Here is a 72,089-nt window from a genome sequence, read left to right on the forward strand (position 1 = left end):
TAAAGGAAAACATCTAATTGGGATTGGCTTATAGTTCAGAGGTTTAGTTCATTAATTTTCAAGGTGGGAAGCATGAAGACATGCAGGCTATAAGGCACTGGAGAGTTATCTGGGAGTTCTACATTTGGACACACAGACAACAGGAAGAGAGGGTGAGACACTGGCCTGGCTTAAGCATCTGAAACCTCAAAGTCCACCCCCCCAGTGATGCGCTTCCTCCAATAAGACCACACCTACTCCAACAAGGCCATGCATCCTAATAGCACCACTCTTTATGGATCTATGGGGGATGGTTTTATTCAAACAACCACAGATAGCAATCATCATAAGAAACTCAACATGGCAAAATATAAAATTCAGTGTTATCCATTCATTTTTTTCCATGAAAACCACATGTACAGATACAATGTGTCTCTTTTCAAATTGTTTTGGTGGCTAGCATTCCTTGGTCTAACACGAACTTTATTTCTAAACTACTATGAGTATGGCCTTTTGATCTGCCAGCTCTTTCTCTGAGTGATGACACACATGTTGACTTCTGATTTGGTCTCTTACACCTCATTTCACACTCTGGGCTAAAGAGCTATTACAAGTGATAGTGGCATTTGTAATAAATAGTGAATATTGGCAGCTTGATTGAATTTAGAAAACCTAGGATAAGGGAGGAGAGGGTCTGTGAGGGCATTGACCAAGAGCATCAGCTAAGTGAAGAGCAAATGCCTGAGCATAGGTAGCATCCATTGCTAAGCTGGGGACTGAGATGGGATACAAAGGAGAAAGACAGTTGTCTCTTTGAGTTCCCTACATCCCTCCTTTCTTCCCTCATTCCCACTCCTACTGTACCCCCTTTCTCCTTCTCTCCCTCTATATTTTGATGGCTATGAGATGAAGGACCTCCTCCACCTCAACTCCCATTGCCATAACAGTGCTGAAGGACCATTGTATTTACTGGAAGAACACAATGTATAACATATGCCTAGAACTAAATGTCTAGAAGAAAAATCTTGAAAGGTCTAAAACCCTCCACATTTGTGAATCTGTTAGCCCCATGTGTGTAAGAAGCTATGGTTAAAGTGGGGTTATAGGTAGGCTCCATTGTTTTTTTGTTGTTGTTGTTTTGTTTGCTTGATTGCTTTTTGTTTTCTTTTCGTTTTGAAGAGACCAGCTCCCCATTTCGGCAGCCATGACAGTAACACGTGCTCGCTATGGCCTTGTCTTAGTCACTAGAGGTTAGGTGCCTGCCTGGTGACAAGGAACCAATCAGAAGTTAGCTGGTGGCTCTATGCTTTACGACCCTGGGTGTACTTTATGGACAAGCGCACAGCAATGACGCACAGAGCATAGCAACCACCCTGGGAGGCCTATGGGCCATAACAACCAGTTGACCAATCAATATAGGGCAACCCCTCCAAGCCTGGAGGCACACCAATCGTGAGCCTGTGCTTACCCCTAGACACTCCCCTTACGTTGCCCTACGGGATCTCTTGGCAGCCGGTTCAAACTGTCTTTTGCAAGCCATCCGCCATGGCGGGTGGGTGAAAGAGCCGAGCTAACATGGGGTTAGCTCGTTAAAAAAAAAAACAATAAAGCCTCATGCAGTTTGCAGCAAGCTCTCAAATCTGCCTGGTGATTGGGGTGATCACGGTCGTGGCCTGGGACCCCATATACCTGAGTTTTCCGGGGGTCTAACAGTTTGGGTTGGTTTTTTGAGACAGGGTTTCTGTGTGGCTTTGGAGGCTATCCTGGAGCTAGCTCTGGTAAACCAGACTGGTCTTGAACTCACAGAGATCCCCTGCCTTTGCCTTCTAAGTGCTGGAACTAAAGGCGTGCACCACCACCACCCAGTGCTCCATTGGTTTTTAAAGAGACCCCAGCTCAGATCCAACAGATTAAAACCAACCTCTTTTCAATAATAATAATAATAATAATAATAATAATAATAATAATAATAATAATAAAATATTTATCCTACATACATAGGAAAAGCATCACTCTATCTGGCAAATATCATCATGGGAAAACCTGGAGAATGGAGAAAATCTAATTTCTAGGGTTACCATAATGAGATATTAAAACTGCCCAGTTTTCAATGAAAACATAAGTATATATTACAATTAGAAAAGGTTAATTAATTCACAGAGCTAGAGAATTCATACTGGTAAATTCCAAAATTTTAGGGCAAAGCATTATAAAATAAACAATAAATATACGTGGCTTTTCTCTTTGGAGCAACACAACTGCTTTTTTCCCCTAAATACCTCAGTTTAAAATAGTTAATTTTATTTTACATGAATGACACATTATGTTTCTAAAAAATCTTACAGGCAACATTGTAAAGTAAAATTTGCATCATTTTTTATCAGTGACTAATATCTTTAATTCAGGAGGCTGGAGAAACTTGTGTCAGTTCAGTTTGTGACCTTGGACAGGACTTGGACAATTAGGGACACTTGTGCTAGACCAGTAGATGAGCAGACCTATTTTCATGAGACGGGAAATAGAGATAATAGCATTGGACTGCTCTTAGAATTGGGCACTGACATATTGTTCACCTAGGATATATTTCGGGAATAACAATTCTCTGCATGGTTGAAATCACCCATGTAAAATAATGCACAAATTACCCATGACCAAAAATGTCCAAAGTCTAGCAGCTGCTGCTAAGTGGTGCACAAGTAAGCATTGTATCTCTCTCAGCCATTTCAGCTCTGGACTAGTGTTACAGACAGAGAAAAGGGGACCCTTCAACTTTATTTTGCCAAGCACTTGACCTATCCTTATTGCTTGACTGATGTCTACTTCAATCCCACGTGTTGAATAGACTCAGCAGCAATGAACTCAGCAGTTCATTGATGTGATTTTTGAAGGAAACCTCTTTGATATTTTTGGTCTTTTCCTCTGTCACCATTTCTCCTCTTGTATCTAAGCAGGTGTGGGGCACGTATTCTTAACCACAGTGTCAGTGAAATACTCATTTGCCATTTCTGCTCATCCAATCCCTTCTCATCCTTGCCTGCTTGTAAATTCACCTTTCTGCTAAATATTAAATAAGAATATCCTCCTCTCACTAAACACAGCCCAATCCCTCCCCTGCTTTGAAGAGATTTTAAGAAGCTAGTACACATTCTTAGAAAACAGCTAAAAGTTAACATAAACAATAATAAGTATAAAATGCACACATGTTCTAGAAGAATTGAACAAAATCTCAGGGGAGAGTAGGAATAGGGGAGTAGGAATGTAGGGGACCAGAGATTTCAATAATGGGGAAAAAAAGGAAGATACAAAGAAACATCACACAGCAGGGGACCATTATGGAGACCTCTTCGTCATATAAACGGATCGTGGTTAGCATGCATGTAGTAAAGACAAATTTCTGTTGGGGATGGCTTGTCACAGGTCTCTCCTTAAAATGCACTTAAAAGTTGACATGAAGATGGTGAAGTTTTCATTGGAAATTATTAAGTACACTACTGGAGCATCATTGTACTCAGTTTAATAAATGCATTGCTTGAAAGTAAGTGTACAAACACTTCGAAATTTCAGGTGAGCTCCAGAAATAATTGAATCATGGATCTTATAAACACTACATTGTTAATGCCCTGTGATGAAGAGCATTATATTTGGATTTAATTTCTGTTTATAATCCTGAGTTTGTAATTCTCCTTTGTGCATGACTACAGTTGGGTGATCACTTCTTTGTAAAACAGTTGTTTCTTTAGTTGTTGCCTTCATTGTTAAAGAACTATACTTAAGTTCTAATCTTTAAAATAGCTTCTGTAAGAGAACCCATTTGTTTTATTTCCACTGTTTTGGCCATGGCTGATAATACTGCTTCTCTGTGGTTGGAAAACTCAAGTGAAAACTGCTAATACCCCCCCACACACACACAAACTGCTTGTGACTTTATATAAAAGACTTTATGTAGAAATAGTGGGTATATCTTGAAAAGACTCATGATTTAGGGTTAAGCAAAGTGATACTTTCTAGACTGAATATCCAGAGCAAGCTTTGTGTTTATTTTTGTAGCAATCAAATATCTGAAATAACTTCAGGAATAAATATTTCTCAGTTACATTAGTAGGGAGGTTCTTCCTAGATACAATGAAATGACTCCTCATGAACTGCAGCTTTGCATTCCAAAATAAACAAATAAATAAATAAAATTAATTACTAATTTAAAATACACAAAATAGTTGAGTGGTGAGTACTTCATTAAGAGCTTTCTCCCGGGCACACTGTCAAAGAGGTTCTTCTTTATAGAATTTTATTTTCTCTCAATTTTGAGTGTGGATATGTGCAGGTGACTAAGGTGACCCCCAGAGTCCAGAAGAGGCTTCTGGAGCCAATGTAGTTGAAGTTACAGAATTGTGAGACCCACTTTCTGGGTGCTGGGAACCAAACTCAGGTTCCATGGAAGAGCAATACATGCTGATAAACACTGAGACATCTCTCCAGCCCCAAGACTTTGAAGCAGCTTGTCACTTCCCAATATTGACCATGTCACTGGGCAGAACTTTCTGTGTTCTGCAATAATTAATCACTGACCCATTAACTCACTATTCTGAGTAATGTGACTGCATGGGTTTGGGACCCCCCCAAAAAAATCCATTATTTTATCCTACTATGTAGAATGCTGTCATTTCATAGAAATTTAAGTTATTTTAAAAATTACATCATTGAGAATTTCTGTCAATATATTTTGATCAAAAACACCCTGTCTCCCAATTCCTTCCTCAGACAACACCATTTTCCTACCCTGCCAACTTTGTGCTCCCATTTTTTTCTTAAACCCATAAAACTCAAATTTGTGCTGTTCATATACTGTTGGTTGTGTGGCCTTCTGCTGGAGTTTGGTCGACCTACCAGAGGCCACATCATGAAAACCAACTCCTCATTTCCACCATCTCAATTGCCTGTAGCTCCTTAGCAAGACAGGGGGACTTCCTGTGCAAGTGCAAATCCACTGCTCTTTTACTCAGACAATAATAGCACAGTTGGGTCAGCTGACTCAAGCAGTAGTGGACATGGCACCATTATAGTGACAAGACCTCTAGGATATGATTTATTGGAAGAGATTATGGCTTTATGAGCTCTGTGAATATAATTCCTGGACATGTTCCTTAGATCTGTTTCTTCTGTGACCTGTCTTGCTCTCTGTCCACAGTGATACTCTGAATGAACTTGGGGAAACTTCCAGGCCCTTCCTGAAAACCACTTCCATTGATTTTAAATGATTCATGTCCCCATTTGTCTTGATCACAAATATAAGGAACCTCAAATATAGATAGAAAAATAAGCAAATATTTAGTAACAAAAACATCATTATTATGGTTATTGAAAAGAAACTACTTACGAACATACACAGTTGTTTGAAATTTAGGTAGGAAATCGAGATGTATTAGTCTCATATTTATTACATGTCACAACAGTGCCTTCAAGGGATGTACCTCTGTCCATTTTTCTGGTGAATAGATAAGGTTACACATTTTTAAAGTGGAAGCTCTAGGCTTTAAACTGCACCTGTCTACCTTTAAATGGTTCCATTTCTGTGCTATATTCTGTCTCCCTAGAACTTGCAATTTGATTCCCCAAATATGTACTATATTAAATGCATGACTGGCTTTTGTTTCTCCCCTGCTTGCTGCTTGGTTAGCTAGTTGTTGAAAACTGACGGACATAATTATTTTAACAAATAACTTGATTATTGTAGACACAAATTTATAGTTGGAAGAGGCGTAAGTAAAGTGGATGTAATTACCAGGGAGGAGGGAGACCATATGAAATGTATATATTTTAAACTTCTAAGCATCACCTCCCTCTTCCACCCAGATGTCTTAATCATTGCCTGTGACATTTGGTCCTCTCAGACCTGGTTATCTACAGCATGCATTGGAAGTTGTTATTTCATTTTTATCACTCTGCATGTCTTATATTCAAGGCTTGTGATGGATCCTTTTTCTGCCTCCCACTGCACACCACTGTGTCTAGCTCAGCAACAGTGCTTCCCACATTTGGAGGATAAAATTAAAATATCACCAAGCATTAGCACCACCCACCCCAAAAGTAGCACACAGAAGCCCAAATCCTAGTTCCCAATCCACTTCTTTGCCACTGGCGTCTATTAATTTGGCTGATTAGATTCTGAACATGTGCACCCATGTTTCTGAGGAAAAAAAAAAACATGGAGAGAATTTGTAGCTCTTTTAAAGAAAACATTCCACTTATTGATTCACTAAAAGACCCCTTTTCCCAGAACATTTTCCCATGTTTGTTCTAAGAGAGAAACTCGGTACAAAGACTTCAGGCAGAAATTAGAGAAAAATATGCTTCCACTGGGATCCATTGACTAAGCATTTGAATAATTTGGAATGGGGAAGAAAGTGCTCATTATTATCCTAAGTCAAGATCTTTATGTTTTCCCTTCAAGGTTATGACAAGAGCTGGATCTTAGGAATCACAGATCAGGAGTATGGGTGTCAGGAAGAGGCTTTCCTGGGTGGAACTGTAAAACTTTGTACTTGAAATAAGGAAATACCTGGGAAATCCAGGACATGTAGGTATTAAATGGCAAAATGTACAGGGCCGATGTTCCAGAAACTGTCTAATTTGCAGGATACATTTTACTTGGTGCTATCTACAGAAATTCGTGTAGCTAGTTATCATTATCTTAATTTGCAAACAAAGAAAATATGATTTGAGAGTTGTGGGCATTGGAGCATGAATATGGTAGCTAATTATGTTATATTCTGTAAACTTCCTTAAAAAATGTTTCAGTTTGTCAGACTCAACTAGACACCATTGTCTTTAAATTTCACTTAGTTTTTCTTTATTTATACATTTATGCTTTGCAAATGCTTTGACTCTTTATTAGCTTATTTTTTATTTTTATTTACATTAGATTTAGTTAGCTTTCTGATACTAGAATAAATTACATAGGAAATCAACCTAATATAGACAAAAGACCAATTGTAGCTCATAGTTTGGATCTTCAGGTCATGGTCAGTTGTTATCTTTGTTTGGGAATATGGAGCAAGCTATTCTGGCAGGAAAGCATAATGGGAGAAAATTAAGCAACTCATGACCAGGAAATAAAAGAAAAGACAAAGAGAACAGGATGGGTGGTGTCATACTTTCCTATAAAAAAAAAAAAAAAATGCCTTCAGGGGCCTGAAGACCTCCCCTTAGTACTTCCCTCCTTCACCACCTGGGGCTTTCTATTCATGTGATAAAATACTAAAAAAAACCAAACTGGGGAGCAGAGGGATCTCTCCCTTTCCTGTTAGAGTGGATCCTTGAGGGAAGTCGGGCGGAAAGTAAGGAGTTACCCAGAAGCAGGAGCTGAAGCTCAGATCAGGGAGGAATGCTGCTTACATGCTCCATGGCTCAATCAGCTTGGGTTTTTGTTGTTTTGTTTTGTTTTTCACACAACCCAGGACCTCTGGCCCAATGGTGGTACCATCCGCAGAGGGCTGGGCCCTCCCACATTAATCATTAAGAAAAGGTCCCACAGGCTTGTCAACTGCCAATCTGATGGAGGCATTTTCTCAATTGAGGTTCCCTCTTTCCACATGGCTCTAGTTTGTGTCAGGCTGACAACAAAACTAATCAACACAGAAACTAAGTCTTTGGCACTTTGGCCTTTGGGAGACATTTAGAAGCTAACTACAGTTAGCTTTTACTAAAAATTTCATTTTCTAGAACACACAAAAGTAATATCTATTTCTATCATTATTTTGTTCTTATGTGATTTTAGACTTGAATCAAAGTACAAGAATAGTGAGACATACAGCTTTCTTTCTCTAGTTTCCCAAATTATTTGCATTCTTACTCATGGGATATCATTTTGTCTCTGATTTTTCTCTTACATTGTTTTTACATATGTATGCATGTGAACACACACACACACACACACACACACACACACACACACACACACACATTTTCTGATATTTGCTAGTAAATTTGAGACATCATTTCTACTTACTCCTAAATACCTATGCATGTTTTTCAGCCCAAGGATATTCACTTTATTAACCACAGTCAGTTAGCAAACCATCAAAGAGGTATGGCTAACACTCAACACACAATACACACTTCTATTTCAGCAGTGTTCCTGTTGGTCTTCCTTGAACTACTTTTTTTCTCTCAGAAGGAGACATTTTTCATATAGAGACTTTTACTTCCTCTGACTCTTTGTTATCTAATCTGAAGTGACTCTATTTCATTTGTTTATTTTTCTTTCCTGACCTTGGTAATGTTGGAAAACACAGAGCCTGTTAGGCTTATCTCATTGCATAACCAGGGGCAGGCAGTGTTCATTTGTCTCAATAATGGCATATTGGTGACATTAGTTTTGATCATTTGCTTAAATTGGTGTCCTTCACCAAAAGATTACTATTTTCCCTTCTTAATTGAAGTAATTTATGAAGCAAAATCAATTAATTTGTGATTGTGATTATGCAAATGCCCTATTTCTCATCAAACTCATTTGCTGACATTAGCATCCATTACTGATTCTTAAACTCTATCATGCCCTCTGTCACTGTGAGGCTAGTGGTATTCCTCTGGGACAATCTTTCCTCCTTCATTCATTTATCCATTTATTTGTTTATCTCTATTACTTTAAGGGCTCATGAATATTAATATATTCATTAGCTATATCCATTACTATTATTTATTTGGTGACCAATCTGTTTCATAGTTGATCAGTGAAGGGTCTTATACAGTGACTTTGTTTTGTTTTACTATACCTTGTGATTCTTCGAGCACACTTTCTGGTTCAAAATTCTAACATTCATTGTCTTTATAATAGTAACTTAAACTTTTGTGAGATTATAATATAATTAAATCATTTTCTTCTATCCCTTTCTTCCCTTCAGCCTTTCCCATATGTCTTAATCAAATTTATTGCCTCTCTTTAATTATATACATGTGAACATATAATGGATATATAGATAGATAGATAGACAGATATAGATATAGATATATAGATATGTAAATAAAATGTGATATATCTGTATAGCATTACTCATATGTATATATTTTTCAGGGCTAACCATTTAGTATTGGATAACAAATTGCTTTGCTCTTCCCTGGGAAAAACTATTTCTACTGCTCTTAGCATTCCTTAGCTGGTGTAGTTTTTTTGCTACGGTTGTGGCCCCAGGGGCTTCTCCCTTTCCATGTTAGCTGCCCTTGATCGGGTCATGATTAGGCAGCCATGTTTGTGAGACTTCATGGGTATATCGTGTCTGACATTTCTAGGAGACACAATCTCACGGCAAATACCCTGCTCTTTTGACACTGGCTATTACAGGCTTTGTCAGATTTCTCCTATTTATTCTGGATATAGGCTCTACTTGTAACATCCATTCTAATTTTGCTACTTATGTACATAGGAAACTCCTCTGCCTGAGAACTCATTTTGTTTCTTTGTTTCAGTACTTAAGGATAAATAGTTTCTGGAATCATGTGAAGTGAAGAATTCCACAATCAAATTTACTGCATTTTATGTATATCCTAAAGTTTTAAAACTCAGCATCTGGATGGCTCTTAATATGTCTTTTGTATGCCCTTGTCTCTTTCTCCTTCCCTGATGGTAGACTCTGTTGTGCTTTCTATTTGTGTGAAAAATAGCTCCCATGAGTTAGTTGCAAGGTCTGTAGAGAAGAGACTGGCTCCTTAGGAAACAATATGTATTACAAAACTACAGACAGTAATGTGAGACAGTTCAGACTACAAGATGATCAACTCAAAATGCCAAAGAAACTCTCCCATAGGCTTATGGAAACTAATGACTGATTTCAAGACAATGAAAAAGATGTGTTTTAATATCTACTATCTGCTCTTGATCATGATGTGGCTTTTGGAAGTCATTCTCTATCTTTGACATACACTATTTTCCTAGGAACATGCACATGTGCACGCACACACACACAGTATTTGTGCTTCCAATTTGTAGAGGTTGATATGAGAATGTAATCCTAATGATAAATAATATCTTGTTAAGATGTGTATTGAAGTTATTGAGATTATTTTTAAACTCTCACTGGTACATTGAATGTACTAAAAACATACTGTGTAGGTTTGTCTAGAAAACACAGAGCAAAATGTCATATCAGTCTAATATACATACATACTTACATACATATATATACATATATATATACATATATATATTTTCACAATATATATTGTGAAAATAAAACAATTTCTTTACACAACAGAGGAGACTGCCACATGATATGAAATATAAAAATCTGTATTTTTGAGCATGCAGACCCCAGGGCTTTATAGGCTACTACTGAAAGACCCCCACAGGTGGGATCCTTGGTGAACACTGGAGCAGTGACCCCCCCAGTCACCAGACTGAGACAGAACTTGATGCAAACAGCAAGAGGCTATATTATTCAGTAACCAGCCCCAGGGACCAACTCATTATTCACACAGGAGCAGAGGAGTTGGACCCCAGCTTGGGGCTATGGGTTTCTTAAAGGCAAAAACTGCAAACAAATGGGGTCTGGGGTGAGTGAGAGTAACAGTTCTGATTGGCTCATTTCAGGTGGTACACCTCTATCCCTGGGAACCATTTGTCAGGGTGGAATTCCTCAACCCTAATGGCCCTTTACTGTTAAGATCATAAGTTTGGATTCTTACATATCTGCAAAGAAAACATATTAGGCTGGGGTCCTTCAGGTGAAGGCCACAAATTACAGAGTTTTCATGGTTACTTAAGGTCATACAAAGTACAGAGTTAGTCAGTAACTATACATTTTAAGGGAGATACATTTGACTGGGATAAGGCAGGGCATGGGCTTGCAGGGTTACAGAGTCACAGAGTCTGTCAGTTATCCCCCAGGCTGGGGAATCTTTACAACCATCAGGGCACCTTTACAACCAGCGATTAGCAAAGGAATGCTAACAGGAGTGATGGATAGTCACCTCCTCTTCTCTGAGAGCAGGAGATCAGGCTCCAATCATGGCATTCCTGATTTAAGGAGTTAAATTTTCCTTTATCATTAGAAGTTCTCTAAGTTTTTAAACTTTTATTAACTTTTGATCCTTCACTACCAGAACAAGGACACAATGTTTCAATCCTCCTAGGTTATTATGCTGTCTCCACCTATTCATCTAAAACTAATGTTGCTATGGAGAAAGATGATCAGAATTGGATTTTCACAAACCAATATAAAGATAAAGTAAGTAGAATACAGTCTGAGAAGGCGCAACAATTGACACTCTCCATTGTGTCCAGGTCATATGCTCCCTTGAGTACAACTTGGTCAGGATGGAAAGAAGAATTCTAAGGAGCCATTATAATATGTTCCATGTAGGTTTGATGAGGAAAAATGAAATAATAATAAAAAAAAACCCTCAGATATGTTTTCCTCACAGGGAGAAGCAGTCCAAGATGGAGGGCGAAAACACCAGGGTATTCCTCCATATTGTTTTGTTAGCACAGAAAAAAAAAAAAAAAAAAAGTTTCCAAGAGAACATACAGAATCTATTTCCATTTTCTTGGCTCTGATTTGTGCCTTGTTTTTTATTATTTCTCCTCTCACAAATCTCCCCTTGAAACATTTCTACATTATCCAATTAGTTGAGTAAGGAATATCAATAACTCTACATGGGAAATACCAATAACGAATGTATTTTGCTATGACAAACAAATGTTTACTCTTCGGTGTAATTAACCACCCCCATTTACAGCACCATATATTCAGTTGATATGCAATTGTTTTCTCTCCTTAAATACTTCTATTCTCGAATATGTGCCTTAAGGGCAATGATGCTTCCTTAACTCCAGATAAATCAACTCAGCATAAATAAACTGCTTGTGATTTAGGATAGTCTTCTTGAACTGATTGTACTGTGTGAACTAAGAATGACAGAATTATGAAGAACATTTTCCATAGCTAACCCCTTGGTGCAAAGTACTGTTGACAATCCTATTAAATGTTACAAAGACACTCTGAAAACACACTGAAGAATTTATGTGATCTGACCTCAATTGTGTGTGGCAGAAGTAAAATTCAACTGTGACTCATTTTCTGCATATGCCAAGCTAATGAGAATAATGACCAGAAGATAGTACATGCAGCAAGCACTACGCCAATGGCAAAGTCCTGAGGCAGCATGCATCCCTGTGACTGGATTAGTACTCATACCCTGAAAAGGCACACTTAAAGTACATTGGCTAATAAGCTATTCATCCTATTTTTTTTTAACCTGGAATATCATTAATTCTCATTTTTATTCACTCCTAAGAACAGAACTGCTAGCTAGAATGCCTTCAGCAACAACACTCATAGTGGTCTCTGCATGTAAGGTGTTAAAACACATTTTGATAAAACATCTTGTTTTGTCGAATTGTTTATAATGTGGCAGAGGGGTTGTAGGGGCAACAAGACATCTAAGCAGCTAAAGGCCCTCAGTGACAAGTTTGACCATGTTTCTTTGATTTCTAGGACCCACAGAGTAAAATGAGACAATCAACTCCTACAGACTGTCCCCCAACTTAAAAAAAAAATCTGCAATGGTATATGAAGGATCATATACATATATATATATATATATATATATATATATATATATATAGTGAGTAAAAATAAAATTACACATATTCATCATGATATATGAATGGCATAAAGTAATGGAAATCATATTTTTGAATTTTGTATTAGACTATTTTTCTACCAAAATGCTGTTACTTAAATATATATTAGGCCCATTTGTGAATATATTAGTCTGAATAAGCATATGTATGAAGTATTAAAGTCATCATATACAGTTACATATGAGTGTGTCACAAAATGTAATGAGCAATTTGTCACCATGAAGCTTAAGTTTCTCTATTAACATGGATGCAGAGAGCTACACATTTTTCATAATCTGTAGATCAAAATCCATAATGGCTGAAGTCAAAATAGTTCCTCAGATAAAACTAAAGGGCCTTACTTCAGCCAGATTCATAAGCAATACATTTAATACTTACAGAAAACAGCATCCTTTAAAACAGAATCAAGCTACACTGGTATTAATAATTCGTTTTTTAAAACTTTTAGTTTAAGATTTTTCAGTCTAAAGCCAATTCATTGCAACTGATTTTTATGTAAACAATTGTCTATTTTTACATCTTACCATCAAGCTGCCTTGAGACTTCATACTAGGAAAATCATTATTAAGACACCACACACACACACACACACACACACACACACACACACACACACACACACACACAGGCACAAATATATATATTTGTATAAACTTAATTTGCTAATCTTGGTACAGTTGCTAATGGAAACTAATGTGTTTTGTCTGTGTTTACCATCCTGCCATTTAAATGAAATCCTGTGTGCTTGCTCTTATTAGAAAAGTTGGCATGGATATAATTTTTACAGCCTTACCCAAAGCTTTCTACTTGTAAAGGGTAAATGTCTTCAGGCAGTCTATGAATTAAAAAAAAAAAATCAGCTCTCACAAATGCCACGAAGCTGGCTGAGTGGCACAGCGGCATGGATGAGCTTTAGAAAAGCTGAGCCTTTATTCCTGGCACTGTAAGGAAGGCCACACTGGACTTAGCCTTTTCATGTAAAAGCACAAACAATGAGGCCAGAACAAGCAGCACGGTTTCTAGTAAGCACTGTCATGATTCAATAATTGAGGGCTACACACTATCAAATTGATCTATTCTTCTTGTTCTCCCCACAAAATATTGTGATTGAGAATTCAGACTTAACATCGAAAACAGAGATACATATAACATGTATATTCCTGAGGACTGATTATAGGGCACCGATAAGGAAAATTCATTGTACTTAGGGACCAAGATGACTCATGAATAATGGACATTTGAGGCTCACAATAACTTTGAATCATAGAGTTGAAGATGTATAGTCTCTTAACAGTGCCTCTGCTCCTGACTTGCTGTTCTGTACAAGTCTATTATTCTACACAGAGGCCAGAGAAATTCTTTTACAGTGAAAACAGTACATGCCACTTATCTGCTTCAGGAATTTTCATGGGTGGTTTCCTCTGTGTACAACCTACTTCCCAAGTCATTCATGTGGTTTTCTATTTCATACAATCCTAACTGCTTAGATATTGCCTCCCCAGAAAGGTTTCTCCCTGGAGTCCTGAGGCAATGCTATTCTGACTATGTTTTCTCTGCTTTAATTCCATAGTAGTCTCCTTATGAATACTTCAATATTTATTTACTTGTATGGAATCTAGAGTTTGGACTAGAGATGTAGTTCAGTTCATAGAATGTTTGTTGTTTGTTTTTTCCAGCATGGACAAAGTCCTGGGTTCAATCTCCAGTATCTCACATCTTAGAAAAGTTGACACACACCTTTAATCTAAACACTGGAAAGATACAGACACAAGAGTTAGAAGTCAAGGTCATCCTTGGCTAGGTAACAACTTCAAAGCTAGTCTGCACTAAATGAACTGCTCTCAAAGGGAAAAAAATCAAGACAAGAATAGGGGTTTCATCCTGGTTGGCATCTGTAGTTCTGATATCTAGGAGGGGTAAACATTTCTGAAAATGATGATAATTTATTGACTCAATGAGTAAACAGTATTGAGAATTGGCCATGCCAAGACTATAAAACTTACTAATGGCTTCTACCAAACTAATGTTGAGATGGGCTCAACAGTGAATGCCTATGAATGAAATAAGAAACGTTGCAAATTTTATTTCCTTCTCCCATTCATTTCAATAAATCTTTATAAACAAATGAAGCACAAGGTAACAAAAAAGGAATGATCTCATAAAATAACTAACTTTGCAGTTTGTATTATCCTTCATTCTGGTTATTTTGCAATTCATGATCCTCTCTCAGTCTTCCTTTCTGGTAAAAGTAACATTGTGAAGATCTTCACTGATCCCACATCTGACAGAGGACTGATTTCCAAAATATACAAGGAGCTCAAGAAGCTAGCCACCAAAACACCAAACAATGAAATTAAAAAGTGGGGTGCAGAACTAAATAGAGAATTCTCAACAGAGGAATCTGAAATGGCTGAAAGACACTTAAGAAAGTGCTCAAAATCATTGGCCATCAGAGAAATGCAACTCAAAACAACTCTGAGATACCACCTCACACCTGTCAGAATGGCTAAAATCAAAAATACCAATGACAATCTATGATGGAGAGGATGTGGAGAAAAAGGAACACTCCTCCATTGATGGTGGGAGTGCGAACTTCTAAGACCACTCTGGAAATCAGTAAGGCGGTTGCTCAGAAAAATGGGAATCAGTCTACCTCAAGATCCAGCCATTCCTCTCTTGGGTATATACCCAAATAGTGCATGTTCATACAACAAGGACATATGTTCAACCATGTTCATAGTAGCATTGTTTGTAATAGCCAGAACCTGGAAGCAACCTAGATGCCCCTCAACTGAAGAATGGATTGAGAAAATGTGGTACATTTATATAATGGAGTACTACTCAGCAGAAAAAAGCAGTGGAATCTCGAAATTCTCAGGCAAATGGATGGAACTAGAAGAAACCATCCTGAGTGAGGTAACCCAGTCACAAAAAGACAAACATGGTATGTTCTCACTCATATATGAATTTTAGAAATAGAGCAAAGGATGTCCAGCCTATAATCCTCTTCACCAAAGAAACTAGGAAACATGAAGGACTCAAAGGGATAAATGGTCCCCAGGAATGGAAGTGGCTTGAACTCCTGAACTAATGAGGAGCATGAGGGTAGGGGGGAGGGAGCTGCTACAATAAGAGCAAGAGAAGAGGAGTAGAGGAGAGGAAATGGAGGAGCAGAAATATTGAGTTGGGGAAACAATAGAGGAGAGCAGGATGAGAGATACCATATCAGAGGGAGCCACTATAGGTCCGAGAAGAGATCTGGAACCAGGGAGATCTCCAGAGACCTACAAGGATGACATGATCTCACAATCCAGGCAATGGTGGAGAGGATAACCTAAAAGCCCTTCCCCTAAAATGAGATTGATGACTTCTCTTTATGCTGTCCTAGAGCCCTCATCCAGTGGCTGATGGAAGCAGAGACAGACATCCACATATACACACTGAGCTGAAATCGGGAATTTAGTTGAAGAGAGGGAGGAATGAAGAGCGAAGGGGTCTGTACCAGGTTGGAGAAACCCACAGGAACAGTTGGCCTGAACAAGGGAGAGCACATTGACCCCAGATGCTGTCGGGGAGGCCAGTACAAGACTGATCCAGACCCCTGAACATGGATGTCAATAAGGAGGCCTCTGCACTCCAGGGAGCCTCTGGTGGTGGATTAGTATTTTTCCCTGGTGCAAGAAGGGACTTTGAGAGCCCATCCCACGTGAAGGGTTACACTCTGGCCCTGGACACATGGGGAAGGGCCCAGGACCAGCACAGGAAGATTTGGTGGACTTTGCAGAGCCCCTGTTGAGGGCCCTACCCTGCCTGGGGAGTGGTGGGTGGATGGGGTGGGGGTAGGCTGGGGGTGGGGGAGGAGGATGGGGGTGAGGAGAGGGAGAGGGAGAGGGAGAGAGAGAAGGGACTTACATGTGAAACAAGCTTGTTCCCTAACTAGAACTAATAAATAGATTTAAAAAAAAAAAGAAGAGGCCAGAAAAAAAAAAAAAAAAGTAACATCGTTATCAATCAGTCTCTTCTAAGGTTTACTTGTATTTTGAACATGATCTCTTTATTTCACGAAGGCAGGCTTTCCTCCTTAACAAGTAATTTCTAGTCATAATTAGAGAGCATCTCGATGTATGCTTCATTTAAATCTTTAAATCCTTGTGTACACTTTGATGCTTCAAATGGAAACCGTGCTCAAGGAATGAGAACTTTAGGTATCATTGGTTGAAATTTGAGAGACTTACAAGGAATGCATGGCAGCTATTCTAGGACTGGGGAGGTGTTGGAAGGCCTTGATGGCTGGTCAGAGGTTACAATCTGAGACTCCTTCCCTTCCCAGCAGAGCTTCCTGTCTCTATCTGACCATATCTGGATAATGTTCCTGGGCCCAGAGAACTGACCTTATCTGAAAGCTGTCTCTAAGCCAGATGCCTGATTTATCTTTAGCTTCACCCTTGGCACAGATTTCTGCTAGAAGCCTTCCCTGATGCATATATGATAACTAAGACTTGTGCTAGGAGCCTTATGATAGGACCATACAAATTAGGGTTTGTCCCCAGACTCCACAATCCTATATATTTCTTACACTCAAGAATAAAGTTGAGCCAGTCGGGCAGTGGTGGCACAAGCCTTTAGTCCCAGAACTCGGGAGGCAGAAGCAGGAGGATCTCTGTGAGTTCTAGACCAGTCTAGTCTACCAGAACTAGTTCCAGGACAGCCTCCAAAGCCACAGAGAAACCCTGTCTCAAACAACAACAAAATAAAAACAAACAAATAAAAAATAACCAAAAGAATAAAAGAATAAAGTTGAGCTGATTCACTGAAATCTGTCTCCCTGAGGCCTATCTCCATCATGTTCATGGGCCATACAAGAATCTATGATCACTTCTGCCCCTTTGTCTTCTTGACAGATGCAAGGACAAAGGGCACCCCCACAGACAGGGATAAGACTGTATTCCCTGGAAAAAGACCTCCCTAAGATGTAGCGTAGAGATGTGCATACTCAAGTCAAAGGGACACTGAAAATGTAACAAGGTGGGAAAATGGGAGGCTTCAAGGAAGTTCATTCAATAAGGGTATTTTCTTAGGATCTGTAATAATTCCTGCAAAACTAGAGGTTGATAAGGATTAGGCTCTCTAGGAAGAAAACCACAACAATCCTATTTGTATAAGAAATACACATTTTGTAGAGTGATGGGATATACAGCTATAGCCAGATCATGTTATGAATGAGTATCAAATCCAAAAACAAGGAAATTGTGTGATTTAAGAACAGGATGGGCTTGAGATCACAAACGGTGGTGGGTGGAAAGATAACGGCCTTCCTATGAAGTTGTTCTGGGATGCTGAAGTCAGAAATGAGTTAGACAGCTCTTTAAGAACAATAAATATAAATAAATAAAACAGTGTTACCTTCCAATCCATCATTTGGGAAGAACACAGGAAAAATGGGAGGCTGTGAGTCTGAAAACTTTAGATATTCAATAGTGGTCATGTGAGCAGTTCATTATATTAATCACTGGAATAGATGCTAGGGAGAGTGTTTCAATTGACAAGGACTAGACAAGAAGATCAGGGGACAGGTTGAAGTTGGGATTCTTCAAATGGTAAAATAAACAAGAATCCCACTAAACTGGAGCAAAAATCCCGTGGTCCTTTCATGTTCGTGCCTGCCCAGTACAATGGCCACTAATCACATCCAGTTTTTGAAATGCTGCTTGTAGAATGAAAAAAAAAATCCCATTTAGTATATGTGTGGCTAGTGACTACCATATTGGGCAGGTATAGAAACTTCTGGCTGAGAGACTGAATGGCAGGACAGCAAACAGCTCCAGGCAACACCTCGGTTGCAATAGGGCACAGTATTGCAGGACTGCCCAGAGGTATGTTTAAATTGTCAATAGCACATATGAGTTCATTCTTAGTATCTTATTTTTATGACAGGGTTGATGTGGGGAGTTGAAAGGACCAAAGCCTTTCAGGACAGTGTTTAAGGGAAGGCAAACATTTGTCGGCTGCAATACCCATGAATGGGTGAAGATAGACAAAAAGTCTACGGAGGCTTTCTAGTGGAACACCAATGTAAATATCCCTTTCCCCTCTGGGCAAATTTCTTCCAGACTATTAATTATTCAGTTGTTATTATTACTGCCATCTGCAGCATGGGAGGATGGCATGCTTGACAGGGGACGGAAGGTACAGGCGGGGCTGCATTACCTTTTTACAGAGGTGTGGTGAGGTTATTATAAATATTTGGTTATCAAATGTTCATAAAATGCTTGTTAAACGCCCCCTCTCTGCCACAGAAGATGTTTATTTGAATGCTTGGCGAATTTAATGCTTGTCACCCACAAGGCAGGTACTTGCTGTGCAAAGGTCAGCTACACATGTTGTTTCCTTTCCATGCTCAATTCCCTTTTTGTGACTGGAGAAACGGGATGCTAATTAGAAACGGAAACATTGTTTTCAAAAGAGATGCTTCAGGAAGATTGTGGAAACCTAAAAATCCAACTAGCTGTGTATAAGTATACACACACACACACACACACACACACACACACACACACACACACACACACACACACACAAACAAATATAAAATCTATAAATTCTTTGTCACATCTCTAGACATAATCCAACTCAGATACCTGAGCTTTTAACACTTCATCCTATTAGCTTCAAATATTTCCTGTTGTTTAAATGCTTATGTATTAAGTAAAACAAAACATTTAACAGTTTTGTATTCTACTTTGTTTACTTTATGAAGACAATGGCAAATACTGTACAGCATGATGCTTTAGCACACACTAGTCCCTCCTAAAATTACCCTTTGTTTTGCAAGTCTGTTGTTACAAATTTGAGTGTCATTCCTTTTACTGCAATAAACAATCTCACACAAAATATTGAGAATTGTTTGATGAATTTTGATGGAGCACACACCACGCCACACTCATATTTGCCCATCCATTTTCTTCTTTAAAAATTTAGATATACTACAGAAGGACGTATAAGGTTCTATCAAAGGTTTCACTAAATTTAAAAAAAAAAATTCTACAATGTGGTCAACAAATTCACACCCCTGGTGGGAAAATGTAAAACTGTTCATAACATTCATTCCCTCTAGTACTGAAATATGTTTTTATGAAATCTATTTCAGTGTGACAAGTGATAAAAGTCAATACCACTTCAATTTGCATCACCGGCTACTTGTGGGGCTGATCTTTGCAGGGCATTTTTCTGGTTTTTCTAAGTTGTTCATACTGAGTGGCCATTTCTGTATTGGAGCACTTGAAAATTGTTTCTTATGATGTCTTTGCAATGTAAAAATACATAATGTCTTATCGTCTCCGTTTGCTTAAAATTGTTTTGATGTATAAAATTGCTTGATGTATATCTAATCCAACTAATTTTAATTTAAAACTTAATTTTAGACATCTAATCAAAAATTGTTTTTACAATTCCATCTTGAAAAACAGAAATACATCTTGCCCATAACTGAATTTTAGCTCATCTGTTTTTTATATTATTTCAAATATATCTCCAACGATTAAATATTTAAATATACAATAAGACTTAAATGTTCCCTTTTTTTATTTAAGCCATTCTGGCTTGTATAAGATGTTATCTCAGATTTCTTTTGAGTTGCATTTCCCTGATAGCTAAGGATGATGAGCACATTCTTAAGTGCCTTTCAGCCATTTTGATTCCTCTATTGAGAATCTACTTAGTTCTGTACCCCACTTTTTAATTGGATTGTTTGGTGTTTTGGTGGCTAGCTTCTTGAGCTCACTGTATATTTTAAAAGTCAGCCCTATGTCAGATGTGGGGTTGGTGAAGATCTTTTCCCAATCTGTGGGCCACCATTTTGTCTTGTTGACTGTGTCCTTTGCCTTACAGAAGCATTTCAGTTTCAGGAGGTTCCATTTAGTAATTGTTGATCTCAATGTCTGTGCTATTGGTGCTATGCTCAGAAAGCTGTCCATCTCTGGTACCGATTTGTTCAAGGGTACCTCCCACTTTCTCTTCTAAGAGGTTCAGTGTGGCTGGATTTATGTGAAGGCCTTTGAACCATTTGGACTTAAGTTTTGTATATGGCGACAGATATGGATCTATCTGCAGTCTTCTACAAGCCATCATCCAGTTATGCCAGCACCATTTGTTGAAGATGCATTCTTTTTCCCATTGTATAACTTTAGATTCTGCATCAAAAATCAGGTGTTCGTAGGTGTGTGGGTTAATATCAGGGTTTTCATTTTGATTCCATTGGTCTACCTGTCTACTTGGTGCCAATACCAAGCTGTTTTCAGGACTATGGTTCTATAATAGAGCTTGAAGTCAGGAATGGTAATGCCTGTAGAAGTTGCTTTATTATATAGAGTTGTTTTGGCTATCCTGGGTTTTTGAAAGAGGAACACTCCTCCATTGCTGGTGGGAGTGCAAACTTGTATGACCACTTTGGAAGTCAGTATGGTGGTTTCTCAGGAAAATGGGAATCAGTCTACCTCAAGATCCAGCAATTCCTCTCTTAGGCATATACCCAAAGAATGCACATTCATTCAATAAGGACATATGTTCAACCATGTTCGCAGCAGCATTGTTTCTAATAGCCAGAACCTGGAAGCAACATAGATTCCCCCCAACTGAAGAATGGATGGAGAAAATGTGTACATTTACACAATGGATATTACTCAGCAGAAAAAAAGAATGAAATCTTGAAATTTTCAGGCAAATGGATGGAACTGGAAGAAATCAACCTGAGTGAGGTAATCCAGTCACACAAAGACAAGCAGGGTATGGACTCACTCATAGATTGACATTAGACATAGAGCAAAGACTACCAGCCTACAATCCACACTACCAGAGAAACTAGGAAACAAGGAGGACCCCAAGAGATAAATGGTCCCCTGAAGATGGTAGGGGGACAAGAACCCCTGAGCAAATTGGGAGCATGGGGGGAGGAGGGAGGTGAGAAGAGGAGAGGGGACAAGAGGAAGGGGGAGGAGAACAGGAAAGAAGAGGACTGAGGCAGGGGAGGAATAATGGAGGGCAAGAAAGGAGATGCCTTGATAGAGGGAGACAGCACAGGTATGGAGAGAGGTCTGGCACTAGACAAATGTTCAGGGATCCACAGGGATGAACCAAACTAAGAATCTAGGCACTGCTAGAGAGGCTGCCTTTGATGCCCTTCCCCTATAATGAGATTGATGACTACTTTGGCTGCCATTCCTAGAGCTTTCATCCAGTAGCTGATGAAAGCAGAGATAAGCACCCACAAGGGAACACTGAGCCATACTCCTGGAATCCAGTTGCAGAGAGGGAAGAGGAATGAGCAAAGGAGCCAAGACTGTGCTGGAGAAACCTGCAGAAACAGTTGACCTGACCTAATGAAAGCAGGGATACCCTAGTTGTAAAGCTGGGGAACCAGCATTGGACCGAACCAAGCCCTCTGAATGTGGGTGCCAGTTAGGAGGCCAGGGCAGTCTATGGGACCTCTAACAGTGGAGCCAGTATTTATCCCTAGAACACAAATGGACTTTGGGAGCCTATTCCCTATGGAGAGGTACTATTGCAGGCCAGATCAAGAAAGGGGACCTAGGCCCGCCTCCCAAATGATGTGATGGACTTTGTGGTCCCACATGGAGGTCCTCACTATCCTTGGGGAGTGGGTGGGGGTGGGTTTGTGGGTTTAGTGGGGAGCATGGGAGGATGGGAGGTCAAGGGCAAGGGGGGATGATATGCAAATAAGAGTGCTTCTAAAATTAAAAAAATAAAATTTTTTAAAAAAATTTAAAAAAAGAATTAATTATTTCCTTATTTTAAAATGTAACATAAGCTTTTCCATACATGTAGTTTTCAAAATATGTTTAATGATCTATATAGATCCTTGATATCTTTTGGCTAATTTATAATTGGAAAAATCTATGTCCTATACATAAACACATACACACATGTACAATGGTTATTTGTTAGGTTTCTTGGATGATATGATTAATTTTACAAAAGATCTTTAAGTATATGGACTAAATATTAATGAATGTCACAGAAAAACTCTAACTTTATTAATCTCTTATATAGTTAAACATTTTCTCAACAGCATATCCTGAATAATTAATTGATTCCCTATTGGTATATGCTGCATTCTTTATTGCAGTTTGGTTACAATAAATTCTAGACTGTGGCTTGTAACTAAATAGCAAATGTTATTGTAAAGAATAGCAATTCTTGAACCGGCTTTATTATGCTTAGTCTTCGTAAGTTTACAGTTCCTTATCCATAATGCCTAGGTAATTTTTATATTACCGATTTGCATTTCTGCTTCAATAGGTTCTGCATTTTTCTGTCAACTAAACCTTCAAGCCACCATTCTTTGTGTCCTACCTCCTTCGAGCAAGACAACCTGAAACCTGATTATCTTAAAATGCTATGCTCATATCAGGGGTAAACCTCCTCACTGTGGCATCTTCATCTAGGGATATAGGATAGCCCATTGTGTACTATATGCTTGGTTGTTTTATTCACACATTTATATTGGCTTAATTTCTCTAAGGCCCACCTATTCTTATATGCTCTTTCATAGATTCTGTACTTTGTTGCATCTTGGCCAAATATTTAAAATAATGTGAAATAATAATAACAGTGCTAGGAAATGTTACCATAGCCCTCAACTAAAAAAAAAAAAAAATGCCTCCAGCATCCTTTTGTAACTGTAATACTACCTTCACTCCCTGAAAGTCATGCTGGAAAAGTACATTTATCTATGCTCATTTTTGTTTTGCATCCCTATTTTTATTTTATTCTCTTGTTACATAGTTTGTTGCCATTTCATCTTTCAAAGTGGTATTGCTGGTACATTTTGATTGACTTTATAACATCTGAATCATGTGTCAGATAATTGTCTTGTGTGTCCACAGAAGCAATGCATAGCTACTGTCATTTGTCTCCTATATCCAGAGCTAAAGATTTATTGGGACTTTATGACTTTTCATCTTGGCCAAATATTTAAAATAATGTGAAATAATAATAACAGTGCTAGGAAATGTTACCATAGCCCTCAACTAAAAAAAAAAAAAAAATGCCTCCAGCATCCTTTTGTAACTGTAATACTACCTTCACTCCCTGAAAGTCATTCTGGAAAAGTACATTTATCTATGCTCATTTTTGTTTTGCATCCCTATTTTTATTTTATTCTCTTCTTACATACTAACCCCAGTTCTCCCTCCCTCCTCTTCTCCTGTCCCCCCCTCCCTACCCACTCCTCAGAGGGGGTAAGTCTTCCTTGGGGAGGCAACAATGTCTGGCATACCAAATTAAGGCAGGACCAACCCCCAACCCCAACCCCTAATCAACATTGAGCAAGGTATCTCACCATCTATACTCATTTTAAAAGAATTTTCTCCAGAAAAGCTGGAGTGATGGCTTGGCAGTTCAGAGCACTTCTTCAAAGGTTCTGTTCTCAGTGCCCAAGTCAGGTAACTTACGGCTACCTGCAGCTTAAGCTCCATTCCCCATGAGTTCATCACACTTTTCTAGCCTCCAAAGGCAGCTGCATGTGTGGCAAACGTGTGTAAATGCAGACAAAAACAAATTCTTAACAAAATAATTTTCTAATGTCAATGATTAAGCAATCCTACATTCATGTTATATTCTTCAACAATACAGTGCTTGTTTATAATTTATTTAGAATATGGACCGCTATTGCACCATTTTAATGAACTGCTTCTCAAGTTGACATTAGTTTCATAAAGTGAATTGGAAAAAACATTCTATGTTTTCTCAATTGTAAAATAATATGATATTGGACCTACTTTGAGAAGTCATAGTTTAAATGACAAACAGACTAAGACGATCAAACCCTGTCATCATAAGCCTTGAGTTATGCTTTCTTCTCTCCAGTAAGTATTAGAAACTTCTATTTCCTATGATTACTTGAGTCAATTTTCATCACCTAAAACATTCCAAGGAAGTTCTTCCTACATCAGCTTTCTTAAATTTATTCACACAGACTTTTACATAAACATGCCATAGGTGTATAGTGACCATGCTACATCTTCAAGTGAAACCTTTGCATTATAATGGCATATATGTAGGGTACGTCTTTTATTCTTAACAGCAAGCTACTTGCTTCTTTAATATATTATGTTCTTCAACAACCTACACAGTCATCTCTTCAATTTGTTTTTCTGAATTCCTATTTTGAATGTGTCAAGCAAATGCAGTTCGATATTTTATTTCCTCTACTGTCTTCAGGCTTGTTGCATTGTTTTACAGAAGTGGAAAGATTAGATTGATGATGTTCATTTTTGTTAATGAATAATGAAAGTATTTAAGGTTGCACATTTGCCTGTAAGCATAGCTCTGGAGATATTTGACAAAGTTTGATTAAAAGAATCCTTATGATTGCAGTAGAGTAACTTCCACTTTTCTTTCTCATTTATTTGAATTACTTAAAATGAAAACTATATATTTCTTAATTAATTTTGTTCTTTAAACTTTTATTAAAACTTTTCATTAATGTGCCTTATTGGGATTGAGGCTAGAGGAACACATGATCATTCTCATATTTTTTATAATGTTTTAATGGCTTAAAAGGTAATTTCCAAAGCAACCATACCATTAGTAGTCGATAAAGGAGGCTCTTTAGGGTACATCTTTCTATGTAGATACCTGCATATCTTCAACTGCTTTCATTTTTTTATGAGAATAGTGGTATGTAGAATGTTATATTCTTTCCTAGTTCTTAGGAGTGTTATATTTTTAATAACTTACTTTTCAAAAAGTTGAGCATCTCCATCTATTCATCTGTGTTTTCATAGTGTATCTTGTTTTAATTATTTGTAGGGGAAAAATCTCATGATAGAGACTTTCATAATTGTTAACAACTTTTACAGGTTGTTATTTTCCAATGGAAAACTACTCTATCCAGTGTAATCTGGAAGTTTCAAAATTGATGAATTCCAGTTTATTTCTGTCATTAGATTTTATGACTTTTTATTAAAAGTATTTTCACTGAGGTTCTGACTTTTCTTGTGTGCTTCGGATACCAAGTCGTTAATTTTCGAAAAAAAAAAAAACTATTGATTTTGAAAGAACAAATGTGTATAGAGTTTTTAAAAGTGGCTCAGCAGTTAAGAGAACTGGGTGCCAATGCACAGGAAACTGGTTTAGTTCCCAGAACACACATGATGACCCAACACCAAGAATTCCCATTCCAGGAGATCTAATACATTCTTCTGGCCTTCATGAGTAACATGCATGTCAAACATATATATATATATATATATATATATATATATATATGCAAAATCACTTATACACATAAATAATTATAAAATGAATTACAAAAAGAATAAATGTAGTACTTACATTTTAAATTGATAACACAGTTTAAATAAATATAAAGATTTAAAAGATTTCCTATTAAAGTATCAAGACCAAGGTTTTCATGTCTTGGCTTTCTGATGTCATAATATTTCGTACCACCTTTTGTCACTGGCTCTATTGTAGTCTTGAAATGAATATAAAAAATATTCTAATGCCTCTTCTTGTATATCTCGAAATAATTATTTTACTGGCACATATTTATTCTGTGGAAAACTTTGTAACTTTCTGCGGTGATATATTATTTACAGTTTATTAAAACTTGCCTCAGAATTCAGAAAGCAAAGCCAGCCACAAGCTATAAAGGTCAGGTAGTGGTGGCACACACCTTTAATCCCAGGACATAGGAGATAGGCACATGGATCTCTCTGAGTTCAAGGCCACCCTAGCCTACACAAGAGTAAAGAATAACAGAGTTCATACCTTTAATCCCAGCAATAGGGAAGTAGAGACAGGAGTGATATGGCTGGGCAGAAAAAAAAGACTATAAGGAGGAGGAAACAGGAACTGAGCTTTTGCCTCTGAGGATTCATTGGGACAGAATTGCCATTTCACCTTGGTAGAGGTAACAACTACTGACTAGGCTGCTTTGCTTTTCCAATCTGACCTTCAGGTTAAAGCTTGAGCCTCAGTATCTGTCTCTTGGTGATTTGTTTGTTTGTTTGTTTTCCATGTTACAACTTTCAATAGGCATTTCTCTGAGGATTTTTGTTTATTCATTTGTGTTATTTTAGTCCTTTTTACCTTTAACGGAGTAAACATGAAAATGGCTTGATTTTTCTTCATTAAAAAATATTGGCCTTCTCTCTCTCCCTTTCTCCACCCTCCTTCCTTCCCTCCCTACTTTCTCCCCTCTGTTTCTTCCCTCCTTTTTCAGACAGGATCTCACAACACAGCCTGATAAGGGATGCCCTTCCTTTTGTGTTGAACTGGACCCCTCAGGAACCCAGAGTCTGCTGACATTCCTTCAACAGTCCTTCTCTTGCCCACCTGGAGAGCAAGTGCTTCAGACCTGCCTGTACCCACCTTGAGATCCATCAGAGTATTGGAGTCAATTGCACCCACCTGAGGAGAACCCTGGACCCATACACACCAGGAAAGGAAGTGACCACTGGAAGAAAAGATGGGAAGACGACAATATAAGAACACATCCAACAACAGGAAAACCAATATGACACCACCAGAGTCTACACCAGCAAGACATGAACATCCCAACACAGAAGAAGCAGAAGAGAGCGACCTTAAAAACAACTTCATGAAGATGATAGAGACCCTAAAAGAGGAAATCAGAAAATCCTTCAGAGAAATGGAAGAAAAGACGAACCAAAAGATGCAAGAAATCAATGAAAGCCAAAAAAGGCCAAGAAAATACAATTAAACAGCTGAAGGAAACAGTTCAGGACCTGAAAACTGAAATAGAGACAATAAAGAAAACACAAACTGAGGGAATGCTGGAAGTGGAAAAGCTGAGTAAACAACCAGGAACCACAGATGCAAGCATAATCAACAGAATACAAGAGGTGGAAGACAGAATCTCAGATGCTGAAGATAAACTAGAGGAAATAAATTCATCAAGCAAAGAAAATCTGAAGTCCAACAAATCCTTAACACAAAATATCCAGGAAATTTGGGACACCGTGAAAAGACCAAACCTAGGGATAATAGGTATAGAAAAAGGAGAAGAAACCCATCTCAAAGGTGCAGAAAACATATTCAACAAAATCATAAAAGAAAACTTTCCCAACCTAAAGAAAGACATGCCAATGAAAGTACAAGAAGCCTATAGAATGCCAAATAGAGTGGACCACAAAAGAAAGTCCCCTTGTCACATAATAATTAAAACACCAAACCTACAGAATAAAGAATATTAAGAGCAGCAAAGGAAAAAGGCCAAGTAACATATAAAGGTAAACCTATCAGAATTATACCAGACTTCTCCATGGAAACTCTGAAAGCCAGAAGGACCTGGATAGACAGTCTACCAATTCTGAGAGAACATGGATGCCAGCTCAGACTACTATTCCCAGGAAAGCTTTCAATCATTATAAATGGAGAAAACAAGATATTCCATGACAAAACCAGATTTAAACAATATGTAACCATGAATCCAGCCCTACAGAAAGTACTGGAAAGAAAACTCCAACCTAAGGAAATTAACTACACTCACATAAACATAGGCATTAGATAATCCCACTTTACAAAAACCCAAAAGAAAAAGCAGGGTAAATCCACACAAAATACCACTATCAACAACAAATCAAAAACAAACAAGAATAAACATTCAATGAACCTTAATTTGCCTTAATATTAATGATCTTAACTCGCCTATAAAAAGACACAGGCTAACAGATTGGATATGAAGACAGAATCCATCCTTCTGCTGCATACAGGAAACATATCTCAAATTCAAAGACAGACATTACCTCAGAGTAAAGGTTTGGAATAAGATATTCCAATCAAATGGACCCAAGAAATGAGCTGGGGTAGCTATCCTAGTATCTAATTAGTTAGACTTTAAACTAAAATCAATCAAAAGAGATGAAGATGGTCATTTCATATTTATCACAAGAAAAATCCATCAGAAGATGTCTCAATTCTAAACATCTATGCCCCGAATACACCAACATTTGTAAAAGAAAGATTAAACGTTATTAAAACTCAAACCACAAATAAGACCTCACACAGTTACAGTGGGAGACTTCAACACCCCATTCTCACCACTGGACAGGACCACTAGACAGAAACTTAACAAAGATACTAACAGAAATTATGACCCAATTGGGATTAACAGACATCTATAGAACTTTCCATCCAAACACAAAAGAATATACCTTCTTTTCAGCATCACATGGAACCTTCTCAAAACTTGACCACATACTTGGCAACATAGCAAACTTCAACAGGTACAAAAAAATTGGAATAATCCCCTGTGTCTTATCAGACCACCATGCTTTAAAGTTAGAAATAAAAAACAACACAAATTACAGAAAACCTACCAACTCAAGAAAATTGAAAAATGCACAATTAAACAATCCTAGATCAAGGAAGAAATAAAAAAAGAAATTAAAGACTTCCTAGAATTCAATGAAAATGAAGACACAACATACCCAAACTTATGGGACACTTTGAAAGCAGTACTAAGAGAAAAGTTCATAGCTCTAAGTGTTCACATGAAGAAACCAGAGAATAGTCACACCAGAGAGTTGACATCACAGCTGAAAGCTCTAGAATAAATGGAAGCAAATTCACACCGGGGGAGTAGACCCCAGGAAATAATCAAACTGAAGGCAGAAATCAATAAAGTCAAAACAAAGAAAAAATTCAAATAATCAATGTAATAAAGAGTTGGTTCTTCGAGAAAATCAACAAGATAGACAAACCTTTATCCAAACAAACCAAAAGGCAGGGAGAAAACATGCAAATAAACAAAGTCAGAAATGAAAATGGGGACATAACAATGGACACTGAGGAAATCCAGAGAATCTTCAGGTCATATTTTGAAAACATGTCATCCAAAAATTTGAAAATTTAAAGGAAATATCACTTACCAAAATTGAATCAAGAACAGATAAGCAACTTAAACAGACCTACAAACACTAAGGAAATAGAAGCAGTCATCAAAAGTCTCCCAACCAAACAAAAGCCCAGGGCCAGATGGCTTCAGTGCAGAAAATTCTACCAGAAATTCAAAGAAGAGCTAATACCAATACTCCTCAAATTGTTCCACACAATAGAAGCAGAAGGGACATTGCCAAACTCTTTTTACGAATCTATAATAACCTTGATACCCAAGCCACACAAAGACACAACTAAGAAAGAGAACTACACACCAATATCCCACATTGGTGCAAAAATTCTCAATAAAATACTGGCAAATTGAATTCAAGAACATATCAGAGAAATCATCCACCATGATCAAGTAGGCTTCATCCCAGGCATGCAAGGATGGTTCAACATACAAAAATCCATCAATGTAGTCCACAGTATAAATAGACTGAGGAAAAAAAAAAAAAACACACGATCATCTTACTAGATGCTGAAAAAGCCTTTGACAAAATCCAACACCCCTTCACGATAAAGGTCTTGGAGAAATCAGGGATAACAGAAGCAAACCTCAACATAATAAAAGCAATATACAGCAAGCCAACAGCCAACATCAAATTAAATGGAGAGAAACTCAATGCAATTCCTCTAAAATTGAGGACAAGACAAGGCTGTCCACTCTTTCCATACCTCTTCAATATTGTCCTTGAAGTTTTAGCTAGAGCAATAAGACAACAAAAGGAGATCAAGGGAATACAAATCGGAAAGGAAGAAGTCAAACTCTTACTATTTGCAGATGATATGATAGTCTACATAAGTGATCCGAAAAACTCTCCAGGGAACTCCTACAGCTGATAAACACCTTCAGCAATGTGGCAGGATACAAGATTAACTCAAAAAAAAAAAAATCTGTAGCCCTACTATATACCGATGAAATACTGGTGGAGAAAGAAATCAGAGAAACATCAGCCTTTACAATTGCCACAAACAACATAAAATACCTTGGGGTAACACTAACCAAAAAAGTGAAAGACCTGTACTGTAAGAATTTTGAATCTCTAAAGAAAGAAATTAGGAAGATAACCAGAAAATGGAAAGATCTCCTATGCTCTTGGATAGGTAGGATCAACATAGTAAAAATGGCAATCTTGCCAAAAGCAATCTACAGATTCAATGCAATCCCTATCAAAATCCCAACACAATTCTTCACAGACCTTGAAAGAACAATTCTCAACTTTATAGGGAGAAACAAAAGACCCAGTATTGCCAAAACAACCTTGTACAATAAAGGAACTTCTGGAGGCATCACCATCCCAGACTTCAGGCTCTATTACAGATCTATAGTTGAAAAAAGCTTGATATTGGCATAAAAATAGACAGGTATACCAATGGGATAGAGTTGGAAACCCTAATATTAATGCACACATCTATGAAACCTGATGTTTGACAAACAATCCAAATTTATACAATGGAACAAAGAGAACATCTTCAACAAATGGTGCTGACAAAACTGGATGCAGACATGTAAAGACTGCAGATAGACCCAAGCCTATTGCCTACAGCAAAACTTAACTCAAAATGGAACAAAGATCTCAACATAAATCCAGCCATACTGAACCTATTAGAAGACAAAGTGGGAAATGCCTTGAATTAATTGCTTCCGGAACATTACACCAGTAGCACAGACACTGAGATCAACAATTAATAAATGGGACCTCCTGAAACTGAGAAGCTTCTGTAAGGCAAATGACACATCAGCAAGACAAAACTGCAGCCCACAGACTGGGAAAAGATATTCACCAACCCCACATCTGACAGAGGGCTGATCTCCAAAATATACAAAGAAATCAAGAAGCTAGTCTCCCAAACACCAAACAATCCAATTAAAACGTAGGCTACAGAACTAAACAGACAATTCTCAATAGAAGAATCTAAAATGGCTGAAAGACACATAAGAAAGTTTCAACATCCTTAGCCTTCAGGGAAATGCAAATCAAAACAACTCTGAGATACCATCTTACTCCTGTCAGAATGGCCAAAATCATAAACACCAATGACAGTTTATGCTGGAGAGGATGTGGAGAAAGGGGAACACTTGTACCAACTTGTACAAATCAGTCACTAAGGAAATGTCTGGAGATCTACAAAGATGACACCAGCTAACAATCTAAGCAACAGAGGAGAGGCTACCTTAAATGCCCTCCCCCATAAAGAGATTGATGACTGACTTTTATGCCACCTGATAGCCCTCATCCAACAGCTGGTAGAAGTAGAACCAGACATTCACAACTAATCACCGAACTGAACTGGAACCCAGAGAAGAACGAATGAAGATCAAATGGGTATAGACCAGGCTGGTGAAACACAGAAATAGCTGACCTGAACATCTGGGAACTCTTGCTCCCAAGATTGATAGCTGGAATACCAAGTTGGAACAAGTGCCAACTTGTACAGCCACTTTGGAAATCAGTATGGTGGCCCCGCAAGAAAATGGGAATCAGTCTACCATGAGATCCAGCAATTCCACTCTTAGGCATATACCCAAACGAAGCACATTCATACAACAAGGACATCTGTTCAATGATGTTCATAGCAGATTATTTGTAATAGGAATAACCGGGAAGCAAACTAGATGCCCCTCAACTGAAGAATGGATAGAGAAAATGTGGTACACTTACACAATGGAGTACTACTCAGCAGAAAAAAAACAATGGAATCTTGAAATTTGCAGGAAAATGGATGGAACTAGAAGAAACCATTCTGAGTGAAGTAACCCAATCACAAAACGTCCCACACGGTATGTACTCACTCATATGAGGATTTTAGACATAGAGTAAAGGATTACCAGCCTACAATACACACTGCCAAAGAAGCTAGTAAACATGGTTCCCTGGAGAAGGGGAAAAGGTCATGATCCCCTGAGCAAATTGGGAGCACGGGAAGGGGGGGGAGCTAAGAGAATGATAAGGGGAGAAGAAGAGGGATGCAGAGGACTTGAGGGAGCAGAAAGGTTGAGTCACGGGAAGAATAGATGATAACAAGAATAGAGATATCATAATAGAGGGAGACATTTTTGGTTTACAGAGAAATCAGGCACTAGGGAAATGTCTGGAGATCTACAAAGATGACACCAGCTAACAATCTAAGCAACAGAGGAGAGGCTACCTTAAATGCCATCCCCTGATAATGAGATTGATGACTAATTTGTATGCCATCCTATAGCCTTCATCCGGCAGCTGGTGGAAGTAGAAGCCGACACCCACAACTAATCACCGAACTGAACTGGAACCCAGATGCAGAGAAGGACGAGTGAAGAGCAAAGGGGTCCAGACAAGGCTGGTGAAACCCACAGAAACAGCTGACCTGAACATCTGGGAACTCTTGCTCCCAAGATTGATAGCTGGGATACCAGCATGGGACTGATCCAGACCCCAGGAACATGGATTTCAGTGAGGAAACCTTGGAAATCTACCAGACCTCCTGTAGTAGTTCAGTACTTATCCCTAGCATAAGTGTGGACTTTGGGAGCCCATTCCACATAGAGGAATACTCCCTGAACCAAGACACACGGGGGTGGGCCTAGACCCTATCCCAAAGGATATGACAGACTCTGATGACACCCTATGGAAGGCCTTACCATGTAGGGGGAGCAGAATGGATATGTGATAGGTAGGGTTTTAGTTGGGGGCGTCGTAGAGGAGGACAGGAGGGAGAAGGCTACTAGGATTGTCATATAAAACAATCCTGTTTCTAATACAAATAAAAAAAATCTGAAAGAAAAAAAAAAGAAGGCAGAGTCAAGGAGAATCCATGTTGACATTGTTGGGCACATATTCTTTCTCCTTAATTGCTAAGCTCATGAGTAATATGCAAATGGAAATCACCAGATCATCAGGTACTTGGAGGATACATTCTTGCTTAGCTGTTAAAGAGAAAGAATATGTGCCCAACAATGTCAACCCAATTGCAGATTATATCATCGGCATATTCACCCACTGCATCCCCTTCATCTCTTTCCTTACCTCCCATCTCCTCCTCTTTCTGTTTCTCCTACCTCTTCTCTCACAATAACAGAAAGCATTGTGAAGAGACCTAATAGGTGATGGATGAGAATAGTAACATCTTGTACATGGCTGACTCTGGAACTATATCATGAATACTATTTCAGTGCTGAATATATGTTTCTACTCAGATTCTCTTGATTCCATTTTCCGGGTCACTAATCAAACACCACTTTATTCAGCACAATGATTTCTTTAGGCACAGGAAATAACCATAGTGTGTATGTGAGAGGGTAGTAATATTACTTTCTACTTAAAAGTCTTCTCTGGCCTCACTCAGGAAGGGCTAGAAGGTGCATTGAGCCAAAAGCTATGTTAACTTAGTACCTAAATGGATGCTTGTTTGAGTTTAGGCTGCAGATTATTCAAAAAGCATGAACTGTTTTTCAAGTCAAATTGCTTCCTTGTGTTTGGGTCTCAGGTTTTTGATTTGGTTTGTAGAGCCATATGCAAACCAGGCAAGTACTCTACTACTAAATTATATCCCTAGAACTTTGCTACTTTATTCTGAGATATGTTCTCACTAATTTTCCCAGGCTAAACATTAACTTGCTATACAGCATGAGGTAGATTTATGTTTTTATTCTTCTTGCTTCTTTCTCCTTATTAGCTATGAAATACAGGTGAATCAACATGTCTAACAAACTGAGTTCTTTTTGTACCTAAGTTCTAAGAATTTTTTAAGGGTTTTCATGTATATAACATGATTTTATGGGAATGTGAATGAGATTATATTAGTAATTGATAGCATGGGTGCTAAATTTTTAATTATGAGTCTAATATTCAATTTATTTGGAAATTAATCTTTTCAAACACAAATAAAATGTTAGTGATCCATGAAGTAAATAAATATATTAAATTTATGTATTGAATAATGAAAGTGTTTTTATGAAATGAAAAGTTACATTTTAATTAAATATTAAGTGGTTTTCCAAATGAAAGGCTAGAACAATCGAGGGGTACTGCACTTAAATCTGACCTAAGATTAATACCATACTTGCCTGTAGTGCAGCACTGATACCAAGCTAAGCTCTGGAGTTATAAATACACATGAGCCAACGAATGAAGATTTTCAACTTCTCATCATCTCCCTGAGTGACACTTTTATTTGAAAATCTCTCTTTTTTATTATTTTTTAACAAGATATTCACCTTGTACAAATAATTCAACTCTGTATTCTTGCAATAGACATATATTGCCAGAGAAGAAAATCTTGCACAGAATAGCCATAAGAAAACTTCCAGAGCTTCAGTGGAATGAAGCATCATTTGGATCCCATTCTGGGAAAGCCAGTTTCTCTTTCTATGGCATGAGGGTAAAGCCAAAGTACATAGCTACTTTGGCTATATAATAGGACACCCATGTCAGAACATCAGTAGGGAAGTATTTTGCTCATGTCCATGAGCCATTTCCAGAGTCAGACATGATGTTTCATGGTGTAATCCCATTACACTAGAGAGTGGGGCACAGGGATTATCATGATTCCCATGCTAGTTTGGTTACACAGTGATTTCAAGATCAGTCTTTTCTACAGAAAAAGCAAACAAACACTGAACATATAATTCCCAGTCAGTCAATAAAACTTCCCAAGTCCATTTGATCTTCTCCAGTAAAAATCTGTCTTTGTTTGAGATAGCACCATGCCCAAGCATAGCCATGTTTTGTAAATTAGTCTGAATTAGCCTGAAGTAGTATTTTCTCAAGAAGTCCCTGACACATATATTTGGGGGAAAAGAAAAAAAGGGGTTTCATGCTTGATTCTGCCAGAAGACAGATCCTAGCTATATGGCTTCCCATTCTGACTCCTTCCTCTCCTTCCCACAAGGCACAGTTGAATCAAACTCTTTTGCCTATGAGGTCAGAAGAAGCAACACATTCCTTAGAGTAAGAGACGCCAATTGCAGATGACAATGCCAATGGGGAAAATTAATGAGTAATTATTCAAACTCTCATTATGTTCCATACCCAACTTCATAATATCCTCTATATCCAGGCATAGTCTGTCAGATTTCTAACACTTCCAGGAAAAGAACTTCCTAATGGATAGAGTTTCAAATGCCATCTCTAGCTTACTTTTGAAATTTTGCTATATTTTGACATACAACAGCGAAGTGCTAAGATATAAGAAAATGTGAGGAGAGCCATAGCCCTCACATATATAATATAAAATACCTATGGATGCTGCAGCTGCTTTAGGAGGAAACTGTCCCCACCTTTGCAATAAATACTAGCTAAGCTTTATGCACTTGATTATCATTTTTTTTATTGTAACTGTGTTCTCTAGATTCCCTATCAACATTGATTGACTTCAAAGCAATGATCCACAGGGTGATCCATGTGCTCTATATAGTAAAATCTTTTGTCCTAATTGGAAGTAATTCTGGTAGATTTTATTTCAATAGTAAATGGGTATCAGAATCTTTGACTATATTGCTAGAAGCTATTATACCAACAGGAATCAGATTTGGGCTTGATAGCCTCAAAGTATACTGGCGACCACTCCCCTGCTCCTACTTGCTGTACTGTTTAGCCATCATTGTTTGATGGCTGATAAAGGCCAGCAGGGAGGCATCCTGTTTGATGCTAAGATCACAATGGGTGGAAGAACTGAACTTTTTCTGTTTTTTTCTTTTTTGGCACATCTGAATGATTGAAATCCTTGAATATTGATTTTGAAGTCACCAATAAATCTTAGCAAGAAGAAAAATTGCAAATACAGAATTCCCAAACCATAAGAATCCTCTGTAATTGTGTTTTATTCTTTTGCTACCCCTTTTTGAATATTACTCCTGGCAACTTTTGCTATGAAAGTAGAACCTGCCTTCCAACTTCTGCATGAATGATTGCTTATATTTCTTTTTATGTCTGTGCTGGATATATGATTACAGGTTCTCATAAAAACACATATACATTTACATACATAAACACGCATATACAAACACAGCACAATATGCTCACATGTACACACACCACACACTCAGCTAGGATGTACTCACTCCATACCATGCTATTCAGTGCATAAATTTATCCCTTGCTGATTTATTACACCAATAAACAAAGTAGCAAGTATATAGAAGAGCCAATATGTTCTCCATGAAAATCTACCAAAATGAGGCATTATAATATCATTCAAGAGATAAGGGTAGTGAAAAATTAGGGAGATGAGTTTCTTTTGAAGTGATGGACGTGTTCTAGAATAAGATTGCATTGATTGTTACACTACTGCATACGCATGTTAAAACTCATTTAATTCTGCACTTTAAATTGTTGCTTTCATGCTGTGTAAACTCTACCTCAATATATCAGTTAATATAAACAGGGCACCCACACTAGCTCCATCAGCCCAGGCAGGCAGAACAAAGGGAGCACATGTCTCCCTGGTCAGGAATTTGCACTCACTGAGGTTGCCACGTTCTGGTGTCATTTTATTATTCACCTGTCACAAGAAAGCTGCAAAACTCTGTGCTCGCATGAGTTAGAAATGTCTATTAACTTGTCAGCAAATGAAAAGGGTGAGGAGTCTTCATCTCTACGGATGAATCGGAACAGGTGCGGCATGTCTCCAAGACTGCTAATTAAAACAATGGAGGACTGGAGTTTATTTTACATGGGGGAAATTTTTTTTTCTATGTGCTTGAGAATTATATGGAAGTAAAGCTTTAAAAACCTGATTCTACCATCAAGCTTTACTTCTGCTTTAGCACACTTTGTGATTGAAACCCTCACTAGGGCATTCCTCTTCAGCACTAATAGACCGGTATAGTTTATGTGCCAAAGACTCACAAAGCAAATAGAAGCTACAGTTTTTACCAGGAGGAACTGAGGCTTGGGGACATAATTATACACTTTCCATTTATACAATTTGTATTTGGCTCCATACAGTGACATGTAGAATATGTATATATGAATTTATGTGTGTATATATGTGTCTGTGTATGTGTTCTGTAATTGTTGGGCCTTCTAAATTCTGTATATGTCTTCATATGTAGCTCAGGGAAATTGGAATTCAGTACGCTGAGAGGAAAAAGAGTAACTATATTGGTCTGTGCCACTCAGAGAGGAGTGGAAACCTGTGTACGGGAAGATCTGTGTTTGCAGAACTTACAGAATTTTAAACAAGTCTCTAGGCCTAACTTTCTTGAAGATGTTCAGTCTCTTAAGGGGTAGTTCAAATGCCATTTCTTTCATAAATGACTCAAGTCTATAGCTGGAATCAATACTCCCTTCTTATGTCCTCCAATACAAGTATGTACTGTCAGCATATTACAAGGCAAACAGGATGTAGACAGAAACAGGGAGCTAAGAGAGTACAGAGCTGTGATAAAAGTTGAATCTGAACTCAAGCTCAGGTTATGGGGATAAATTCCCAATCTATGCTGGCTGTTTGACCTTGAAATTCTTCTCTCTCTCTCTCTCTCTTTCCATTATTATTATTATTATTATTATTATTATTATTATTATTATTATTATTTTGGTTTTTCAAGACAGGGTTTCTCTGTGTAACAGTCCCTGCTGTGCTGAAACTCATTCTATAGAGCAGGCTGCCCTCGAACTCACAGATATCCACCTGCCTCTGCCTCCACTACCCAACAGCTGCTTTATATTTTTTGTTTGCACAATTAGATGGTGGTGGTTCTCACCTCACTTGGTTCTGTGCTGAAGGTTATGTGGAAGAAGGAAAGGAAAACACTATGAATAATGCCTGATAGGAATGACTATTGTTAATAGTGTTTATCTAGTAGACGATGTAGTCATTAAGGAATTCAAAACAGGAACATTCTGTTGAATCTTAATTCTACTATTAACTAGCCCTGTGATCTGGGGAAATCAAGCAGCTATTTGAGCATTAATTCTTTCATCTGCCTCAAACTGTTTCAAACTTGATAGGTTCAAATGCATCTGGGTGTGTGGACAAGTTTTATACTTGATAGGGCCCTGTTTAAATGCTACATGTTATTTTGCTGAATCTGAATGTTAAAATGACAATATATAATTTGTAGCCAATTAGACATGAATTTAAATTATGGCACCATCATTCAGCAACTTTTGAGTCCTCAGTAAATTACAACTCTTTAATCAGTTACTTCATTTTAATACTGTGGTAAGGTCATTATGAACATTAAATAATATTTTAAGTGCCAGATCCAGGTGCTAGATAAACAGAATGTATTGCATTGGATATTTTCAACTTTTACCAATTTCCTCTGTTGTTTTTTAGAGAGGTTTGATTTTCATCTTCTGATCTCAAAAACTACCAAGTGGGAGCTTTGCTTGACACATTGCAGAGATGGTTCATCGAAGGAATTTGTGAAGTCTAAGGCAACATCAGCCCTAGTCTTGGGGTTGAGGACAAGCATATGAGGACTGCATCTTAACTTTCTGGTTCTAGCCATACTCAAATGCATCCTTTTAAAGGTTTCATTTGTCACAAACAAATTTCTGTATGAAAAGGAAATGAACTCAGTTTTGGTTGGAGGGATAGGAGAAAAGGTGTGAATTGAATGTGAATCAGAACAAAAAATCAGCTCTCCTACAAAATTGTCATAACAGCAGGCAGCAGCTGAGCAGTCCTGAGTGGCATGCATTGGTAGAATATTCCTGGACTCAACACATTTGAAGTAACCACTATAAGTAGTTCTAGAAAACCAAGGATAACTTTTGCCTGTTTTCTTGACATTTGTACCCGGAGTATTATTTGAAAACCTTTTTCAAGGACAGGTCTGCCAATCATTCCCTGGTTCCCAACATTTGGCTAAATTGGAAAACACACAGAAACCATCATTAAATGTAGCCAAAAATACTTAATGGTGGCAGCTTTTTGTGCCAATACCTTGATGACAGCCAATTTTACCACTGGCAACACACTAGAGACACAAAATAAAAATAAGTAAAAGAAAAGTAGACGCACGAGAAAAACTACAACATTTAGTAATAAACTTGAGTTATGCAATTGATTCAGAATCAACTTGCAAACCCACTTCTCTCTGGGGGAAGAGGCCTGGGCTATTTTCAAAATGTTGCTTTGTGTGTGCCCACAGGAAGTGGTATTATAAATATTCCCCGATGTACCATTCTGGAGCACTTGGCAAGACCCAGGGAGGATCAAGCATTAAACATTCATTTCCCCACCTTCTGGTTCCTTCCCACTCTCTACGCCATCGCCTTTTACTTGTAATGCAGAAAGTGAAGTCTGAGTTACCCTGTGCAAAGAAGAGTTTCTACAGCTTGCTGCTTATGCATCAGAGAGGCAAGCTGACTTCAGGTGCTTGTGGAAGCCATCTGCAGCTCTTGAGGCGATGAAACTGGGCTGAGCAGGCAATACTTTCTGGCTGCTCTGTTTCCAGCTGGAAAGACCACTGAAGAAGGCGCTCACAAAGTGCTTTCTGCAAAATTGCCTCCATCCAACCCATCTGGTGTTTGCTAGTGATGGAGAGCTGCCTGAATTATCCCGCAAACTGAAGAAAGGGCTGCCAGGGTTCCCTCCAGAGTAGCATGCAAATGGGAAAGAAAAATGGGATGCGTTTTTCCAGGTGAATCTCGAAATGGTAGTCTCGTAATTGCCACGTGCAGGTAGCCCAATCCTGGGGCAAAGTAGGGTTTGGGTGCAGGCCTGAGCACACTGGTAGAGACTGTAGAGGGTTTGTAATCTGTGTACCCAGAAAAGAAGAAAAGAAACTCACTGCAACATACAGTACAGCTTTTGAAGCATGTGAGTCACAGATGAAACTTTACCAAACAAAGTCATCAAAAAGCATAAGCAACGTTTAGCTAAAAACTTTGATATGGTAGAGCCAAGATAAAGTAGAAATCTCAAAGGTACATAGAAAAGAAAGCATGAGAATGCCCTGGAGAATGTGCAAGAGAGAAACCAAGGAACTGTGGAGAACGGGGAGTGAGCATGGGAGGCAAGGTACTCATCCTGCATGGCATGTTCCTCCAGGGATAAGACCCTTGTCTCCCAGCCCACTGTTTACCAAGGCACAGGGGAGAACAAAGGCATAGTGTGTGCTTTGTATAGGTTTTTTATCATCATTTTTTGTGTGTTCTGATTGAACCAAAGCCTCTGTGTGGCACACTGACAATGCCCTTTCCCCTGCTTTTATCTGCCCTGCTCTTAGCTTTACCATTATTTCACAGGCTCATGCGCCGGGCCCCTTTCATCTGTTCTCAGAAATGATTATCTTCAGACCTGCTATATGAAAACTATGACATAACACATAACTTCTAAGCCCTTTCAAATGGAGCTCCTTGAAAAAAATCCATTTTAATACTAGACAGAGTCCTTCTGGATTAATGTTTGTCATGAGTTCTTACAAGATGAGTGGGAACACATCACAGGGACACTTACCTCTGAGACCATGAGGAAAGATGTAGGAAGAATTCTGTGAATTGAATATGAAATTGTCATATAGCCTAGCTTAGGCATTTTGAAAAAAATAATCTGTTTCCCTTTCATAAATTATTTATGTAAAATGTACTCTGAATAACGAATTATTTCAGATATACTACAAAAGACCCTTATTCAGAAAAAAGCAGAGATACAATAGCAGATGGTTATAAATAGACCAAAATTTATGTCATTACAGTAATAAATCATTGCATTTAGCTTCCTGATAGTTAGTTAAAGAATATTATGAGGTGCTTGATTATAAATAGTTAAAGCAAAGCATGATGGTTAATTTGGAAAGACAAATTATTTTTGAGTTATAAGATATAATTAAGAACATTTAAATAACTTTATCTATAGGTCCATGAGAAATAAACAAAGTAATGGGGATTGTTTGTGGGGGTGGCTCTGAGAACCACCCCGTCTCTTTGCATGTGTGCCTCCTAGCTCTGGGAAGAAATACAAACTCTCTTTAAGCACAGTGGCCTTCATTTGAGCCCCATTACATCTCAGAATTAAAATGGACCATGCTCAAACTGTACCTGCCCTTCCCATCTCCCACAAAATTGTGTCTGAAGCATAATGGTGAGGGACCAATTCTCAGGAATGCATCTGAAATAAGCCTTCAACCTCTGTGTCTCTTGCTAGCTGTGTCTCTGCTCCACAATAGGCAGGAGTGAAGGAAAACCTCAAACAATAAAGAGAGTATTTCTCTACCTCCAAGTAGCCATTGGATCTCAAGAACAGACCTGACATGGACTTTCTCTGTTTTTGTTTTGTTTCGTTTTTTGTTTGTTTGTTGTTTTGTTTTTCAAGACAGGTTTCTCTGTATTGTCCTAGAGCTCACTCTGTAGACCAGGCAGGCCTTGAACTCACAGAGCTCTGCCTGCCTTACCTTCTGAGTGCTGGGAGTAAAGGCCTGTGCTACCAATGCCTGGCTTCTCTGGGTATTTTCAAATGTAACCCAGAGTCTAAATTTCTTGAGACTATGAAGCACATTATTCTTTAATATTCGCCTTATGGCCAAATCAGTTTAAAATACATTATTTTTCTGAGCCATGCATTTCGACTTTGACTCAAGATGCTCCTGTCCTGAAGGCTTAGAGGTCTAAGGGGACTATCTTCATTGAGTATCTACTAATATATATCCTCTTACTTCTCATGACTTAATTGGGGGGGGTTGGTTGATAATGTCCCACAGTTCCTAGATGGTTTCAAATAAGGCTTTGAGAATCTATGCCTGGTTTGTGGACTCCATGAGCAAAGGTAGTGACAAAATTTGATAACTATCAGCATTTAATGATGTTTGTCAATAAATTACCTGCTTTCATTAATCTGTTCATGATTATTTGGGCTGATAGTTTCTCTCCTCCCATCTTTGGAACTAATCATTTCTTAACTGTAAGCCAGGAGTGTTAATAGGACTCTTATCAGTTTCATCCTTGCCAGGAACTAAAGATACCATTGGATAACCACCATCATTTACCGATGCTTGTCAAAGAACTAATAATGCATACATTCTGAAACAATCCTATGAAGCCTAGCAACAGATCTCCCCTTGTTTTGCATATGATTAAAAACCTTAATGGGATAAATCAATTTCTGCATGTATCTTGTACCATATTAAAGGGGAAAATTGTACATAGATTATCTCAACATCTTCCAGAACCATGGTGCTACCCGAATTAGTGGTTTGAGTCAGTTAGGTCTCCCAAGAATTTTCACTACCCAACATATACCTATTGAGAGTTGTGATCCATACTGCCCTTCCTAGGATTTCATACAAGGTAAAACTTATTTGGAAAAGCACATTAAATGTCAAAGCTATTGACCAATCTAAGATAAAGACTAAAAACTATTCAATGAAAGTAGGATTCTCTTACTCATGGTGTTCACTTATTAATTTGGCCATGTGCAGAGGGACTATATTTGTCTAAGGGACTATAAGGCATAGAATATAGCTATAGAGGTTGTTTTTTCTTTTAAGAATGGAGCCACAATTCCTATGTTCTAATCTTGTTCTGTTACTAATCAACTCTATTACCTTGTCGAAGTTACTCAATATTTATCTGTCTCAATTTCTTCCCCTTTGAAAAGATGTTACCAGCTATGCACATCTTAGTGATCATGTTGAGGACTGAACACATTCTGGTAAGTAAACTGTTTGCAAAATAGCCAACATGTCAAATGAGCATTTAACACTATAGTCATCAGTCTTCCTTCTTTTAAGTTAAACCATGTATTTCTTCTATCACAAACCCATCATGTGAGCACAGGTCTAAGAGAAGAGCAGTGAGTCTAGCAGCATGGAAGGTGGTGTTAAAATTGGCCTCCTTCCTCAGGGGCTATCCCCTCATAAAGTTACAAAGAAAAATGCTCTCATTGTAATTCTGTAAATATCGGTGTGCCTTCTGGCTCCTCATCCCAGGGATCTGAATGAGAGAAAACCCTGTCTTAGTCTCTTTGTTTCACTGTGTCAGACGAACACAGAGAATTTCTTTTTTATCAGTCTTTTTTTTTTATTATGTCTCCAAATTTCAAATGTAAAAGACTACCTATGCTAGGAATTTCTCCATGATGTTGATTTATGAGACTTATGTCAAAGAGACCAGTTTTACCAATGCCTGTATCTATTTGGCAAGGCAGCAGTAATTTATATATTTTTTAAAAAAATAGGCTGGTGACAATCATATAAAGGCAGCTTTCATGTGGTAAGTACAAGGCAAAAAGAAAATTTGCTACCAGTTGAATGGATGGTCTCACTATTTTAAGGAGAGCATAAATGGCCTCCCTTGCTTTAATCTACATTCCATTCTATGGAGGGTATGGTATCACAGACAGTGACCATGGCTATGCTACTATGCTAGTCCTGGTCTTGATCCCTGAATTCCATGTTAACTTTAGGTTTTTTTTTTTTTCATAATAGACACCACCCAAGAGCTTCTCTATCTTCATGACAGCTCTGCATTTTATAGCTGCATCTACCTTGATGACCTATTTAAGAAACCAATATGATCCTAAGTTTCCTTTCTTTGTTTTAGAAGAATGCATTCTACATAATTCAACATGCACTATCTGAAAATTAGATTTAGCTAAATAAACTCCACTTTTTGGAGTTTGGGGGACTAGCATCTTCTTAGGTAGCTAGTCATCATTCCACTGGTTTTATATCACAGCTCTTTATTCCTTTATTCTGGCAGCCCACCCCACCCCCCGCCACACACATACACACAGTTTTCCTTTAGTGAACCTCATCAGAGTATTCCAGACAGGAGTCCAGCTATGTCTTCTTCTCCAGATGATGTCCAAATATGTGGCAGAATGGCTGTGCAATAAATTAATCAGCGTCAATGAATTAGAATACACTCTCTGTGACTAGAGAGCATCAGATGCTGTGTCGATTTGCATTGCATAACTATTGCCAACTTCTATTTCAGTTAGTTTAGTTTTGCATTCTTTCCTCCTGTATTTGTTGGGAGAGGCTTGATCATTAACCCAGCTTCATCACTGTTTATTTTTAAAATGGGGGAGGGGCTGTTCTTTTCTCTTTTTTTCTTGTTGGTGCTATAAGATTTCAACTTGTCAGCTGGAATTCTGTTCCTTCTCGTCCATGCTCCTGAACCATGTTAATGAACCAAGCTCTATCTGAATTCTTGTTAGTCATATGGCAGAAAGAAAATAAACATGGTAGACTATAAAATGATATCACCCTGTCTACATCCTTTTAACCAAAACAAGATTCTTAGTACATGTAATCCTCCTCCAATAAGAGGTAGTATCAGGACGGAGGGTCACCTTGATATAGAGCTGTACCTTAGATGTAGTGATCTCTCATATTAAACTAGAAAATTGTTGAGATCATAGCAATACCTTAAAATGGGTCAGTGGAATAAGATGTGAGGAATCTATCCAGAAAAAGTATTTTACAAGGAAATGCAACACGAGAAACACTGGTTATTTTGAGAAAGGAGAAACATAGTAAAAACATAGTCATCTGTCTACAAGTCAATAATTTTAATCTAGCAAGAATGGATCAATGACTGGCTCAAACTGGTTCCTCCTGAGGAATCTCAGAGGACAACAGGCATGAGTAAAGTCAGGTAACCACAGAGCACTGCTTAAAGTCAAAGTGAAAAGAGGAAAAGAGTAGGCTCAGGCATCTCTTGACAAGGAGTCTGCTCTCTCTGAGAATGGCTGTGGGAGGGAATGACTGTTGACACAATTTCTAGTAAACAGAAATCCTGACGATAATTTTTTTTTATATAAAAAAAGGTAAAATGATCTTTCTTCTGAAGGGAAAAACAGCAATGGAAAGTAGGTAATCATGAATTAGCGTGAGCACTTAGAAAAGCAGAGAACACTTAGAAATGGAAAAGGAAAGCTCATTAGAGTTGAGTTGAGGGAAGAAAGAGATGACAGGCAAGGTTAGTGGAGTGTGTGGAACAAAGAGGACAGGAGAATGCTGGGAAAGCAAGTTCAAGGCGATATCATCTCTCTGGCAAAGCTTAGCAAGGCTAAAGGGGGCTTAAGTGAAGTGGGGATATTAACAACATCAGTTTTTCAACTCAGCATACGTTTTCACATCACTTTATGGCAGGCTGTGTGCCAAATTCTAGATGTGGAAAGTGGAAAATTACAGAGACCTTGACCTGTAGCAGTCCAAAGAGAGGATAAATGTGTCTAAGAGCAACAGACCTATGAAATAGACTGCTGTATTCAAGAAACTCAGAACAAGACACTGTGTGTGACAGGATCACATGCAATAAATGGAGTCAGATGAGGTATTGGGAAGAAGATGCTTGGGTCAACTGGGTCAGCTGGCAGTTAAACCAACACACACCAATTTCTGTTCCCAGACACAGTGGCTCATGCCTGTGATTCCAGAACTCAGGGAGCTAAGAAAGGAAGATGTAGAATTTAAGGTCTGCCTTTATGATTTAGTAAATTTGAAGCCAATCTAGGCTACTTGAGACCCTACCTGTAAACAATGAAAGAGACATAAATCCTCCTGGTCTCTTGGTCTTTTTTTATATAAATGTACATATTGGAGAAATTGAAGAGTCATTAACATTTGACAATAGAAGAGGCATAGGTATTTAATAGTATAGGTATAGATAGTTAATAGTAGAGAGCTGGAGATTTGGTAGCACATTTTAATTGAATTCTAGATCAAAGATAAAAGAAGTAAAATTTTGCGCCCTGAATAAGGAAGAGATTCAAATGATATTGAGGTCACACCTCTCCCATTTCTGCACATTTAGCCTTCCTCCAATTCTGATTCTGAAAGAGTTATGATAGGAAGCCCCTTTCCTCACAAGGAAATCTTTTTCAGTGGCAGGCTACTTAAAGGTTTGGGAGGATGTTCTCTTAGAGTATGATGACAGTTTGCAGATGAATAGCAAATGGCATTTCAACATCCTGAAACAACACTACCGGTGAGTGAGGGACTTGGCTGTATGAGAGACTCATTACAAAGACGAGATGCTATGAACATTTACACACTGGAAGATGAGAGATGCAACTGGGGGTAAGCGAGTGTGGGTTACAGAGAGAAGAGATAAGTAAATGTTAAGAACGAGAAAGGCTGAAAATGGAAGGTTGCAGATAGAAGGGAGTACAGCAGAATCAAACTGGCAGAAGAAAGCTTAAACAACTGGCAGGTGGTAGGGGACGGAGGTGAAGGAGAATATATTTTTCACCCATAAAGTTCAGTGGTGCTCTTAGAATTGCAAATATGCATTTAAATTTAATAATACAATTATGGTATATTAAATGTCAAATGACTGTTACAGAAAAGCACTTAAAATGAATACATATGCATGAGATAAATCCTGTCTGGTTGTCAAGGTCTGAATTCAAAGCTACATAAGCCATGCTTTTTCATCGAATTTTCTTATATCTTAAAGTTGTAAAGACCTATGAATTTCACTGGGTTTTGGCAAAGAAATATGAGGAAATATTAATTAGAACACAGGGTTGAGGGGATATGGTTTCCAAAAAGAGGACAGTAATACCCAACTGCTCTTCAACTACAAAGGAAGATTGAAATCAACAGTGGTGCTTATACTGTTATCACTATGTCATGATCATAATTATTGGTGAAAATGATTACTATCCTATAGGTGTACCCATGAATGTGGCTATGTATTTGAGAGCCCTTCTTTCTTCCCAGCCTTCTTAAACTCCTTCCTCTCTATATCTTTCTATACTTCATTGAAAATTGTACACGATCTTGAATATATGCTTTAATTTTCTTAACTATATGCTTTCAGTCTTATTTATCAAAATATGTAATATACTACTACATGACAATGGGAAAAGTTGTTGTGACCTCCACTATCTTCCTACCAGGTGTACACTCAAAAGTACTGACTCTATGTTACAATGAAGTTTTCCTTCAAGAAAACATTTTCGAAGAACTGTGGACTGCTTCAAATTATTTTGATGAGAAGCAAGAAATGGGTAGATGCAACAATTATGATTCATACATGTTTCCAGTTCAGCAGTAAACTCTAAAAGAAGTCACAGTCCTTTCATGCTTTGAGACAAATATCCTGAAAGTCGCTGCCCTTTAAATGTTGAGGTCAAACTTGAAGTGAAACATGGTAGGCTGAACAAATACATTTACCTTACCTTCGTCCTGAAATGCCAACATAGTGGCAGTAAATCAATATTTTTTTTAAAAAAGTATAAACCCACAAAGACTGACAAAACACAGCAGCAACACCATTTTCAAAACAGCAAAGCAGAGTGCCAGGGATACATGACTCATAGATGGGTGATAGCTTGAATCTAAGGCAGTAGTAAGGGTGCCTAGAAGCAGCAAATTGTACCAGAGAACCCCAGGTAAGCTAATAGTATAGAGATCAAAGAGTTATATTATAGGAACCAGTATACCAGGATGTTATTTGTGTTTCTAAAGACTAACAGAAAAACTAATTTAGAAAGAGTGATGGAGGGCTTATTGTTGTCATAGTAGATTAGATTAAAGTAAAAATAATTAAATGTTCCCCAAAGTTTAGCTTTCTACACCATTGGTATAATATCCACCAGTGATTGATTAACTACCCTTATAGAATAAGGCCCAACCAATATATTAGTGATTTATGCATATATGAATAAACAAACCCTACAGGATGTTTAAAACACACTTCTCCTGACACCTACTGATTGGCCCTCAAAATGCTTTTTCTTCTCGACATCTATATGATAAAATTCTGAATAATTTGAATGGCTTCAGAATGGAATCAACACAATTAAATCATTTTGATATGCGGCTCTGCATAAACATGTTTAACTAAAACAGTGACTTTGTCCTTCAATGGGAAATAGGAAGAAAAACTAAACTTTACACTCTTTGGAGATACTATGTTAGTATATAAAGAGAATTCAAAATAAAACACATGCAGGAAGAAGATGTAATGAAAGAGGTATACCACCTGAGAAGGAAGAGTGAAGTCACTAAATTCAGAAGGGAAATGAGTGGGAATGAAGGGAAGATGGCAGGGGGACAGGGCATGTATGTAAACTAGGAAATCAACAAGAATGCAGTGTTTGGAAATGGATCAGAACAAAAAGATCAAGGCCTCAAAGATCCATCAATTAATCTTGGATGACTGAAGGTCAGAGTTTAAAAACACGAAGCCTTACAAGAACCTTGTAATGATGGTTTCTACCCTTGACCTAACTTGATTTCCATCCTTGAAGGAACAGTGGTCAATAGTTCAATTCTAGAATTTAGAATTTCTTTTATAAATAGAGATTTCTAAAAGCAAGTAGGCTTTTCAGAAGAAAGTAGCAACTAATTATTGTAATAATCCTCCACTTTGGTGTACAAAGAACCATACAGACTTCTTGGCATGACAATCACAGACTTCCAGGGCAATATCCTGCAGGTGCCTTGTACTCAGCATGCCCCACTATGAGCACAATATTTTACTTTTCCACTCAGATAAACACTATCCTGCATTTCTATAGTACATCAAGTTAAGCTAGTTCTGCAAAAGAGAAACATGAAACCCACCTTTCATTCTACATTCTACTAATCAGAACAGAAACTCAAGCTTTAAAAACTGGGCTGAATCTGCAAAACCAGAAAGATAAATGTAGTATGTACTCACTCATAAGTGGATAGCAGAAAAAAAGCAAAAGATACCCAGCCTATACTCCATAACCCCAGAGAAGCTTGAACCTTCTTCCAGAAACACATGGAAGCTGATGCAGAAATCTACAACTAACCAATGGGCCAAGCTCCTGGGGTACTATCAAAGTGATGAAGGAGCAAATATATGAACAAAGGAGTCAAGACAATGGTAGAGAAACACACAGAATCAGCTGATCTGAGCTAGTGAGAGATCACTGACTCTGGTCTGACAAATGGGGAATCCACATAAGACTAAACTAGACTCCCTTAATATAGGTGACAATGGTGTGACTAGGACAATATATGTGTGCCACTGGCAGTGGGTCCAAGATCTAACACTAATGCACAAACTGACTTAGTGGAACCCATTCTATATGGAGAGATACCATGCTCACCCTAGACACAGGGGTGTGGGACTAGGGAGGTGTCTTGGTCCTGCCACACCTAGATGAAGGGACTGACTTAGTTGACTTCCTGTGGGAGGCCTTTTGCTCACTGCGGAGCAGATGGGAAGAGGATGGACTAGAGGGAGTGGGAGGAAAACAGGGAGCAGGAGCTGGGATTGGAATGTAAAAAATATATTAATAAAAATATTAAAAGATTGGTTGAATCTGAGTCAACCTTTTTTAAATTAATGTTTATTTAAATTAAAACAATCTAATTTTACATACCAATCCAAGTTCCCACTCCCTCCTATCTTCTCATTCTCCTTACCATCCCCTCATCTTAGGCCCCATCCACTCCTCAGGGAGGGTGAGGCCTCCCATGCAGGATCACCAAAGTCTGTCACATCATTTGGGGCAGGACCTATGCCCTCCCCCTGTATCTAGGCTGAGAGAGTATCCCTCTATAGGGAATGGATTCCCAAAGCCCAATCATGCACTAGGAATAAATACTGGTTCCTCTGCCAGAGGCCCCATAGTCTACCCATGTCCCCAACTGACACCCACATTTAGGGAGACTGCTTCAATCTTATGCTGGTCCCCCAGTTGTCAGTCTAGGGTTCATGAGCTCCTACTTGCTCAGCTCAGCTGTTTTTGTGGGTTTCCCCAGCCTGGTATTGACCCCTTTGCTCATCACTCCTCCCTCTCTACAACTGAATTCAGGAGTTCAGCTCAATGCTTAGTTGTGAATCTCTGAGCCAGCCCTTTACATATCTATTCTCTTTTAATCAAAATCCTTAGCAGCTTTGAGAGTCATGACAACTATTTTCCCAGTCAACTTCTTTGTCCAATTCTTTCTTCAAGTTTCTGATAAAAGAGATATTTCTATAAGCCATCCAGCATAAAGCTCACTATCAGTAGTATCAATCCAATATTAATTACTTATGTACAAAAATGTCCATTACAACTTACCTCTAATGACAAACATTAGTTGTTATGATTCTGGATTTGGGAAATTCTATGAAAATATTGGATTTATGATATAGTGTATTAAAAGTTTTAATTAGAAAAGTAGTAAAAGGTTTTGGAACTGCATGAAATTATGATCAGTTTGTCATGATAAACTATGCACTTTGTAATACTTAGAGAAGAGTCTGTCAGTGGACAATGTTAAGAGTTACAAAAAAAATAGATTCAATTGAAATTCTCTGCAGCTCTGTATCAGAGATGAACTATATGCACATCAATCCATTGCTATTACCTGTGTCCAAAATTAAGCATGTCTCAGCTCTGTAAGCACTTAGATGGAGAAAATGTAATTATGTTCTGGATAATGGGAATTGGGACATGGTGGTGTGGAGCCAAGAGTAGGAATTTAGGAACTTGCCTTACAATTTGACAAAGTAGTTTTAAATGCACTAATTCTTAAAAATTTAGAGAAAGGTTTCTATCATGTCTACATTAATTTCCTTGCATTGTTCATCAGAAAAAAAAACAAAAAACTGAGGACCAGTGAGTTGCTTCAGCTAGCTAAAGGTACATGCTACCAAGTCTGGTATTTGATCTTAAATTTGATCTTAAAATCCAACCAGTAGAAGGAGAGAATTGGCTTCTGTAATTTATCCCTTTGCCTCTACTAGCTCACTGGGATGTACATATATATCCATACACATATGTACACAGACTAAATACTTATATATTTTTGAAACATCAAGTTATGATTTTTATTCACCTAGTTCCTAAAATATTTTCCAAGTCCCCCTCCCACAAATTCCCATTCCTCTATTGTAAATGTTTAGCTGAAGGCTAAGAGTGAAGACTCAGAAAATGGAAGAAACTTAAATTGCTATTTCTAACAATAGAGATGATTCCTAGAGCGTGTCTCTACTAGGAGGCATCTCATGAATGAAGACTAAACTTTTCCTATTAAGACAAGAAATGGTGGGAGGACTTGTTGGGCAGCCAGCACTATGTAATCTGATAAATGGCCAGCAAGATTCTTCACACTCACTCTGTACCCTTAATGCTGTTTTCCAGTCTTATCCACATCATATAGGAAGACCAGGCATTTTCACACCTATTGGTTCAATAATGCTTTAGTTTGAATTGACACCTGGAAAATATTCAACCAATTATCCATGGAGTATTACCTTTCATAAATCCCCTCATTATTTCCTTCTGGATATAACATTCCAAACTAACATGCAATACTACTAAACCCCTATTTTAATAGTATGACTCAAAAAGAAAACTAAGTTTTTCAGATACTAAAATATAAATCTATGCTAATTAAAGTATCGTTTAAAAGATGCCATTTTTTAAAGAAAGGTACTTAATAACTTAACATATATCATTATCATATATCATATCATGTATCATTAATAAAAGCATTAAGATCACCAAATAAAAATTCACCTTAGACAGTATGTTGGAATAATTAGTTAGCCACTTGGATAATGATGCAAATAATAGTCCTTCTTAAATTATACTTATTCATTTGTGTGCAGATTCAAGCACACAGTGACAGCGGTAAATAGACCTGCTCCATGTTTTAAATTTTGGCATAAGAAGAGCTTCCAAGTCATAATCACAAAAAACGGAGAAATTATAATTCATGAAGACCTCCTTAGACTTCGACTTCAACAGAGGAAGATGAGTATCCAGTGGCAACTGAAGTATGAAATAGAAGGAAGAATTTAAAGATGAATAAAATAGGAATATGGAGGACAATTCTTCATTCCATCAGAACTTAAATTTCATGAAGGCTTACATTGCATTCAACCTTTAAGTTCAGGACCCTATAAGCTACATATTAAGTAAGGCTATATGATTGCCAAAATGATTAATCAATGAATCAGCATTTAAACAAATGTATTATCAGTCTACTATCATCTATTTTTCATTATTAGGGTAACACAATTGAAAATGATACTGCTTAAAGATTGTGGACAAAAGTTTCCAATATTTACTTAAGATTAAGATACTCCTAATTTAGGCTTAAAGTGTTCAATTAAAGTAAATAGTATAAAGAATAAAATGCTGACATTCAACAGATATGTATTTTTCCTATACTAGTTCAGATAAACATATAGATTTTTTTTCAATGATACCAGTGTACATGTTGCAATATTCAGGTGCAGAGGAATTCCAGGTGGAAAGAAGTATCTTGAAATAATCTGGAGACAGTTTGGGGCTTAATATGGTGTCAAGATGATGCTCTCTGCTAGGAGAAAGAGTAACTTGAAAAGTTTTGAGTGATGGTACAGAGAAAGAAAACTGCACTGAAAACTCAGGAGACATCAGATGCAAACCTTGATTCTACCAAACAATGTTTACAGAAGTATGCTGCTGCCAGGAGGTGAGGGAGAGAGGATTGACACTTTTAGAAGAAATATTGTAGTTATGCTATCCACATGTTATTTTACTTAGAATAAGTAACAGGGTGGCAGCAGGCAGAAGGGGGATGAGGTGGAGTTCTTCTAAAGAAGGGACTTGCTTCAAACACTTGCTCTTTAGGATGTTTTTGGATTCCTCATTTCTTTTACAATGGGAGATGACCTTTATAGACAGCAATACCTAAAGTCAAGGAATGAGTCTCCCTCTGCCCTCTTCCAGGCCAAAAAAGCAAATTAACAATAAATAATTAGCGGAGAAAAATTCCACACAGACATAAATAATTACAATTAGAAACCAAGACCCTTCAAACTCCAACTGAACCAAATAGGGCACAAATTTAATCAAAGGGACAGTGAGACCCTCATTGGTTAACAAAAATAAAGAAAACTCTCTCAAGTGAAGCTGGAAATTGCACAAGTTATTTGCAGTCTATTATATGCAATGTCTGGCATAGATCAGAAAAAGTATAGGACATCTTTGGAATGTGGGTGGTTTGACTGATCAAGCTTACAGAAATCACCTAAGGAGGAAGAGAGGTTCAGAACTGAAATTAACAACCCTCAGGCTAAGTATTCCTTTGTTTTATAAATAAAACTTTCTTGAAATAAAATTACATTTATTTATTAATGCATTGCCAGTGGCTCTCTCTCTCTCTCTCTCTCTCTCTCTCTCTCTCTCTCTCTCTCTCTCTCTCTCTCTCTGTGTGTGTGTGTGTGTGTGTGTGTGTGTGTGGTACAGTGGCAAGTTCAGTAATGAGGATAAAGGTCATACAGCCAAGAAGAATTAAATATCTGTTCTCTAGCTCTTTATGGAACAAATTTTCTAACCTTTGGATTTTATATTAGAGCTAATATATGAGTATTGAAAAGTAAGTATTAATAACGCTGTGAAGAACCTATGGGCTAAGGAAGAATTTCCCACACCCATCTTGTTCATGGTTTGCTTACTATCCTTCAGTTCCTTTTCTATTTTTTCTCCCTTCTGCTTTGATGTGGCATTTGTTATTTTAGTAGCATGTGTTAATCTTTCTTTCTTTTTTTTTAAATGGTTATCAGTGTTTTCTCTGTGGTCACCACAAAAATTACATAGATAATTTCATAGACATGATGGCCTATTTTAAGATACTAAAACTTTCATTCAAACACATATAAAGTTGCTATATTATAATTTCTCTACCCACATATTACAAATATCAACATATTTACCAACAAGTTTTTGTTGCTACAGTTATTTTTATACATTTGAATTTTGACTTTGTTCCATAGTTAAACATGATCCATTTCCCATTGTTATAGTGTTATAAAATTCTGAGTTTGATGTGTTCCTCCTTTCTACAAGGATTTTATTAACAACATAGAAAAAAAAGAAATTATATCTATCTCCTACTGAAGAATCTCCCCTTTAGCATATTTTAATCCAAGACTATAGTGAAATATTTCTAAACATGAGATTGTTTCTCTGTGAAATTCCTTCTCTATTTATGAAGGGCACCCTAGCCAGATATAAAATTCTTGACTGATAGTTTGTATCTTTTTTTGACAGTGTAGACAGAGCATAACGTCCCACTCTCCTGACCTGCCAGGTTGTTGTCAAGAAATATGTTGATAGCCTTATGGGGATCCCACATTTCTGAGGAGCTGCATTTCTTTAACTGCTTTTACAATTCTATCTTCGTCTTTGACTTTTTAGTTTAATTATAAGGCCTTAGTAAAATCTATTTGTACTTAATCCATCTGGGGCTCTTCAGCATTCATGGATGTGGATATTCATTTCTCTTTGTAGATTTGGGGAGTTTTCTGTCATAATGACTTTAAGTAATTACTTTAAGCAATTTTCTGTTTTTTTTTTTTTTTTTTTCAGGAACGATCTACCACATGCATCCATTGGATTCATGATATCCAGAAGACCCCCTGGGGTCTCCTTCCACCCATTTAGGCAGCTTTACTTTGCTATTTTTGTCCCTCTCACAACTTTTAAATGACTTGCTTATGCTAGCTCTTTGTTTTAACTGGGCCTGTTTCAAAAGAAGACTTTTGAAGTTCTCTTGATTCTTTTTTTAACTTAAGACACTTTTTCACCTCCAAAATTTCCATTTCTGCTTTTTTTGTTGCTATTATGATTTCTGCACTGATTCTAATTTGGCTTATGTATTGTTTTCCTAATTTCATCAGATGTCTATTTTTGTCTTTTTGTCGCTCACTACATTGTAGATCATATTGAATTCTTTCTAGAGCAGTTCATAGCTCTATTTCCTTGGGGTCAGGGACTACGGTTTTGCTTTGCTTCTTTGATGACATCATATTACTATGGTTAATTGTGATTCTTATAGCTTTGCAGTTGGCATTTTTAATCATCAAATAATACTTCTTGGGCTCATTACAACAAATAAAGCTTCTGCAAAGTCATCTCCTCCAGAGATTGTGAGTAGGTAATTTACAATGACCTGCAGGTAAATTCCCTATGTGAGGCTTTAAGTGGATGGCCAGCTGGGAACTTGGGTAAGGTGAGTGTGAATGTCTGAATGCCTACATGCATACGAAGGATTTCCATGAGAGCTATTCTGATGTAGTACAGGCCAATGGAATCTAAACTAAAGGAGGCCGGCATTTCTACAAAGGTGCCACTAACCTAGATTAAATCAGAAAATGATAGAAAACTTGAACAGCACAATAGGAAGCAAGCAAAGTATATCAAATCTACTAAATAGAAAAGCTGAGGACCAGATGACTTCCCTGGATGAATTCTACCAAGTAGTCAAAGAATTGGTGCCAAGATTTCTCGAATTCTTTCAATAAATGAGAAAAATGGGACATTTGAAGGTTCATTTAGCAAAGCAAGACTTAATATTATATCAAAGACAAAGAACACTTAAATGCAAAGAAAATTACAACACAACATCCCTGATAAATACGAAGGCAATAATATCCAACAAAATACACACACAAACCAAATTCACAGCATATTAAAAATATCATTCACCATGATCAAGCATGATTTATCCCTAAAATACGATGATGGTTATATATATATATACATATATATATATATATATATATATATATATGTATATATATATATATTCCAGTAAATGTGAAATACAACATTACACAATAGAAGACAAAACCACGTGATAATCTCTGTAGGGATATAAAATGTATCTAGCAAAATTTAACCTTGTTTCAAGAAAAAAATCTGCTAAGAATTCATCTAAGAATAAATCCTCACTAGTGCCACAGACCATATAAGCTCACAACTTGACATCCTTCTCACTGTTTAAAAGCCACCAGTTTTATATGAAGATCAGAACTAGACAAAGATTCTTTATATTGCCAATTTTATGCAATATAGCAATCGTAACCAGGACAATTAAAAGATGCCCAATTAAAAGCATCCAAATTGGAAAAGAAGCAGTCATACTGTTTTGTAGATGACATTACCTAACATATTGTAAACACAACAGACTTTCTAAACTATTAAATTCAATAAATTTTTTACAATCTAAAACTTTGCAGTTTCTTTGTACAAACACTAAACCAAAAGAAACCAAGGAAACCGTCCCATCAAAATGACTTCAAAAATATAAAATAAAACTGAGACATAAATTTAACTAAGGAGGTCAAAGACCTACAATGTGAAACTGTAAAATACTGATGAAGTAAATTATAGCAGACATAAAAAGGTATTCCATTTCATAGAATTGAAAAACACCTTTTTAAAATGCATATACACTCAAAATGAATACGGATTAAACGCAAGCCTATTAAATGTCTACAGAATGGTTAAACACAATCCTAAAATTTATGTGGAATTGTAATATGCACCAAAAACACAAAAGAGAAAGTACAAAAGTGAACAAATCTGGGGATATAGCACTGTCTTAGGTCAAACATGCCACAGCACAGTGCAATGCTACCTCAACTGATATGTTCTCTGATAGAATTGAATAAAGAAGCAGGGACAGAATACACAGCTTTGTCCCCAGTAGGTTCTTACAAAATGTCAGGAAATCACAACAGATAAAGTCTCTTCAGTGAGTAGTGTTGGAAAAGTGAAATTCAACATGTAGAAGAATGACATCAGAGTTTTATTTAACGTCATACAAAAATGAATATGCAACAGAACAAAAATGAAACTATATGATTTGAAACCTCACAATTGTCAGGAGAACAGTTCTTGACATTGACTTTAGTAAGTTTTCTTTGTATTGAGACATAAAAAGCCCAGGTTACAAAGATTATATTACATTATATTTACAAAGATTACATTACATTACAGTTACAAAGGAGAGAAAACCTTTGAAATGAGACATGTTTGCAAGCAATAAACTTCATGAGGAATTAGTATCCTTAATTCAAGGACATCAATAGAAAACCAAACAAATACAAAATAAGGAAACAAACAAGAAGAATGCCTAAATTCTGTGATTTATGCCTGGGCAAAGACCAACTAATATTAAAAAGACAAAAGACATCATTGGAGAGGATGTGGAGAAAGAACACCCATGTATATTCTTGGTGAGAGCATAAATTCTAACAGCCATATGGACAACAAAATTGAGATTCTCAAGAAATTAAAAATACAACCTGCATGTTATCCAGAAATGCCACAATCAGAATTATATACAAAAGAAGTGGTATTATTGCTCTGCGATGATGAGTAATGTCCACACAAAGACAAAACATGAGAAAGACTGAGGTTCCAAGATGGAATTTTGTAGATAATATTCCCATTAAAGATTTTTTAAGTTCACAAGAGGTGAGGAATAAGACTTAAACAGAACCATGAAAAACAATAAAGACTTGCAATTAAAACTGTAGAGTAAAAGAATAAGAAGATAATCTCTTCAAATTTTGTATCTTGAGATATCAACTTTCATTAGTTTATGGGAATGCAAACCAAGAAAGATACAAAATAGGAACTTATTTTTGTCAGTTGTAGACAGAAGAAAATTTTAATAATATCATTAATAGGGGAAATACCTTTTGTCAAAAATATGGGTATGAGAGAGTGTTATTTTTGAAATATTTGATACAAAGAAGGGTAAAAGACAAAAGTGGGCCTAGAATAGCATAAAGACAGAGAGATTGGGAGTTAACAAAGAAACTGAGAAACTTATGCAGATAACAGGGCTCATAGAGGAATTTCAATTTATATGAATAGACCTTGATTATTGTATTTGTGGGGCATATTTTTCAATGTATTTGAAAATTGTGACACATGTTTGTAAGTGATCTGTGTATGGAATGAAATAAAAGAGTTAAGAAGTGCTTTCCTGCCCTTAAATATGACTCCAAATGTTCAAATATTGACTTGCTAATACTTTGATCTGGAAAATATATTGAAAATTGCCTACTATCAATGTATACATGATGAAAGATCTCTTACAGAATATTTTTGGAAAAAATTAGTCTCTTTTTTAATACTACAAGCAACAAGAATCTAGTTTCTCTGTGCAATTGTCCTATTTAATTTCAAACACTTCCAACTGTTAGAAAGTTCTTTGTGATGTTGAGTCCACATCTGTTTCCATATAATTCCCATATATTTGTTCCCGTTCTGCCTGCTGGATTCAAACAGAGCAAGCCTGCTTCCTGTTCCACATGACAGCACATCAAATATTTATTGACAGTCCACATGTCATCAGTGTTTTCTCCAGGCCAAACTCCCTCAGGTCCTAGCTGTCTCAGAATCGATGGAGTATGGCAACACAGATGATGTACCCTTCATTTTCAAAGCCACTAACACCTGTTTCAGATACTAAATGGTGGTGAAATAAATAAAACCCTGGTCAGTCTTTACACCTGGGGTTCCCTGGCATATAATAAGACAGGCCCACATATGGAGATTCAGATGACCCATCTTCAAAGTCAGACCATTGCTCTGATAGTCACATCTCCACTTTCACAGCAAGTGTACTTCATGCTCCTTGTTTATGTTTACTTTAAGCTCCCCAATTAAGGATTCATGATGAGTAACTGCTAGTTACAAAGCACCAATTTTGAGCATTGCGGACCACATGAAATGAGTCACAAAGTAGAATGTGTATCTGAAGACAATATTGCGTTCCCAGCTTAAGTTACTTTGAATCTTCCAAATTCAGTTGTTGCACCTACAACAGCCATGGATGCCTGAACATGACAGAGCCCTTCAACATTCTTCAGGTATAGAGGAGGTTCCAAGTCCCATGCCTTTCCAAGGAACTATTGGCTGTTAACATAATGCTGCCAAAAGAGGTGTCAATTTTTCTTAACTTATCCTCACCCAGAAAACTCATTTGGAAGAGGAGATTTAGGAAGAAATGAAAGGATTAACAAGAGTGTTTTGAGGGTTGTGAATATAATCAAAATGTATGTATGAAATCTTCAGAAGACGTTTTGAAGGAAAACAATAAAAACCTTGGTAATAAAGAACTTCTTTTTTTGGGGGGGGGAGTTCGAGACAGGGTTTCTCTGTGGCTTTTGAGGCTGTCCTGGAACTAGCTCTTGTAGACCAGGCTGGTCTCGAACTCATAGAGATCCACCTGCCTCTGCCTCCCGAGTGCTGGGATTAAAGGCGTGTGCCACCAACACCCGGCTTAATAAAGAACTTCTTAAGAGCACTCAAACAACACTGACTTCACAGTTAACTCAGTTTATCTTAGAAATGGCCACTGTACCCATACACTGCAGAAAAGTATGGGAAACATTTCTTATGAGTAAGATGAATAATCACAGTAGTTGGATACTGTGTTAATTGCTGGCTAATGCTCTTTCAGGTTGTGTGACCAACATTCTTTGTAACCATGCCCAACCCTTGACCAACCAACTAACAAACTCTAAGTCCTCTGAATACCTTGTTTAATGACAACATAGACTCAGCAAATTTGTATGTTATTGCCACTTTTCTTTTAATGTTTCCAATATCTCTAAGGAAAGAAAGATCTCACTTGTATTGTAATGTATATTGATCAATCATACTGTGCATGAAAAAGATGTTTGTTGAACTAATAGACACATGAGGTTTTTATATTATTGTGTATTATACATACACATTAAGTATTACAACCTCAGATGAGTTTAGTCAACAACATGTGACAGCAGCAATTGTTCTTGACCAGTCACTAAAATTCTATAAGCAAAAGACAGTACTGAAGAAAGAATTTTAGTACTATACAGATATTTCTTTAACCTTTCACTTAACTTTAAAATGTCATAGGTTATCACTTATTTCTGTTCCCCAAACTCATCTCTCTCTAGGTTTCCAAATGGTGTATTTTGCTCCATCACTTGTAGCTTTCTAAGTGGTGGCACTCCAGAAAGTGATCCTAGGAAATATCTCTTCCTGCCATGTTTATTACACAATGCAATCTTAACTATTAGAGATTTACATGTAGTCAATATGTCAATGATCACCTAGATTATATTTTCAGATCTCATCCCTATACATTTTACTAAGCATTAATTATCTCAAACCAGCTATATTTAATTCCTAGGGATTGTTTACTATTCACTTTTGTACTTAAAGAAAGAAAATGCAGTCCCAAACTCATTGCCCAGAAAGCCAAAGCTTCAGGCACAGTCTCCCACTGCTGCCTTCCTCCTGCCTCCATCCATTGCATCAGAAAGTATTATTTTGAGACTTCTAACATCATCACATTACTTTTCCTCAAGTGTGCACCTATCATCCTGTTCCAGGCCTGATCCAACTCCAGACATACTATCATCTGTAAAAGTTATTTATATATTTATCAGGCTATTTATTATCTAAAAATAATTTCATGATTTTCATTGTAGGCAAAAAAAAAATTGCCGAGCCATAATCCACAGGTGTCCAATAAGGTCCTGTTATTAAATGGCTACTGGCCACCCCAGACATGATCCCTGCTCTTCCACCCATGCTTACTATGGTTCAGCCACACTGGCCTTGAAGATGTTAAGGCTCAGTTACCATGGGCACCTAGATTTACAGTTTTTCTGCTTGCAACCCTACCCTATCACTCCCTAGCTGGTTCCTGCCTATCCTTCAGGCTGCCACTCCTGAGACATCTAGTTCATAATACATAAGCAACATCTATGGAGATGCTCTTTTCACACTTCCAACATCATTAACACACCACTGGCTACTGCACTTCTGTAATCTCTCCCTTTGTTTTCACCAAAGAAATACCTCCGGTCCAAAAGTCAAGATTGTTAGTGACATGAAGACACATGCATCTTAGGACCACAATAACATCAATCTTTGTATAAAGACACTTGAACAGTGTTGCCAATCCTTAAGACACATGACAGTCTGTATGCCATGTGTTCATCAACCTTCCTCCCCTTCTCCTTCCTTAGAGTCATACTCACAACATCCATGTCTGTTCTTCCGGCACACACAACTCCATATTTTCTCCATATAGACAATTCATTTACAAAATGGTCTTCTTCATGAGTGCTTCTTGGAAGGAAGACCTAGACTAAAATGACATAGTGAGCAGTCTTATGATATTAATGATTTTATTCCATATTCAGGACTGATGATAACCTAAGTCATTCATGGAATTGCTTCATTTAGTCCTGCAGCATCACTGTTCTCATTTCGTGCTTGAGAAGCTAAGTCTCAGAAAGAATATATGGCCAAATTTTAAGCACAGCAATAAGCAAGAATAGAAAAAGGATCAGCCTTCCAGTTCTAAACTCTTTTCATGGCATTTTCCTCTTGTCTACTATTTCTCTGCTTTATAACAAGGAAGGCTTCAAAGACACCCAAAGCAGAAAACTACAGATTTGCAGCCCATTAATAGGATATGTACTTTCATTGTGTCTGACCCTGGGGTTACACGTCTAGTTAGGGAGGACAGAATGTTTAGCATTTTTATTATACATGGCATTCCTCTCTGGCAGTAACATATACATTCCTTACATTATGCAAATTAGTTTCCTCCTGACCTCTGATTATTTTAGTGAATCAAGTCCACCAAAGGTCAATATCTTTGTCAGCAATGTGGTGCAGGCTGACAGTATGATGTGATGAACGCCTTCGCTTGTTAGCCATCATTGTCAGCAGTAGGTTGTGATCCTGCTCCTCTGGTCAGAGCAGTAACCAGAAAGAAATAGTTGCCTATTTCTCTAGTGGCTGGGAGCAGGATCTATCTGCTTTGCCAAATTCCTACCAGAACCATTGCTGGCTCTTTGCAAGGATCATTTTAGCGCTGTATTTGAGAAAAACCTATTTCTTTATTCACCATCACTGTGTACCAATGCACCTGCTTTTCCATTCTCAAGGGGAACACAGCCTCCAGAATGGCTAACTAGTCCATCCTCTAGTTTTCAGACCATGAAATATACAAAGGAACAGAACTTCTCAATAGCACCCCACGCCATGTCCAAGTCATTCTCCTTGGGTTCCTGACAGGCATGCCACCATTTCAATGGAAAAATCCAAATCTGTCAATCTATACAAACCTTGCACACTTTTTTTGCTTTAAATTTTATTTTTAGGTGTTCATTCATTTGATGTACAGGCATAGCAGGAAACTATTTGTTGAAACAAAATTAAGGAGGGAAGGAAAAAGATGACTGCTGTCAAAATAATAAGAAAACTGCCATGTATTTAAAGGATAAATACAAGGCCTGGTTTTAAAATATTGAGCCTGGTTCTCAAGTGTAGTTTAACATACTCACCTATAAGATCTTGTTCTTTTCTTCAGGATGAACAGAAACTGATAACTTTATTATGCTTATTGAGTGTAGAAGATGCATTGTTATTTTACAAAGAGTTTGGTAAGAATGTGAAATGCCATATAAGATTAAGCTACTCAATATTCCAGCATGGTTGGAGGAGGAACAAAGGACTCCACCCCTACCTAAGAAACTATTGACATGTGATAGCTATTGAGTTAGGGAATCTTTTGTTTTCAGTGACCTGTTCCCTGGTAGGTTTTCCATGCTCCATTGGATGGCCTCACATTCATGCACACATTGGTAGCATTACTAGAACACAGTGTGTTTTAAGAAAGGCCATAGTGTGGAGAGAAGGTGTGTTTACATGCTTCAGAAGGGTGCTTCTCCAGGAGTTAGAGGACGTCTCCTCTCGGATGAATATGATCACAAGATGTTGTATATACCTATGGGATTCTCTTCTAAAGCTATAATAAAATTGGCTTTCTGGTGACAATTTCCTAATAAAGATAACTTTGAGGTATGCCATTCTTTTTTTGCAGAAAAATGAAATTGAAATTCATTAAGTGATGTGGTGGTTCGAAAGAAATTGGTCCCCAAAGGGAATGGCACTCTTAGAAATGGCACTCCATTTTGTTGGAGTGTGTATGGCCTTGTTTGAGGAAGTGGGTTACTGTAGGGGCGGGCTTAGAGGTCTCTCTTGCTCAAGCTTCTCTCAGTATGACAGTTAGTTGACTCCTGTAGCCTGCAAGTTGTATGACTCTCAGCTCCAGCACCACATCTGCCTGCACATCACCATGCTCCCCACCATGATGATACTAGGCTGAACATCTAAAACTTTAAGTGAGCCACCCTAGTTAAAGTTTTCTTTATGAGAGTTACAGTGGTCATGGTGTCTCTCCACAGCAACAGAAATCCTAACTAAAACAGGCAAGTTAGGCTTCCCAAAGTCAAGTATATCCTTACTTTCTAAGAAGGGATTAGAATCTAGATTTAACTAATTCTTAATTCATTTCTTGCTTTGTATTCATCATGTACATCTCTGACCACCATGATGCACTTGAATTGGTCCTGGACTATGTAATTCATATTCAGTTTACCACAGGCTATACCATGGCTATAGATTGGAGGTTCTGTGTTTTCATATTATTATAGATGTCCAAAATATATTGGGTACTTATTACTTGGTAATTTGGAGACATGTTTTATCCCTGGTTTGGAAGAATACAGCTGGAAATAAACTTATAAGAACATTTAATACTTATGCAAAATGAGGAAAACATTTTAAGAATGGTCTCAGATGAGAACATCTTGGGAGCATTAGAGGAATAGTGATCATATGAGTATATAGAGAAGAAAGGCAGCAACAAAATTGGGAGGTGTCAGGGATCTTAGAATTTGTCTGGAGATAAAATACTGACTAAATGAAAGGGACTCCACTGAAAAGAGCAACACACAAGAAACACTGGCAAGGGAAGACTGAATTTTTTTAAAAAAATATCTGAATTTCTATTCACCTCTCCATCTGATGACTGCAAGTCACCAGGGCTTTATGTATTCTTGCTTACTTTGGTGATGAATGCATATTCTTTGTGCCTTCTAAGCAAAGATCATAGTCATCTTGAGAAATGTTGATTTTGTAACAGAAAAAAATACACAAGTAACTCACAGTAGATTCAGAAATGACGTGCTTGTGGTTTCATTATTTATCACTATGATAAATACCCTAGAAAGGCAACTTAAAATTTTATATTGGTTCATGGTTTCAGATGTTATAGTCTATAGCCAGTCACATACAATGATATTGGCCTGATGATAAGTAGAATATCATGAAGATGGAAGTATGTGTAACCTCATGGCAGACATGAAGGAGGAATTTCAAAAAGTAAAGGAGGGGGAAGAATAGTATATGCCTCAAAGGCATAGCTCCAACCTGAACTCATCCTCCAATAACTCCACAATATTCTGACCCATCAAGGGATTAACTCAATGATAAGATTAGAACTTTTAGGATTCAACTATTTGTCAATGACTACATCTGATATCTAGGATTCTTTGCCACATATGAGTCTTTACATCAAGTTTCATGACAAGTTTAGCATTTGGAGATGTTCCAGAATATTATCTAAGATTAAGGCAGAAGTAGCATTGTGTGAACTAATGAAGAGGTAGGCCGTTAGCAAGAGACTTATGATAGGAAAGACGGGAAAGTATAATGTGTTTAGAGAAGAGAAATTTTATGTTTAAACAAGAGATAGGAAAATGAAGTCAAAATAAAAGAGCTCTTCTCATCTCCTCCCAACTCCCCATTCCATTTACTCCTTCTTACTTCTGTAGTACAGACTCCAGTGAGTACTCTCAAACCATCATGAATTTAAATCAGGGTGGACCCAACTGAGGCACAAGGTCTAGAAGCAGATGCAGTGGCATTGAGCTTCGGGATTCCACAAATGATATTACTGACTGTTTCCAAAAGGAAAGACAGACATGGACAGTTTTCAAAACTCAGGCAAGAAATCTACATCTTCATATCAGAGAATGTAGGCCAGTTACTTAGGGATTTAAATTGGTGTATAAGCCCCACAGGGCAGTAGGAAATCCAATGCACTCCAGAACCAAATTACAAGGTAGGAAGGTTCAATTTACATAAATACATGGATTAACTGATCTGAGAATGGGGTTCAATTGTCACCTTTGGGAAAATCAAATCTGTCATATTAATAACAGGAGTGTTAAGATGATCCCACTATTCACATGCTAATCACAATAAGGGCTTTTCTATGTGTTATCAAGCAAAATAAAACATTTTTCCAATAGAAAATTTCTGCAAAATTCATAATACCTCTAGAGCTTTATTAAAAGTGTTCACACGTTTAAATAAAACTAAATGCCAGCCTCATCACCTCAGGCAGATCTCTCCATGTGAATTGGCTCCCCCTCCCACCCCAAAGTCTCATCCCAAAGGTCCTACATGGGAGATTTCACATTTGGTTGTCTCTTGTGACATCTCAAACATTGAATTCATAAATGTAGTTGTGGCCATGTCCTTGTAGTCATTGCTTGTTAATCACTTAGGCCAGGCAACTTTTTAGAGCATGTCAATAGTCAAAAGCAAGCAAACAAACAAAAGTCTCTTAGAAACAATACTCATTTCTGAAGACGACTGTCAACCCCTTTACTAAAATATTATATCCCCAGTGTTTCAGGCATTTGGGAACAAATGACAGTTTCATTAGGCTTAAAGTCCCATTCTTCAGTCAACACAGCAAAAGAACCACACTCAATACCAAATTCTGAGTTCCTTGAAACTTTATTTTCACCTCCTGGCAAAGGGCTGGGCATTTGGGGGCTTTCCTACATGGCCCTTTGTGTTTGTTCTCATCCTTCTGTATGTAAAGTGAGTCTGATAGGACTGTCACACCTACAGTGAAATCACCAAACTTTCAATCTGTGTGGTTCCATATGACAGAGGCAGAGTTCTTCCTATTTATGTTATAGCCTAGCTGGCTTCTTGTTGGGAGACACTGATTACTTCCATTTCCAATTGCTTAAGGGCTTTCCCTCTGCTCTCCATTGGACTAGATTCACCCTCCTACCTACTAGGAGAGTAAATGTGTAAAAGAGCAAAGATTAATTGAATTAATCTCCACATCCTGAAGTGACAGGTTTGTGTATATCTTTACAAAACAAAATTTTACAAGGCATGTAAGAATAATGGTAGAATGTGTTTTATAAAATCAAAAGTAAGTATTGTTTCATTAAGAAAAATCCTAAAGACAGGTATTCCATTCATCTATTACTATAATTATGTGTCCTAGGACCTCTAGCTGGAGGACTGAATTCCATTTCCCCATGACTGGGAATACTTAGTTTCCAGAAGGGCAATTGTACTGAAAGTGAAATAATACTCACAAGAACTGAGTGTAGTATAAGAAGCATTGGAGGTATATTAAGAAATTTGTATCTATTTTGTTTTCTTATTGCATCTATTTTAGTTTAAAAACACCTTATGGTACCTCACTAGTCTTTGACTTCTTTCTCTGTAGGGTTTTCCTCAAAATATCATATTTTTGAGATATCTTTGTAAGTGGGTTATAAGATAATTTTTTTAATAAATTGAAATAAAAATTAAGCTTTCCAAGTATCTTGTTTATAGCAAAATCTGTAAAACCATTTACTCCTTCTAATGTAATCACCCTTCTTAGGAACATTCATGCTAAAGAAATCATTCAACAGAAGTAATAGGCTTAGAAACCAGCATGTTCCATGTTCGAGCAATTTACCTACAATAATAAAAACTGGAAAATAATTATCTAAGATGCTCAATTACTGATATTTACTTGATGGGGATTATAATCTCTTCAAAGCAATATTAAGTTGCTACATAAAAATATTTAAGTCACTATTTTAATGCAAATACAAAGTGAAATGTTTATTTGCATCTAGTACACATATAAAACATTAAAAAAAGGCCATCCCTTTATTGAAATGTTGAAGTGACAGATGATTTCTTTATTCAAATTCCTTTGTGAAAAAATTGCTACATCAGATTCTCAGCAATTAAAACTGCTATACCATCTGTATGTGAGAAAGAAAATGTAATTTATTTTTCATTCTAAAACAAAGTCAGTTCACAATTTGTTTGCATTTATTACCTAGAATTTTATTTCATCTCTATTATTTTCTCACTCTATAGCTTTCCCTTTAACTGAATCCTCATCAGAATTTTATTATTCTCTTCTTCCATACCAGTGTCTTCTCTTCAGAATTATATGAAGCTCAATTTCTTCCAACCCCAAAGAGCCTATTGCTGAGAAGTAAGTAGTTATGATTTGCAATGTCTTTCCTAAAATTCAGAAAGTATGCAAGCTCTAGAACCCTAGGAAATACACCCTGCTCTAAGACACTTTTGAGGCAGGAAAAAATGGTCTCACGAGTAGGCAACAGACATCCTCTAGTGATGACTAGACAAGAAAATTCAGTACTACTTCAGCAAGTCTCAGGGCCTTGCTGCTATGGCATGAGGTCAAATCTGAGCCTTGTCCATTAACCATGGCAATAGAGTATTTCTTTAAATATTCTGTACCTGCATCACCTCATCATGAAACAGATAGGAGAGACAGAACAGTTGGAACAGAGTAGATTCCTTGGAAGAATTGAATGATGTAATGATACTTGATACATGGCATGTACCTAAATTTTGTATAGCTCTTCCTTAATACTGATAAAAATATAGGAAGAGATTATGCTGTCATTTACATGTTGATGGAAAGCAAACTTCAATATTCTACAAATGCTACCTTCATCTCAGATGAAATATTATATTAACTAATTTCTTACCCACTTCACTTGTGTCCTGTCAATCCTTGACCATTATGCCATATTTTTCTCTATTTTTTATCTGCATGTCCTTCCAATGGAGGTTTAAATATATTCACATCTTTAAAATTCTTGTAAAATGTAAGCCTTCCCCAATTATTTTTAAAACTTGGTTTGCTAATGGTTTTTGTTTATCTTTCACATCCAACCACATTGTAACTGACTGCTGTATTCATCTACTCTGGTGTACAGCTATTAATATACCCTAAATATTTAGACCACATTATTCTACTGGATATTGTGCAATAGAATACCAGTGAGTGCCGGGCGTTGGTGGTGCACACCTTTAATCCTAGCACTCAGGAGGCAGAGGCAGCCAGATCTCTGTGGCTCTGTGAGTTCAAGGCCAGCCTGGACTACTGAGCAGGTTCCAGGATAGGCTCTAAAACAATACAGGGACACGCTGTCTCAAAAAAAAAATACAAGTGAGTTTAAAATCAACAAAAGATACTTTCCATGACCTAATTATTGAAGTTTTGTTCTCTTGTTTATAATTATTCATGCCTTTTATGTTTTTCTCATTTATTTGTGATTTCATATATATTTGTATACACACACAGCACATGTACAAACCTCATTAAATTTCATAAGTCTTTTCTATTTTTTTTTTTACCTACACATATTCCTCCCTACCATTTTCTTTTCTGATTCCTACTCCAGCAACCATGCAAACTTCAGCCACCCCAGGATTCTGTCATTTAAGTTGTCATTATTTTCCTCACAATAGAAATGCTAATTAGTCAAGCTCTTGATAGTCTTGATTTTTACCTATAATGCTTATACAGTTAGCTTCCTAGTGATGCTCTTGATCAGAACCTGCATATTATATTTACATAGCAGAGATATGTCATATTCTCATAGACATTGTCACAGAAAACATTCTAGAAACTAAACAATGTCTGCTGATCACAGTATTTCCACATCCCATACTTGCATCCAAAGCTAGAACTAAGCCAAGACTAAGTTGCAGAGGCAGGAACCTCACATGAGTTTTGTGCCTTCCTGGTGAATGCTCATCATGCATAGCTGTTGACCCTGTCCAAGAATCCAGAAGTTGGCTCACCTCTTCCTGTATCATTCTACTTCATTCTAATATTACAAACTTCACTCCGAGTTATTCCCATCCTCATTTCCCTATCATTTTACCTCTACTGCTTCATCATTTCTTTCCTGAATATAGATATAGATATAGATATATAATTAGTATACAGTATAAATAAATATTGTATTATTATATTATAATAAGCAACTACCTAATGGACTTTGTTTAGTGCCGTTGCTTTATCTTAAATTTATTGTAGACATTGCAGCCCAGACAGTCTACCTAGGACCCTAGTAGTGAATCTGCCATTTATTTCTCTTTAAAAATTATAAAAACTATTGACTGCTTAAGGATATGTCATATTTTTAGCATGTGATGGTGTCTTTCACTCTTCACTTTGAATACTTAGCATGAACTTTATTTTCAATACTTCTATTTTATAGAGAACTACATTCTAAATAATGAAAGCTCTACTTTGATGATACTCTAGGTGCTCACAAAAGCCAGCACAAGCTATTTATCTATATGTTCCTCAACAATGGCCTCAGACAATTAAATTTAAGTTTCTAGTTTATTGCAACATAGTCAAAATTAGAATGTGTACTCAAGAAAATAAAACATGAGGACAGACAGTGACCTCAGAGCCCAGAATCACAGGTAGAGTTGCTCTAACTGTGGGAATTATGAAACTCTGATCATAAAATCTGCACATTTGATATATTCCACAGCGAAATATTAAATCTAAAAAGATATAAAATGAAAAAAGGTATAAAATGCTATGTGTGTTCAATGAAGAACAAAATATGGTTTCCCAAATAAATAATGTGGTATTAGAAATATTGAAAAATATGTAACAGAAGAACTAAGGGTATATAAAACATGATTGAGGGAGTAATTTATGAAATTATATAAAATGCTGCACAAAGAGATGGAAGATAAAGAGTGTAGGGGCTGCATGCTAAATGATAACATCTACACACTCAACTTGATTGCAGAATGAGTGTATATAAAGAATGTAAAGAAACTTTTGAGGAGGAAATGGCTGAGAATATTCTAGACCTCAGAGAGAATCAACAGCTTAAGGAAAACTGTATCTATGTATTTTAAAGAATTGGTCAACAACAACAACATAGAAACAACTGTAGGAATAGCCATAGTAGAAGCAAGATTACTTAGAAATGAACAACTAATGACATATAACTTCTTATCTGCAATACTGAAAATCAGAATGCAGCATGACAAAATATACAAAGTATGATAAGCTAATACATGTATGTGTGTGTATGTGTATAAATGTGTAGACATATAACTACAATATTTACTCTAAAAGTGAAAGAGAGTGATTTCTTTACAACTGATAATTTTCTTTCTCATTTTGTGTGTATTTTCCCGGTTCTAGGCTCACATAGCTTGTATGGTTAACATCTGTGTTTATTCATACCCTCAATGTTTTCATCAGAAAAATGCAAGGTGGGGTTAGGAGATAGCTTAGTTGGTACAGTGCTTACCTAATATCCAGGAACACCCTGACTTTGATCTCTGGCACTACTAGGTTTGATGGAGCATGTCTGTAATCCCCATAAGGAGGCAGAGGCAGGAGGATTAGATTTTCAAAGGCATTGTCAGCTGCATTGAAAGTGTCTGGCCAGGTTGAGCTACGTGACATGTTGTCTCAAATAAACAGACAGACAAACTCAATGACTGTGTTAACTGGCTCTCTGGCATTCGTCCCTAGACATACAAAAGTGACATCCTTTCTCTTAGAATACAAGCAAATTCTAAAGGGCTTACTGCCAATGGCCTGGAGTTCCATGAATGTGGATTTCTCTCTTATTTGGTATCACCAATACATGGTGTACAGAAGACATTCAACAAAAATGGCAGTTATCCTTACCCAGACCTAGAGTTTTACATATGTATCACAATATCTCAAGATGGGAGGTGGAAACTGAGGATATCTAACTAAGAAGATGAGCAAAGCTGGGAGGTGGTGGCACATGGCTTTAATCCCAGCACACAGGAGGCAGAGACAAGTAGATCTCTTCGAGTTTGTGAGTTTGAGACCAGCCTGGTCTACAATGTGAGTTCTAGGACAGCTCCAATGATACACAGAGAAACCCTGTGTGGAAAAAAACAAAACAAAACAAACAAAAAAAGAAGAAGAAGAAGAAGATGAGTGGGATGGGGATCCTAAAAGAGGAAGTAATCAACTCTAAGTTTACAAACAATTCTGGAGCTTGCCTCTGCAGACAAGGCTAGCTAGAGGTTCTTGTTATACTAATGATGTTCCTAATCATCTCTGCCTCCTTGTCCTGACTTCAATCTCCTTTCTCTGGCTATGTCTAATGTCCTCACACTGTACCTCTTCTGCTCACAGCCAGTGCATGTATTAAAGCACAATTAATCCCAACAAGACAACTTTCCTCACTCACTGCCAGCGCTTATGAATCATTCAATTAAATTAATCAATCATTGATTGAGCTGATAACAGCTAATCACTTCACTCTCACATTGCATCCTAAAAGATAAATAGCCCTTCAAGATGGGAAGCCATTTAGGGCCTGGCTTCCAAAGGAAAAGGTTTATTCCATAATACACACACTCGAGCCCATGCACATGCACGTGCGCACACACACACAATTAACAATGACTTTGTCTGTGTGTGAGTGATAAAGATACAAAACCCCTACAGTCCAGTTCTCATGATAACACACATACTTTTTCCAAAATGTCTCAGAACAAGCAGCACACATTTCTATAGCTCTTCTATTGGGGGGACATATTTTCTCAGGGCTGAAGAAAACAAACTTCATTTGGTTTCTAATGGGCATTTATGTCTAAAACAAGAGGAATATAGGATAAACACAATTCTTTGTCTTTGCCCTTTGCAATAAAATAACTACAATTCTTTGCCCTTTCACCATTTGAGGATAAAATGCTAATACATTCACTATCTAAATGACATAAAGAGGTTTCTGAATTGATTTCAAAACCCACTGACTTTCTATGTCTGAAACTTTTTGCTAAGTACTGGACACAATTAAGACTAAGTTGTAGTGCACCTATAAGTCCTGTATGCATTTTGAGTAGTTGTCAAGGCTTTCATTGTCCCTCACAGAACTCAAAACAC

This window comes from Cricetulus griseus, chromosome 7, assembly GCF_003668045.3.
Source record: "Cricetulus griseus strain 17A/GY chromosome 7, alternate assembly CriGri-PICRH-1.0, whole genome shotgun sequence".
NCBI lineage: Eukaryota > Metazoa > Chordata > Mammalia > Rodentia > Cricetidae > Cricetulus > Cricetulus griseus.